At 36.7% G+C, this 63524-nt stretch overlaps 2 protein-coding genes across 2 annotated transcripts; both read left to right on the top strand.

Moving 5' to 3' along the window:
* Positions 1 to 33653: 33653 nt before the first annotated feature.
* On the top strand, positions 33654 to 41289 carry LOC129270328 (development-specific protein LVN1.2-like). Its single transcript, XM_064095703.1, has 6 exons — positions 33654 to 33669; positions 34046 to 34206; positions 35522 to 35606; positions 37090 to 37278; positions 39109 to 39203; positions 40066 to 41289. Exons 1-6 carry the CDS (start codon positions 33654 to 33656, stop codon positions 40129 to 40131), a joined length of 612 nt encoding a protein of 203 aa, XP_063951773.1. The 3' UTR covers positions 40132 to 41289.
* Positions 41290 to 43362: 2073 nt separating this feature from the next.
* Positions 43363 to 62994, top strand: LOC129253910 (centromere protein T-like). The gene is made up of 12 exons (XM_064095250.1): positions 43363 to 43473; positions 46637 to 46707; positions 47261 to 47507; positions 48451 to 48556; positions 49181 to 49436; positions 49759 to 49912; positions 52018 to 52206; positions 53813 to 53972; positions 55030 to 55140; positions 55689 to 55859; positions 56633 to 56737; positions 60281 to 62994. Exons 2-12 carry the CDS (start codon positions 46639 to 46641, stop codon positions 60411 to 60413), a joined length of 1701 nt encoding a protein of 566 aa, XP_063951320.1. The 5' UTR covers positions 43363 to 43473; positions 46637 to 46638; the 3' UTR covers positions 60414 to 62994.
* The last annotated feature ends 530 nt before the right edge of the window (positions 62995 to 63524 follow it).

Here is a 63524-nt window from a genome sequence, read left to right as displayed (position 1 = left end):
ACCTTGAGGAACACCCCAATTGACCTTTAGTAGAGAAGAATTTCGTTCATTTATGTTAACAAACTGTTAACGGTTTATTAGGTAATTCCTGAACCACTCCAAGGCCTTTCCACGGATTCCGTAATTTTCAAGTTTGTATAGTAGTATTTCATGATTTATAGTGTCAAAGGCCTTGGAGAGGTCCAGAAAAACACCTACTGTATGTTCAAAGTTATCAATAGCTTTTGTGATTTTTTTCAACAAATGAAAGAGTAGCATGAGATGTACTATGCTTTTGGCGGAATTCAAATTGAAAGTCAGAAATTATATTATATTTATTCAAAAAGTCTAATAGTCTTGTATACATCACTCTTTCTAGAACCTTTGATAGAGTAGGCAATAAAGATATCGGTCTATAGTTACATACATTATTCTTATCTCCTTTTTTATACACTGGTATTACCTTAGATATTTTCATATTGTCAGGCACGACGCCATTAATTAAGGAAAGATTAAATATGTGTACTAATGGATCAACAATATATTCTATGACATTCTTTAATAAAATATCATCAATACCATCATGACCACAACTTTTTTTTTTTTTTTTTTATGATGCCCCATCTGAGATTAATGGTGAATCAATGAATGATTCCAAGTTTGATTAAAACATGAATAATCCTATATACCCCTATATACTATTAAATGTAATCATCCAAAATTCTTAAATATATTTACGTTTCCAGACATTGAACCTTACCTGAAGATTATGTTTTTAAATGTTCCTTGGTACTACATTTATATTTATAAATGTAAATAAAAATGTTTGAAATAATTCGCAGTCCCATATGGAAGGCCAAAGTATATAGTGGTAATCAAACGCCTATACCCTGAACAACATATATTGAATGAAGATTGTGGAAAGTGTTCTGTATAGTAAAATAATGTAATATGCAACTTTTTTCAAATGCTTATCTGGACGTTCTCAAGGTCCTTTAGAACTGCTAAATGACTATTGTTTTAGAAAGTTATCTATGTTAGCAAGGCAATTATATTGTAATAAATAAATGAATATACACAGTATCTTGGTAAACCTGTCAAAGTTTCTTCTTTCTAACATCACATTATCCATTTATAAATATTTTTCTGGCATCTACTAACGCAATTCAGACCATAAAAGGCATTTCATGCTTCAGGAATAATTGTGTGGGTCTGGACATAATGATGGCGATTTTTAATGCACATTGTTTTTATTTTACTTGGCAGCCCAAGAGGGGTGGTGGTGGGGGTTAAACCCCCTAACCCTGTAGATCGATGTAAAGCAGTTGTCGTTATTATATATAGATATATTAGCCATCAATCAAGCGGAAAAGATAAATTGGAAAATTTCTTCTGATATCGTTACACCCCCGTTTCATCCACAAAAACAAATAAATTCTAGTGTTCAGTGGCAAAACAATTATTATAATATCATGCTTTATGTGTTCGATATCTAAAGTGCTATACACTGAAACATTTCCATAGAATGGAGTAAGAAAGAAATGTGAGAGGAAATGACACGAAATTACTACACGGCACGCGGCACGGCCGTTTTATATTGTTACCAAAGTACATGTATCTGAAACTGAAATGCTTTTCAATATTGAAATGAATAACCATGCTCTTTTTAGGTCCCTGGTAAATTTTAACAATAAAGTTAACCAAGTGGAAACCGTGTCTACATTGCAAAATGTTCTTGGGGGAATTTCCACTTGGCCTTTTGCCAATCAGTCAAACTAAGCCGAATTTTATTTCAAAATGCTAAGTATTTTGTTAGATTTCATATAAGGCATACGGGAGCTTTGAAGTGCCATCGACTTGTCGACATAACTTATTTTGGCAAATTATGTCAACATGGTATCTCGCCAAGTTGACATTATGAAAATTGGCGAGATATCTTGCCAAGTCGACTCTTATAAAAAGTTTTATGTCAACATGGCGAGTTAACGTAACTCGCCATGTTCAGCTCTTTGTATGTCAACATCAGTGGCGTAATGAACCCACAATTTTGAGGGGGCTCTATATGGCGTATCACGTAAAACTAATAATAAGCGGGCGAAGCGAGAAAGAAAAAATTTCGACATTTTTATATAAAAAATACAAGTTTGTGATAGATTTTGACATAATATTCAGAAAATAATATCATACTTCACCCTTATCCACTTTTCCTCTTCTTTTATTTTATCTTTTTTTTTCTTGGTCGTGAATACACCCTATACTACCACTTTTGCTAATTTTTTGGTCAATGGACATAGTATTTTATTATCATATGAGTCTTTTCTTTTGTGAATAATTATTATTCAATAGCTTTTTTAAAGTCAACACTGCTAATATATCGAAACGCGTAATGCAGGCGAGACTACCATAGGCGTTCCACTTGTTTTTTAAAAGAGGGTTAAGAAATTTTCATTGGAAGTTTCTAAAAAAAAATCTGCTGCTTTGATCGAAAAACAAAGAGTCTGTTCTTCAACGATCCGTCGAATATGTAAAAATCAAGCATGTTTTCATGCAAATTTTTCTCGACCATGTATCATTCATATCTTACACATAACTCATAGAAAAGAAGAAATGATGGATAGTAATGAATTTTGTTTTCCAAATAGATAGCAGTAAAAGCAGTAGCACCACTGTCCATTGTTATAACTTAGTCATGCGTTCATTTTGAAAGTTTAGACCGACTTCAAATTAATGAAGAGATGTATATCTTTCTATTCATGTACATGTCATGAAGCAAATTTATGATAAGATAAGATAAGATAAGATTTATTTTATTTATACACGGTTAAAAAGCCCAAACAGTTCACACTGATTTCCATTGGGGCCGTGTGGAACATACAATTGACAAAGTAAACATTTTAAAATCAGTGTATAACGAACAATATATATGGAACAGGAGCATCAATGTAATATTACAGACAATCATTGAAATGTGAAGAGGAGGGGAGGAGAAGAAAAAAAAAGGAAGAAGAAGAAGGGAAAAGTGAGAGGGAGACGAAAAAGAGAAAAGACAACAGAGAAGATAACAGAAGAAGAAAAGAAGAAGAAGAAAAAGAATAATAATGATAGTAAGATAAAGACGAAGAAATTATATACCGTTTTCAAAAACATCAATAATTTACAACATGAAATATCTATCGGTAAATTGGAGTAAATTGGAACATGGTAATAGTAAATGTGTACATGAAAAAGTAAAATGTCAAAGTAAATACATGTTTCTATAATGGACAAACGAGTACAAGAAAATGAATACAAGTCATGATTTATCAATGATAAAAACTAAACATACAAAAATGTCTGGAAAATTTATGATAACTAAACATGCACTGAAAGTAATTATAAAACTTATATAGTTAATACTCATGCCATATAAAAGCAAAACATATGAAATGGTTGGAAAATAATACATGTACTGGGGACATGATAGCAAAACAATTACACTGAATTACGGTTTTGTTTTTTTCTCGGACGCACTGTATAATGATGCACAACGTAGAATATCTTTCTTTTTTGAATGATGACCTTTTTTCTTTTGCTTGTCAGACTTATCGGACAAATTAGCATCCCGTGAAAGTCCGACTTTGGATCCGCGTCTGAGATCAGTCAATTGCGAACTTTCGCAATCTCGAGGACGCACACATTAGGGTCCCGTAACACAATGATTAACGATTAATCATACACTCGATTTTTAAGATTGATTGTACATTCTAGTCAATAGAATCAAACGTAGAAAACTGTTTTACAATCTTTCCTAAGCTTTGTGTTACACAGTTACAGGCCCGATTAGATCTGTTTTTCGTGTGCAAAATTCTTTCACTTTCATGCGACACCATGCCATTCCAAGTTGTGAGATTAAATCCTGCTTTCATGCATGTACGACTGGTCATCATAGCATATGCCCGCCTGAGCCCGTGGTGCTGTTCTCTGGCAGCTGGCTGGAGATATGAGAAACGCTCGGCGTACATGGTAGATTATGACATGGATAAGAAAGTGGTTTTTCAAACAAATCGAGTACATATTGAGTGAGGAAAAACTTACTGAATTAAGGCTTAGATAGAAATCATTACAGTCCATTGAATCGATATTGCATCTAAAGTGGATTATTGGTGGATCACTGGCAATTGATTCCATGGATCAGATCACCTCTCCAGCTTAAACCATTTCGCATGCGTTGATATGTACACAGCATGCAATAGGCATACCCTTTGAAAACCATCCGAATTTGCGTTTTTTTTCTTTTGCTCGCTCCTCCTACAAGTGTTGTAGTGCCTTGATGCTCGGCCTTGGCCTTAAGGCCTATTTTTTCAAAGCCTTGGCCTTGAACATTCATGCCTTGGCCTTGAAGATTTTGAGCCTTGAAATTTCACGGCATTATCAAGGCCTTTTCAAGGCATTTGTATTTTTTACTTTCATTTGTTTTTATATAAGTAATTATAAATATTTCAATTATTCTGTATATTTAATGACACTAAAGGTCAATACTACCAGTCAGCAGTAGCAGCAACAGTAGTAAGTGTACTAGCAGTGCCATCAATTGTTATATCACTGTAGGATGGTTATTTTGTAATTTTTCTATTTTGTTCATTTTCTTTAACTTGTGTGTTTTCTTCAGCTATTTTACATTTCTGTTCCGTCTAGACTTGAGTTCATTTGCATTTCTTTTCAGTACTGTCCTTGCAGTCTGAACTTAGGTTATTTGAGTTTAATGATATTCAGTTGTCATTCATTCATTCTACTCTGAATGCCTTTCCTCTGATTCTCTTTTGTCATCTTCAATCCTTCTCTATTCTCCCTTCAGGTGTTCCACTCATTCCATCCCTCACCTGACTCCTTATAGTCTCTACTTCCATTATTACATAATCACCAGACATCTTTGTCATCTTCATCTCATTCCTTATTGGTTTATCTTATGAATTGGATTCTTACATTTTAGTTCGATCCTTCCATTCATTTTATTTTGATTGGTTGACTCTACTTAATTTGAATATATGTAAATTATTATGTGATTCCAAGGTTAGCTGAGGCAAAGTAGCCCAGAGATTAAATCAGTGCGCTATACCATACTTCTTCGGTTGCAGTTCTGTTTATTTGCGTCTCATATAGTTTCCCATATTTCCCATTTGGTTTGATGATCGATTGATTGAGTTGCTGCTTTGAACTTATATTATTTTCTACCCCTGAACTTATAATTTTTTCAACCTTACATCACCATTATCAAGAATTATCATCACATATGTAACAAAGAAAACAGCAGTGATGAAAAATAACATTATTTATTGGTAATGTGTTGTAATCATGACTAATGATGATAACGACAATAATAATAATGATAATAATGATAGTGATAATAATTATGATAAAGATTATAGTGATTTCATCACATGAATAATTCTGACAGATCTGACTGCAATTTTTACAACAATTTTCATACTTTAAAAATAGTTAACTCTAAAGAATGATAACAATGTTAAATCTTATGGTTCGACAGTGGATTTCATTTCACTACAGTTTCAAGGAAATAAACAACGTATTTGTTTTTGTGTCAAAAGCGAGTTTTCGCAAACCTCTGGAACGCGACAATTGGATCCGGTAACACAAAAGTTAACGATTAATCATAGACTCAATTTTCAAGATTGATTGTACATTATAGTCAATAGAATCGAACGTAGAAAACTGTTCTACAACCATTGCTAAGCTTTGTGTTACAGACCCTATGGATCTGTTTTTCGTGTGCAAAATTCTTTCATGCGATACCAGCATGCCATTCAAATTGTTAAAATCCCGCTTTCATGCATGTACGACTGGTCATCATAGCATATGCCCGCCTGAGCACGCGGCGGGGCTGGACTATCATGACTCCAGCTGGCTGGAGACATGCAAAACGTAAATTATGACATGGATAAGAAAGTGGTTTTTCAAACAAATCGAGTACATATTGAGTGAGGAAAAACTTACTGAACTCAGACTTAGATATAAATCATTACAGTCCATCGAATCGATGTTGCATCTAATGTGGATTACTGGTGGATCACTGGCAATTGATTCCATGGTCAGATCACCTCTCCAGCTAAACCATTTCGCATGCGTTGATGTATACACATCATATGCAATAGGCCTATCCGTCTGAAAACCATCCGAATTTGCGTTTTTTTTTCTTTTCCTTGCTCTTCCTACACAAACCATATGCCTCTAGCACACATTGTAATGGGCATTATGTTTAACTTTCCCCGAAATGGGGTATTAGATTCAAATTTTCGGGGGGACCACTTCCATTGACGAGTGGATACCAGGCGCGACCATGGGGTTTCGAAAAGCACCCTGAACAAGGGAAGCAAGTCTTTTCCAGATTATGAAAATGCATCCCTTAACAAGTATTTGGCTTGTGAAATCCTACAAGTATTGGAAATATATCCCTTTTTTCATTATTTTAAACATCGTTTTTGACACCCTTATAACGTTACATATAGGCCTATACGTAACGTACTTGCCCACTCTTTCCATTTTTACGCGTGGTCGCGCCTTGTATCCACTCGTCAATGGAAGTGCCCCCCCCCCCCCCCCCGGGCGAGCTCTGGGAGCAACCAGATGTGGCTCTGGAAAGTCGTCCTAAATCGGATATATCGCTGTTACCATAGTAGTAGCAACCAGAATTTTGCACACGAAACGCAGATTGAATGTTTCGGTTGCAGATGCGAAACGAAAACAATTCTCATGTCACACAACTTGCATTGCAGGACAGTGTTTTACGACCATGACGACGGGCCCCAAAGTCTCTTCCAAAATCAATATACCGTCTTAAAGTCCGTCTGCGTTGCAACAGCGGAAAGTTGGGAATATGGTTTAATAGAGAACTCTACTTTACTGTTTCGAGAAATAATTGGGATTTACCCTCCCCCAACTAATGCAGTCTTAACACCTTCTTTTTCTGGTCAGTATATAAAAAAATTGCAGCTCGCGCTTTGCGCTCGCGTTAGGTCTTTACTTAAATACACATCTTTTTCATGATTACAAAAATAGCTTGGAATATTGAATTTTCATGTCTTATTACACGAAATGTCCAGAAAATTGAGCTCGTGATTCGCGCTGGCAGTATTTCGCAAGGATGCCCTTTTAACAGTGATTAGCGCCATAATTGACCAAAAATTGAGTTTTACGACTGTAGCATTGAATTTTTTTCAAACCGCTTGCTCGTTAAGCTTTCTCGCGGAAAAGTAAAGCCTAAATCAAAATATTTATCTTATCAATTAGAAATTACTTAAAAAAGGCTTTGCTCAACTTAATTTCTACAAAACAAACAGTTAATAATCACGTTTTGAAAATATCTGTTTGCACCAAAATGCCCATTTTGATATATAAGTGCCCTTCTTGGCTTTTACCCCCCCCCCCCCAACAAAAATACGTTCTGCCGCCCCTGTCCCATTGAGTGGAGAAAGAATAGGTATGCCAGGATCAGATGACCCTGGTAATAATAATTATTGCAATGTAAATCGCCTAGAAAAATGTATTAAAAATGTACGAAGGTAACTGTATGTCTAAATCTATCATGAAATCATTTTGTTTTACATGTACAAGGGTCAAAATTTTGGTCGCTCACACCTTTCATACATTTTGAACTGTGTGCCATGTCTGCCGCCTAGCATAGTTGGCTCATTGTTCCATATATCGAAAGTTTGAAATGCCTTGACCTTGAGGTTTTCAGGCCTTGGGTTTCCATGCACTACAACACTGACTCCTACACAAACGGTATAAGCCATCTAGCAAACAATGTGATGGGTATTATGTTTTACTTTCCCCCGAAATGGGGATTAGATTTCAAATTCCCAGGGGGGGGGGGGCTACTTCCATTGACGAGTGGATACCAGGCGCGACCGTGGGGTTTCGAAAAGCCCCCTAAACAAGGGAAGCAAGTCTTTTCCTGATTATGAAAATGCATCCCTTAACAAGTATTTGGTGTGTGAAACTCTACCCTTAACAAGAAATTTGACCGAAAAGACATAGCTTTCCGAACGAAATATATCCCTTTTTTCAGTATTTTAAACATCGTTTTTGACACCCTTAGTAACGTTACATATACGTAACGTGCCCACTCTTGAAGAGGATAACCCTTTTTACGCGTGGTCGCGCCTGGTATCCACTCGTCAATGGAAGTGCCCCCCCCCCCCCGGGCGACCTCTCGAGCTCTGGGAGGAACCAAATGTGGCTCTGGAAACTCATCCCAAATCGGATATATCACTGTTACCATAGTAGCAACCAGAATTTCGCACACGAATCGCAGATTGAATGTTTCCGTTGCGGATGCGAAACGTAAAGAATCTCATGTCCCACAACTTGCATTGCAGGACAGTGTTTTACGACGGGCCCAAAAAGCCTCGTCCCAAATCAATATACCGTCGTAAAGTCCGTCCGCGTTGTACAGCGAAAAGTCTTAAATAGAAGGGGGTGGAACCAAATCATCATTGCCGAACGTATTAAATACACAATGCCATGTATCTGTACCTGGATATATGCGTATAGGGAGAGGAAATGGGAAAGGGGGTCGACATTAGCATGATGAGAAAGAGTGTAATATAGGAAGACATAACTTTTTTCGTTTCAGTTATTCCCTTCCTCTTCACCTATACCACTTCGTTGTATTTTCACCATTCTTATTTCACCCTATTATCATCAATAGATTATAATTATAGTTTTCAAATTAAAGAAAATACATAGGCCTCAACAAGTAAATTTATTGCCGTCAAAACCGCTATTTTATTGGCTCGAGAATAATATTTCTTCTTTATTGACATTATTTTTATTCTCCCTGTAGAAAGAACGTCGAAAGTGGGTCTCTTTCGGTTCTGGCCGTCTTCACGTTCCAAAAGGGATAGTCCTAACTTTGGCCATCGTTCTTGCTGGAAGTCTAGCTCAAGTAGCAGGGAGTGATGTCACTGAACAGGTAACCTTACAGGCAGGTAAACGTGGTGTACTCCAGTTCCATCTCCAAAGGCCACCTATAACTACTTACGAGAGTAAGCCCATCCTTAATTACACACTCACGTTCGGATCGAGATCTCGTCCATTCTGCATAAACGGGAATGGTGATATCGAAGGCTTTAAGAGCCCGTCCCAAATATCAAGATTCACGATCACAGTAGCAGACTTAGAAACTTCCCCAAACGTGAATATTGAGATTGATAACGTTGATCTCATAGATGATGATATGTACATTCTCTCGGCAGTGTGGCAAGGCTATGAAAACATTTGGTATAATACTCAGAAAAATATTGTTGTTCGTCTTCCCTCAGTAATTCAGACATCGTGCTTTCTGGATTGTGGGGGTGGTTATATCCACGAAGTGTACTGCCGAACTGCCAATTTCTCAAGTACACTTACATGTTTCCAGAATAGTAGGAAGATTACCATGAGGCAGGTTGCCAGACTTCCATTCTCTAATTGGCTCTCTATTCAAGCTACATTCAGCCTTCCGGAAACGAATCCTTTCTATTGCTGCTTACATCATGTTACATCAACTGTAAGTGCCGCGACATGCGATGACTTTGAATGGTCGCCTGGCGTTGTTCGTAGGACCATACCCCAAAATATGCGTGATCAGTTAGCATGCTCTGTAAACGGACACACTGTAGAATGTCGAGCCTCTATTAGAACTTCGTCAACGACACTTCAGTGTTACCATAATGCCATTAAGCTGGGCAGACTGACGTATATATCGAGATCAATAAATAATTGGAACTCTATCCAATCTACATTTAGGCTTCCCGAGATGACGCCTTTCTCTTGCTGCTTACGCCGGCGTGGTAAGTCCACTGTTAATGCTGTCTGTGATGATTTTGAGTGGCCACCTCGCCCCACTACACCTAGCACAGATGTCGTGCAACATCCTTCCAACGGAGTAAAATGTTTCGTAGACAATGGTGCTAGTGATTCCCACATACTTCACTGTCGAGCCTCTACTGTAAATCTGGGTGCCACGCTCACTTGTATCCAGAATGGTAGGGAGATGAGAGGGGGGCAAAGCAGGATGACAACAGGTAATTGGCTTTCTATCCGTGCTGCATTTGCGCTAGCCGAAACAACACCTTTTAACTGCTGTTTGGTTTATTTTACAACAATTGTTGTAAGTACCGCGACGTGCAACGACTTCGTGTGGCCCCCTACCATTATTATTCCCAACACTGTATCTGTACCTGAAGACTCCGATAAATCTACACCGGTGACAATTAGACCTGTGAATGAAGATTCCGATACATCTACACCGGTGACAATTAGACCTGTGGATGAAGTCTCCGATACATCTGAACCGGTGACAATTAGACCTGTGAATAAAGACTCCTACACATCGAAACCGGTGACAATCAGACCTGTGGATGAAGTCTCCGACATATCTGACCTGGTTATAAGACCTGTAAATGAAGATCGCGAAGTTTCCAATATAATTCCAACAGATCCAATCCTGGAGATACCCGTCATGCTTGTAGCTGCAACAGAGTTCATTGATGAATATTCAGGAACTTGTACATCATTTTCCCCCCAATTTTGGAATTTTCTGTGCTTGTCCATGTACATTCTCATCTTCGTGATGATCTACTAATCATATCGTTTCATTAGTCAATCCAAAAGATGGAACATCACTAACTCTTGGCTAGCAAATATACTTGACCTACAACCGAGATTCATAGGCCTGCATGATTGTCTCCAGTAGCTATGTCAGCATTATGATTACAGTCAAATATCTGCATTTTATCCAATCAAAGCCAAGAATTTCACTTTGTTTTCAGAGTTCCGACAATTAACTTCACAGAATTGTAAAAGATGGACATAGCTTCCAATCACTCCCGCTCTCGGCCGTATAATCATTTCTATATCACTATTTTAAAAGTGGTTCACGGTCATGACGTTACGTAATATATCTTTTCAAATATCTTAGTTCTTACATGTATATATATATATATATATATATATATTTATATATATATATATATATATATATATATATATATGCATATATTATGCATTGAATATGTTACACTTTTCTCTTTTAGGTATATATTGTTATTTTATGTTAACAGGACCATGCTGAAAAACAGTCAATCTGAGATTTTTATCCTGTAATACCCCCTGTATATAGATATTTTAATCAATAAATGAATAAACATAATATTTACCAGGGGACATGCGCTGATTTTTATTATTCAATTCAAAGATTATCGTTGTCATTACTCGGGTCATTACTACCATATCTTTCATCTATATCGTGTTATTATCGAATGATGATAGGTCTTCTATTATTATTATTACCATCATCATCCATTTGAATACAATTGCTTGTAGTTGTATTTGTATTGTATTTTCTTACCTACGGTAAAACTCACATTCAGACAGCACATATTGCTTTTCAGCGAGTCCGTGACAATACAAGTCAGGTAAGATAAGTAAAACTGCATAAAACCACATAATAAAGAAAAATTCTAAGATTTTCCTAGACCACCCCACCCCCACAGATGAGTTTGAAATCGGTGGCTCTTATGAATAAAGAGAACTGATCCAATTGATGGGTATCACTTGGCAAAGAGACCATGTCTAAAATTGCTGAAGATTTATTTTGTCAAGACTAATCTTTATTTTGCGCTTTTCAAAAATTCATCTTGTACGTTGTTCCCGGGACGTTGTTCCTGTTGTTGCGTATTTCCTTTTGAACCTATCTTCATTGTTATTATGCGCTTTAATCTCATTGAATTAGCTGTATACATGCGGGTTTTTTTACTGTTCACTGTACAACATTGCTTCCTATCACACATCGTGAACGAATGAATAAACATGTGATATTTTTTATATGATTATTTGTGAATTTTACCATGGTTTGCAATATTTTTCTTCGATATTCAAACATTTAAAAAAGACAGTTCAATTATATCTTTTAATCGACAGAAAAACCAAGAACAATCGTACTTTATGTTCCTTTATAAGGTTTATCAATAACCATGATAACAAAACATGACACATGCCTCTGACATTTACGTACCTATTAAATGTATCGACACACTTCGATTGGGCGGCGCTAAGATATATTGACGGGGGGGGGGGGGGTTAAGACGGCCGAAAGCCTTTGACGTCATTTTTTCTTGATCGAATAATATGGAAAATTTAGAATTTCACGAAGCAGATTTCTTTTTTTTTTTTTTTTTTTTACTTTTCTTTCTATTTCTTCCCCCTTTTCCTTTTTGTACCTCTTTTTTCAATACTTGAAAATCATTTTAATGGACGATGACCCCTGCCCCCTTTTAGCGTTGCCCCAGTATTTTTCAATGAAATTTTCAATAGTTTTCTGGGAATGAATAATAAATCATTTAACATAGATCAGGTAAACAGTGAAAAATAACATGTAAGCAGAATTTTGTTAATCATAAAACAAAAACTCATAATTCATCAATGACCTTGAAGAATGCCTTATAAACACGGGCTTACAATGCGGTCAGAATATATTCTTGAACGCAGTAATGGGTTCGTACGTTACATTTTCGAAACATCTTTAACTGATAACATAATTCAACAAAGCTCACGTTCGTTGGCATCAACTCAGAACGAATTTGTATCTTTTCTGATTTACTTATAGACGCTATGTCAGTTTCTTTTGCGCAGATCACATCAAGGAGTAGATTATTCATATCTATGAAACCTATTAAAAATTCACCATTTATATTCATATTTATTTTCTTTTCAGTATATTTGTATGTAATTTAATCCCTTTTTAAATATTCATTCAACTCTATACGGTATGTGATATACTTTGTATTTGCGTATTCCTTATACAGATCTTCAGAAAATTATACTTTTCCAAAAGCATGGCACAATAAATGGAACTTTATAAAAAAAAAAGACAAAACGTCTGATTAATTGTCTCTTAAAGAACAAGTCCACCCCAACAAAAAGTTGATTTGAATAAAAAGAGAAAAATCCGACAAGCATAACACTGAACATTTCATGAAAATCGGATGTAAAATAAGAAACTTGTGACATTTTAAAGGTTTGCTTAAATTCACAAAACAGTTATATGCACATGGTCGGTATGCAAATGAGGAGACTGATGACGTCATCCACTCACTATTTCTTTTGTATTTTATTATATTAAATATGAAATATTCTAATTTTCTCCTCATTGTCGAGTGAAACAGCGATTAATTCCTCTCTGAACATGTGGAATAGCAACGTTTTATGCAACACGGTTAAGCAAAGTTGGTCCTTATTGTCAAATCTGTAAAACATGAAATATTGTTTAATTCAAACAATACAAAACAAAAGAAATATTGAGTGATGGACATCATCGACTGACTCATTTGCATGTCACTGAGTTATGTATATCACTGTTTTGTGAAAATAAGCAAAACTTTAAAATGCCATAACTTTCTTATTTTACATCCGATTTTGATGAATTTTCAGCGTTATGCTAGTTTGATTTTTCTCTATTTATTCAAATCAACATTTTTCTGGGGTGGACTTGACCTTTGATTATGGATATCTTTGTTCGTAATATGAAGGCACTATATTGTCTGGATTGTTACTGTTTTCATGTTTTATTTATCCATTTATTAATTTTATTCTATTTTGTTTCATTCATTAGTTAATTAACTGACTGATTTTATGAATATTTCATTTATTTATTTATTTATTATCATTATTATCATTTTAGGGGATATGTCCCCTCCCGGTACTTGCAGAGCTCAGCATTTGATGGGTTAAGTATCTGATCACACCATTTTAACTAGGTGTGGTGCTGATCCTGCATCGCGTGATTATTATTAATAACCGATAGGTTTTTATTTCATACAATATGCTCTGTAATCTGACCCACTAACAATTCACAATTATCTTTGAACTTTGGCTGCTATGTCCATGGTGATAAGAGTATCGAATTGTAATTTATTAATTTGAACGTATTAACTGACGCGTAGTTACAAAAATAAAATATTGCCTCACGAAATCTATTCAGTTTGAAATTAAACATACACATGGGCAAAACGGTATAAATATTGCATGAATGCACCGCTTTGGTCACACATCTCCTGTCACATGCAACAACGAAGCAAGTTGACGAAGCCCATTTTTTAGTACCTTTTCCGCTAAGAAAGGTGAGTAAATTACTATTCTCTTTTCTCTTAATTTCAAATAAAATGGTTATATTTTCATGCCGGCGAGCAGCTGGTATCTGTATGGACAGCGAATGCCGCCATAGTTCGTACTTCGTATACCCATTCTATGATATTATTTCCTTCAAATTCCTTCAAATTCCTTGTACGCACGTACGCAATGACAGGTGCGTGTATTTTACATCACAAATTTGTTTAGAGTTTACAAAAATGCAAGTATAGGGAATAATAACATTGCTCTGACTGCCCTTGGTTCCTTACCCACAATGCAACAGTGTGATCACGTAATCTTAAAATATAGACTTAAAAGAATTGTAAAATTATATGTTCACTCTGACTACCGTATATCATATTCAAACAGTGTTGGAAGGGAACCAAATAAATAAGATATTCCGAGTAGAGCAATAAAATTTGATTGTTTTGTCGAAAATCAGTGGCTTTAAAGGGGAATCCAACCCAAATAAAAAATTGTTTTTATAAGGAAAATAAAAATCAGACAAGTTGATAGGTGAAAGTTTGAACAATATTGGACAAACAACAAGAAAGTTATGAATTTTTAAAAGTTGTAAATATTGGTAATCACTATACCCATGAAGACTTCAAATTGTCCGCATATGGGATGTCATAGTGATGTAAGGCAAGGACTACTCTTCCATGTAATCCAATACATATTATGGCTAAAATGTCCTTTTTCCCAAAAGTTTTATTTCAAATTATATTTTTCTTTCATGAGGACATCAAACAATATACTACCTGGGTTATATTTAGATTACTGCCCCAGGGAAATGGGTACTTAGGAGAAAACCACAAATCCCTGATAATAAAGTACATGGCCTATGGGAAAGTTGTCCTTGCCCCTTGTCATAATTTACTTACCCAGTTGCCAATTTGAAATCTACATAGTATTAGTGATCTCAATTTTAAATCAGCTATAACTTTCTTATTGCTTGTCCGATTTCTTTCAGACTTTCACCATTCTGTTTAATTTATTTTTCTCCTTCCCAACACAACATTTAATGGCCAAGACTGGATTCCCCTTTAATATCATGGGGAAAATACTCGGGGCAGTTTACAGGTGTTAAAATCGCTCCCCTTCAAATTGATCAAACCGTGTCTCTTCGAGCATCTGCCGCCCTCAGAGTCACCAGGTTTATCGCTAAGCCTTTCAATTTGATCTTTCCGCTACATTTTGGGTTCTCATTCCTCTCCTCCTCACTTGTGCTCCCCTCAGAATGGAGTATGTGAGCCCCCCCCCCCGCCATCGCCCATAGATACGCCATTTATCAAATAGTATAGGCCTACCCGCCTACGATCTAGAAACTGTCGAGAGTATATCAGAAGACCTCGATTTTGTCATTGATCACCCTTGGAGGAAGTCGCCCAATGAGAATCGATCATTCGCACTCGGGTGCTCAGTCATATTTTACAATTAAAAAAATAATCGTGAAAATTTGTTAATGTGTTTACATTTACACACATGTTTGCTGTTGATTGAAACATGTTTTCCATTTTTTTATACAGAATTTGAACATGAAGCTGATACTATTATTTGCCCTTGTGGCTCTGGCCAGTGCACGTCAATGTTGCGGACCTCGTCAGATCATGGCCGGAAATGGTAAGTATAAAAGAACAAGTTGACAGCAAGTTGGTTTAAAAAAACACATCAGAAAACTTCGCGCTCGCAAGATTTGATTAGTGAGATGGGTATGTTAATCATCATTATAAGTGCTTTATGTGCATGTCTAGATGTAATTCTAACAAAATCAGCAAGCGCTTATTGGCACTCACATTATATGACTATGGTGAGATGTGTATACTCTTAATGGATTCCTAAGATATAGTCCTTAAAATCTTCTTGTTTGGGGGTCAATATTTACAAAAATTTCAGCTCGCGCTTCGCGCTCGCATTATTTAGCGAGATAGGTACGTATCATGATTACAAAAGATTGATTATAATGTCCCTTTTAGGTCTGAATATCAAAAATTTTAAGCTCGCGCTTCGCGCTCGCATTATTTGACCAGTGAGATACATATCTGTTTAATGCCACTGTCCTAAGTGACTCAAAATAGTTGCTGGTGCCCCCCCCCCCCAATGCCGTGACCCACGGTAAGCCACTGCTTGCAGGTTACAGGAATTATATATATTCTTCCAGACAACTCCAGGACCGCAGCGGGGGAGTCCTTTTTAAAATTCTGTCATCATTCTATGGTTTTGTTTGTTGTTTGAAATGGCGAATAAATAATAATGATAATAATAATAACAAACTTCACCAAAAGTATGCACAAAATCCATAAATTTCACTTAACAAAATGCAAAGCGCCTCAGTGATAAGCTCGGTTGCTTTGCTCCCTCGCTTTTGATTATTTCAAAAAGTTTGTGTGCTGCCCCCACAGCTAAAACTTTTGCATACGGCCATACGCCCTTTTCGAAAGAAAAGGTGCCCTTTTATCCCTGTGCCCACTGCTTTCAACTTCGCTCCGCCGCACCTGTTGACAAATAAAGGGAAAAAAAGGGTTCCACGACTTCCGCCTAAAATTGAAGGTCATTTCGTCCCAGGAAAATTTGACAAGCAAAAAAAAATAATAAATAAAAAAATGAAATAGGTGCTCACTTTCAAAGTGGGGGGGGGGGCACACTTGAGTAAAAACGGTATATTAACATTATGCATTTTAGTATGGCTCTCAAGGGGGGGGGGCACGGGCCGGCTGTGCCCCTCCATGGATCTGCCACTGATTGGAGGCATAGATAGGCCACGAGCATTATAACGTTGGGATACCAAAAGCTTGCCGAGTTTTGGCAGGTCAACATGATTTGGGAGGGGGTGGTTTGAATGTACCGCTAGCTAAAGCCCCCATCCCCCTTATTCCGAATCAAGCAGAATTGGCCTGAATGAAAGGACTATTGTTTGACCACCAGTTGGTCATTTAAATCTACTTCGAACACCGTTCGAAAATATCCCTCGAATGTTTTGAACATGACCAAAACCTTCGGGACGGCCAAAAGAAATGATAAAAATACTTCGAATGCACTCAGAATGCAGTCAGGATATTTAGAATGCCCCTAGAATGTCCAAGAATGTAGCACGAATTATCAATCTGACTCCATTGCGGTTCATTTTGACTAGTGTATGATGATACACCTGGTCAATTTACTGAATTTCAATTCCAGTTTGGTGAATTCATAAGTTCCTCCCAAAAAATTCTAGATTTTTTGAATATTTTTTTCTTTCCAGCTTCTGCTTGATTCCTGCTGATTCCGAATAAGTGTGATGGGGGCCCGGGGGCTTAAACAATATAATGGACCACGAAACTAAGCTATTTAAGTGGATTTGGATGCGAACGTCAACCAAGATAAAAGAATACTTCCTCAGGAGTAATCAATATTTCCCGCTAAAATAGAGTATGCAAGTAAAAAGATAACAATATTTCAACTTTGGGATTTTAATGTCAATATTGAAATGTTGTTATTCTCAGGAATTACATGAAAAGTGCGCAATTTAGCTCTTTCACAGTTGGTCTTTCATTATGTTATTTCGTGTTGAAGGTTATAATTACTTTTGTCAAAACAAACATGTAGAATATATAACATTCATTTGAAAGTTATGACTTTTTGTCACATGAATAAAAAAACCCGTAGGAATAGGGAATATTAAAATAAAATTATTCAATGAGTAACACAGTTATCGAAATGACTGGGTTTTTTTCTTTAAAAAATACTCATAATTTTTGTTCATGTTTATAAACATGGTGGATAAAACAACAAACAAAGAAACTAAACAAACAAACTAAATGATATATATTAATTCGATTCTTTATTAAAATAGTATTTATATTTGTATTAATTTCCATTTTGCGCTGTTTTTGCTATATATTTTTTCCAGTAATATTTCTTTGTTAGACGAGGGAGGATTTATTTTATTTGTTATTATCATTCCTGAAATTGTTTGTTGGTACAGGCCATTTCATCAAGTGTTTCTATTGGTTAGTTTCTCCAATTGCAACGTTACTATTGTCCGGAAATTTATATTGGTATTGCTCATGGCCGCGTGGTTTCTGCAGAACTTGTATGTGTTTCAGATCAAAGCCAAGTCAACTACATGTAGGGCATGGTCCTTGACTTCATCTTGAGTATTTTTTGACAGCATTGGAATTTCAATCCGTCGTCTGAAAGCCTGTACATTATAGATGAAGCAGTTCTGAGTTTGGGGATCTATCAGTGATTGGTGTGACCGCGGTAACCACGGCGAAGGTAGCTCTGATCACTCGACCTCCTGACAGGGTTGCGGCGAGTGTTGCAAGTTTCCCGGTTGGTAGAAGTGTTGCAGGTTGAATCGGAAGTTCTAATGACCTGTTGGCCCATACTTCGAGAATTCTGTTGTCGCATGCTCTCCCGGGATGCGCAATGATTCTGATGGAGTTTGTAGGTAATAAACGAGCGTCCACAGTGAACGGCACTTCCAGAGTAGCCGATCTCAGAGCTTTCATATTCCCCTGTTTCACTCTGTTGACTGTTTTTGCCATTTAAGTCCAGACAGCCGTTAAGAAGTTCTTGCCGAAGTAATAACATTGGACTTGGTTGTATCGCGTTGGGAACAGGTGGATGCCCAATGGGTGGAGGGAATGGGATAGGCTCTGATTTATCCAATAGATCTTGAGCTCTCTCTACCCAGATCTTCAAGGGATTGCGATCGTACCAAGCGATATCCAGTACTGGTAGTGGTTTCGGGTTTAATGGCGGTAGTGAAGGTATCTTTGCATGGAGCAGCAGCTCTCCAGAAGATGGCAAAGACTTTGGATTTGACGGTAGTTTTCCTGCAAGCTCTTTATATGCTTGATCTGGTCTTGACTCACGTGGTGACTCTGTGAGTCCACCTAGTTGCCTTGCTAATGGTGGTTCTGAAGGGAACTCCTGCAATGGCATAGGCGTACCTTGGAGTGGATCAGGTTGTAACTGAAGTGCCACTGTTTGTGGTGCTATTACTGGTCCTGGTGGCTGGACTAATAGCATCGCTGCTGCTAGTAATGATAGTTCTGCTGGTGAAGGTGCTAGTAGTGGTTCTGGTGGTTGGACTGGTAGAATCGATTCCGACGGTGGCACCGGCAGTGGACCTTGTGGTGCTGTTAGTTTTTCTGGTGGTTGAACTGGTAGCAGCGCTGCTGGTGGTGCTGCCAGTTGATCGGATGGTGATGCTGGCGGTGCAGCCGCTAGTAGAGATGCTATCATTGATTCTGACGATGGCACCGGCAGTGGATCTGATTGTGGAACTTGTTGTGGTGATTGTAGTGCCACGGGTTGTACTTTAATTTGTTCTTCTGAATAAGTTCCTGGTACTGGCTTTGGTGGAGCTGGTAGTTTCGCTATTTGTCGCGATGCTAGTTGGTATTCTGATTGAGGAACTGGCAATGGCTTTGGTGGTGGGGTAGGCTGCAATTCTAATTGAGTCGCGGCCACCTGCAATGGCTCTGGTGCTGAAACCCGCAGTTGTTCTGACTGTGGTGCCCTTGCTGGTTCTGGTTGTGGGGGTAGTAGTGGTGGTTGGACCAATGGTGGGTTCAGCAATGTTTGCTGTGGTGTTGGTTTCGATGGCTCTATTGGTGACATTTGTTTGGCAATGGCATCCTAGAATTAGAGTAAAGGAAGGGGAAAATCCAATTCAAATATATAACTGCCATTGTGACATTTTCAAATAAAGTGCCACTTTGACGTTGGACTCATTTTCACATCTTCACGCATTTGACAATACTGACTAAAAGGATATATATATATATATATTTTTTTTTTTTTTGGGGGGGGAGGTTAGAGGCCAGTGGCCTAAAGAAAGATGACATCATATTTTTTTATTGAATTATAAGGTACACGGTCCAGTTTTTTCTTCCTTTCTCCCTGCCCCCTCTTTTTCTTTTTTCTTCCATTTTGTCTCTTAATTTTTCACTACAAGATAAATCATAATGGGGGATTTTGCCCCCCCCCCCTCTTGTATTACAGCCACTAATGGGTCATACATTTTGCAATTACTAGAAAAAAATCATTTTGTGTATGAACACATTCAAAACATCAAGGAAATGCGAACGTAGATGGCGTAAATATTCTTTATGCTGATTGAGAGCCCCAAATCCACTTAACAACAACCATTTTGTGTTTATTAGCTAAGGTTGCATAAATGGTTTTCTCACCTCAAATATTTCGCCAATGAATGCATCAATATGGCATTTAAATGCTGCCCTCTGGGTAATCATCTGCGGAAAATCAATGAATAATGAATCAAGTTTTAGTTTGAATCTGACTTTATTAACAGTAAAAATATGGACTTGAAACAACTTGTTTAAAATGAATGAGGATGTAATGTGCATGCATGCAAGAACTCTGGTCGATACGTGCACTCAACCTTCTGTATTCGAAACAGAACAAAAATCGTTGTTAAGGGTGAGGGCGGAAAGGGGGGGGGGAGGGGTCATAATGTTCTGTTAAAATGCTACACAATTTCTACCCTTTCAAGTTTCGAAACGAAAAATAAGTCAATTATGTTCAAATTTTCACTTTATGCACTGCAAATTACCTACACGCGATTTCATCTGCTGGCGACTTGCAAAATGAGTTACACTCACACAACCAGAATAAAATGCAAAGTGAAGAATCGGTATGCACTTACCTCGACGATATTCTTAGCAGAAGATTTGCACGTCAGGTCGGAAAGCTCAGTCTGAAATTAAATCACGAATTTCAAAAGATGAATAACAATGTTTCGTTATTTGATTGTTTAATACAATATATATATATATTTCAATTTTTTTTAAAATATATATTTATAATACGTATATATTTTAACAATCAAACAAATTATTGAATATATTACATACATGATATTTTTTATAAAATTTCATTATGATAAAGGAATCGTTTCATTTATTACATAAAATTTGTACAGATATACCTGCAAAATACGATTAAATTCATGAAAGCATTCCAAGAAAATGAATGATAGAATAGTAATTACTTACAGCAAAAATATCGTTGAGATAATTGTCTATCGCTCGATCAAGAGCGATGTCCTGTGTGACAGACTGCAAAACACAACACAATAAAATGAAAGTCTGGTTAATGAGAATGAACAAAATGATATATGCAAAGTATTCTTAATAAATATCAAGATGTGTAGCTTAATAATCTCTTGGTATGCTTTATGCAAGCTTATTACGATTCTAGAAAAGAAATGTCATAAAACTATATATTTTCAAATATTACTAGAACAAAGAGTCAACTGCATGAAACTGCATTTCAGTCTTTTAAAAATAATCTCTAGTCAAAGTTGACGAGAACACAGTCATTCCTGCCAAATATTATATGTGACTAGACATTTCACTTGCACCAATCTGACTATTTATATACTGTAGTCATTTTTAGTCTGTATATATATATATTACAATATTGAAATAGCCATAATTTTTATCATTTTATCTTATCATTTTTATACTGTTTTTTTTTCATAATTCCAGAGTATAAAAAAGTTATGGGATATGACTAACTATTACATCTACATCCAACTGACTATTAATCTAGTCGTTTTGTCTAGTTTTCATTTAGAAGTTTATGCTATAGAAATGACCTGAGTTTGATCGATAATTAAATACTCACGGCAAAGATTCCATCCAGGTACTCCTCAATTTCAAGCTCCAGACATGCATCCTGTGTAACAGTCTAAACAGAAACAGATCCAATTAAAGATGGTTATAATGAAAAGGTTGAACTACGCCGTCTACTGTTGAGATCTAAAAGAGTGTGTTAGTCCAGAGATTGAAATATTTATATACCGGTATACATAAGAACACTCTGCAATATTTATTGTATCCCCTTAAGTCAAGACGTGTTGTGCTTGCCAATGAATATTAAGAACAATAAAACGACAAAAGATGGCTATGATCAGTATTATAGATGACAATATTAGATTAAATCTATTTTTTTCGTTCAGTTAAACAAAATACATAATACCCATTTCATATGAAAATAGACAATTTGTATACAATGGATTTTCATAATTTCTAGGAAATACGCTAAGGAGGGATACATGTAAAGGAATAGGATATACTTAAAAGAAACTCTAACCCCGGGTAAATACCTGGATGTATGGCTTAATGTGAAGTTCTTTGAGGTGGAAGTCGTCTGTCACACTCTGAATGGGTGCGGGGAGGGGGAGAAAAGAGAAGAAAATATTATAGATTTGGGGAACTAAACATCCAAGTAATATGGTCAGATATCAAATTAAAACAATAATCTATACTTAATACGTTGCAATAGTGCCAAAAAAGTGGGGATGGATAGAGAGCTTATAGTAATGAATTTCATTTTTTATTTTTGACATAATTATGCCAAAGTAAAGAAAAAAAAATTGTCATATATCCTTTCGAAACATAACTATGTTAATGATTTTCGACTTAAACATTTGAAAACAGTAGCTTACAAATATGAAGTATAGTAGTTTACACATTACTTTGCTTGCTTTGCTTAAGGTTTCTTCTGCCGGGAAATTAGAAATAGAAGTATACACATTATAAATAGTAGTTTACAAATATAACAAATTTAAGAAACAATACATGCATATGATCGAAAGTTGTGTAAAAAGGACTAAAGGGAAGACAAAGAAAATGAAATGCTCACATAAAAGATTTCAGACAAGTGAACTTGGATCTCATGATCAAGAATAGCCTCGCCAATGATGGTCTGCATGGGAAATAGGATGAAAGAAATCACGTTAAAGATAATGAACCCGAATGAAATTTGTCCATTCTCTCTCTCTCTCGCAATCTATATATCTCTCCCTGCTTAGATCTACTTTAGATTGCAAAAGAAGAAGATGATGAAAAAGAAGAAAAATAAGGAAAATAAAAGAGGGGAGGAGAAGAAGAAGATGGAAGGGAAGGAGAAGGAGTAGAAGAAGGAAGAGGAGGTGGAGAAGGGAAGAAGGAGAAGAGGAAGAAGAAGAAGGAAAAGGAGGAGGAGAAGGAGAAGAAGAAGAAGAAGGAAAAATAGGGAGAAAAGGAAGACTGAAAAAGAACAAGGGGCAAAGAAGATTATATTCATGATAATTAGAGAAGAGGACAAAGAAAATTAAAAAATCAAACGGGAAAAATGAAGAAAAAAAGTAAATGACGAAGCATTACACTATACCTGAATGTAAGGCTTGATCTTTTGTTCTATCTGAATTAAGTTCTCAGCCACACCCTGTAAAAGTTTGGAGAAAAACTAATATTATTTTGTGAGAACAAAATAGGAGCCTGACGAATGCTGAATTTGAATCAATACGCTATAGCATTTCGATCATTGGCGAACAGTTGGGTGCGGGGGGGGGGGGTTGAGGCATATATCCCCCCAAAATATTGTAATTAAGACAATATAATGAGAATAAGAAAGAAAAGGGAAGGAAAATAACTATATAAAACACGTTATTATTTTCTAAATATTATATCAAAATCTATTGCAAAATTAGATTTTTTTAATTAATGAAACATTGTGATCGTTCGCTTCGCTCGCTTGTAACTTTTGTCCCATACGCCGTGTCTGGACCCTTCAACATTTTGGCTCCTTACGCTGCTGATTTTGCTGCTTAATAAAAATATAATGATACCATTATCGCATATAAATCAATATGAACTGATATTGACTATCCATACTTACAGCTAAGATGTCTTCAATGAACATGTCAACCTCGAGATCGACAGCGGCGTCGTGAAAGATGGTCTGGAAGAAAATGAAATAAAAAGCGGATCTATTTTAATTTATTTTATTTCAGTGTTTATGTTTCATAATAGATTCATGCATAATCATAATGAAATAAAAATATAAAGAGAGATAATTTGTTCTTTATTCTATTTTTTTTCTCCCTATATATTTCAGAATAGATATCCATGTTGCAGGCTTACCTGGATGAATTGTGTGACATTTCTTGATGTGTCCAAGTCTTCGAATTCATCCTAAACGGGATAAAACAGAACAAAAGTATATTTCTTTATCATGTCTTTATTTCGATATTTTAGTCTCCTTTTTTCTGAAAAGAAATGTCATGTCCAAAAAAATTTCTAAACAAAATAATGCGGATGCTTGTGAAAACTGACAATAAAATTGTTTTGTATTTACCTTGTTGACGGCTTGGCAGACATCTTCAATTTCTGGTTCAGGATCTGTGACTGGTTCCTTAAATAGAAAAACAAAAAACAAAATAAGGACGGCATCAATAGCATTGTGTATTGGAATTGTTTAAAGCTTCTACGGAAGAAGGCAAAATCGTAAAAATAGCACTTATGAATTATTAAGTAGAGAAGTAGCATTAATTCAAACAAAAGTATCACTATTTTGTTTATTGTGACATTCCCACTACTATACTACTACTACTATTTATATCCTACTCCTACTCCTGCTCCTACTCCTCCTACTCCTATTCTTACTATTCCTACTACTACTACTACCTACTACTACTACTACTACTACTACTACTACTACTACTACTACTACTACTACTACTACTACTACTACTACTACTATACTACTACTACTACTACTACTACTACTACTACTACTACTCTTACTACTTCTACTTCTACTGCTGCTGCTGCTACTACTACTACTATAATTATGACTGTTATAAATCATGTTCATTATATTATTTTATTAAAAACACATGTTGTAAATTCTCTTTTGACTTACAATGAATACTTCTGACTGAGAATGAATCTCAACTTGGTATCTGTGAACACAGAAAGGAAAAGCAAAGAAAAAGCAAAGATACATATCCGTGTGAGCGGTGGGGTGGTGACACATGGGGCCCTAGTTTACTATAAGGCCGGACGACGAGTAGTGGGCGGGGTAAATTATGTTGATATTTGGTTTAAAAAAAAACCCAAAACAAACAAACATTACAACCCGAGTGAAACATTAATGAAATGATTGTCTAATCCATTTAAGAAATGAATATATATTTTTAATCAAAACTGCCTATCAGACCGAAGACCCACAAGGAAAAAAAATAATATGCAATAGTCGGTACTTATTTATTATGCCTATTGGCATAGAGTTAAAATTATTGGCTAAATTCATTTCAGGAAATATTAGTCAATTGAGATGTAAAACTTACTCATTGTTCAAGGCAATAGCATATGCATAGTCATCTGTGTCCATGCCGGGTTGTGATCTTGGTTCCCTTTTCACTGAAGGAAAAGAAGAGAAATGGATATCGAATACTGATTAAATTCATTAAGCGTCAAATCCACTCTACAGAGTGCTAAAGATGCTCCGAGAGTTGAGGAGAAAATATAAAGGTTTTGAGCAAAATTTTAAGAGATAAAACAAAGATGAAAGTTTTATTGTCTTCAGGAAGACTAACAAAAATAGTAGGGCATGCGTGAGCAAAAGATATTGATGTTGATGAAAGTATCTAGAGACCTTTTGGATGTTATTATAATCAAGGGCGGATCCAGGATTTTCCAGGGGGGGGGGGGCATTTTCCCGAGGAAAGTTTCACAAGCAAAAAAAAAAAAGTCCTCACTTTTAAGGAGGGGGGGGGGGCATCACTTGGGTTTTAACGGCATATTTTTATTTAAAAACATTGAATTGTGCCTCTCAGGGGGGGGGGGCAAGGGGCGGCTGTGCCCCCCCCCCCCGATCCGCCAATGATTATAATGATATTGACAAACGAGATATTGTATGGGGAAATCCACTTGTCTAGCGAGTTGGTGGATCTTTCTTTTCAGGGGGATGCTGCCTGATTTTTTTTTCATAATAATGATAATTTTGGTAAAATAACTGTATTTTCATTACCCCCCCCCCCCCCCAGCGAAATCCCTTTAATATCTGTAAAATTCGATCTTGTAGCGAAAGTTTTACTGTTATCTGAGTTCCAAAGACTTTCTCTTTCTTCTCTTTCGCATATTTTCAACAATGACCCTAACTATTACTGAACACTTTCCATAAACTTAGCTCCTTCATTCGCGTCATCACACCTCATTAATTTTTTTTTTTTACTAGTTTAACTAATGAGCTCTCCTTAAAGAATAACGTCATAACACTAATTATTTGGGTTTTTCTGAAAATAATACCATCAGTAATGATTTTCTTATTATGCTTAAATATGAGATTTAACATATGCAATAGAAAATGTATTTTGTTTTTACCTTTTTGTGAACGGCAACAACACAAAGGACTCACTTTCGTAAGAAGGTTTCCCATTTTACGTTCGTAGGTTGAAAGTCTACGGATAGTAATGGCAAAAATCTGCTTAGAAACGATTTGTTTCATTCGCTAAAGGCGCATGCTAAAAACTGGGGTCAAATCATTATTACGTCACGATGCGCAATTTACTGCATTGACGGTGATTGGTTGTAAAAGGAATATACGCGATCCCGATTGTGACGTTCATTGTACATGTTGCGTTTAACCTAGTATTCAAATAAAAACGACCTTTGAATTTATATATAACACTCTTGAATCAAATTTAATTGAAAATACATTTCAGTCACCAGAAAACTAACACTGAATAAACTAAATTATTGAATCAGGCTAAATTACGAGCCCCCACCTTCCAAAAACAACAAAACAAAACAAAAAAAACCCCCAAATCTACCGAATTTATGATTATACATTTTACCTATACCATAATACCAATGCGAATAATAATACTCAGGCGCTTATGATAATTGGAGGCAGGGGCGGATCCAGGATTTTCCAAGGGGGGGGGGGGGCACAGTTCCCCGATGAAAATTTGACAAGCAGAGGCGGCGATCCTGGGTGGGACAGTGCTCCCTACTTTTTGAAGCACTGAAAAGTGCCCTTTTTACGCAAGAATGCCCCCTCATGAACGTGCACTGTGCCCCCTTCATCGGAGGACCCGTTTTAGGTGTTACCAAGTGCCCTTTCTCGTATAAGTGCAAATGTTTTCCAAAAAAATCCACTCACGGACGTGTTCTGTGCTCCGTTCACCTGAGAAGGACCCGTTTTATGTGTGAGCAAGTGCCATATCTCGTATCAGTGTCCCTGTTTACTCAAGAAAAGTGCCCCTCACGAACGTGTTCTGTGCCCCTTTCACCTAAGAAAGACCCGTTTTATGTCTGAGCAAGTGCTCCTTAGTCTTCGTGTAAGTGCCCTTTCTCGAATCAGTGCCCCTTTTTACCTAAGAAAAGTGTTCATCTATACGAACATGTCCTGTGCCCCTTTCACCTGAGAAGGATCCGTTTTATGCCGTTAGCAAGTGCCCTTTTGCCCTCTTAAAGGTGCCCTTTCTCGTATCGGTGCCCCTAACAAGATTGCCCCTTTCATCTGAGAAGGATCTGTTTTAATATGTTAACGAGTGCCCCATCGCCTTCTCATAGATGCCTGTTCTTCATATCAGATAAGTTGTTAAAAAAAAAACGTTTTTTCTGGTTTTTTCCGGTTTCTTTATTAAGCGCCGTTCTCCTTCCTTGTGCTTCCAATATAATGAATTAATAAAACTTGTTAAAATGATCCTAAGTGCCTTAAATTTCATGAGTCATGTGAGTGGGGGTAGATAAGTCATTTTTCTTTGTTTTAAGATCATGGCCGTACGTAGCAGTAAAAAAATTGAGTCTTTAAAACAAAAATTGGGGGGAGGGCACCTGTCCCCTGCCCTCCCCTCCGAAATGTTGAAAACTCATTTTTTTTACTGCAGATTTTCACCCGTAGATTCCCAAGAATTTGGAATAATTTACCATACTCAATCACGGATGCGGTTTTCCTTGTCTCACTACTCTCTCTTCTTAATCAGCTAAAATCTCAATTTGAATAAATATGCATAGACAACTGACAAAACCATGTTTAAAACTTAACATAATTATGCTGATTTATAATTTCTATTCATTCATTTTGTATAATATATAATTTGAATTAGATTGAATATCAATATTTCCTCATTTTTTGTTTTGTATATCACATACTTTAAACTTGCCGTTTGACTCATATTGGATTTTCCCCCTCAAACTCAACTTTCATATGATACCGGTTCATTTATCTGCTATTATTTATTCTCATTTGTTATATTGTTGACATAATACATATACACCTACAAGAGTCTCACCGACAAAATGCTTATTCTACAAAAGAAGGTTATAAGGATTATACATAATGCTCCTTTTCGATGTCATACTGATGATTTGTTCTACAAGTCGAATCTCCTCGAATTTCCGGATTTATTTATTTTTCATACAGGACAATTCATGTTCAAACTGAACACAAATGAACTACCAAACATTTTGATGATCATGTTTACAAAAAACAACGCTATTCACAATTATCCAACCCGACAATCCCGACGCTTCCATCTTCCCCGTACCCGTACTCTCTTCGCACAAAAAAACAATAACCTTCTATGGCCCTAATCAACCATCACATCAACCTTATTCTTTTTTTCTCTCTCTCATTCTCATTTTCGTTTTATATCTGTACCTACAAATCTTTGATTAATTCTTTGAGGGATCCACACTCAACACGCCCTGCTTTTTAGTGGATCCCTCCATTTACCCAACTTTATTTCTTGCAAAAAAAAGAGTTATAAAGGTAGAATTGCAAATTGTTTTATCTAGAATTGTATACATTTTGTTCTATTTCCATTGTATATATTGTTATTGGTTAATATGATTATCACGTTATTTAGTGTTTACCATAAACATTTATTTACTTTTCTTGTATAGTCATATTGCTTGCAATGTATATTCATTTGTATTGATTTGTATGGTTAATATTTTATATCTTTGTAATTATTTCTCATGTTGTATTATTGAGTTGAGAAATGAAATAAACTTGAACTTAGCTTCTACATCAAAGACAAATGGATGGATATTTAAATTTATTTTGCAGTTCATTGATATGAACTTATAACTTGCTAATTTTTTTTTATTGAATTATATGTTTGTAAGAGCCATCCCTCGCTGCCTTATCTGGAGTTGGAAGAAATGACTTGCAGGCAGTGGCGTAACTACGGGGGGGGCATGGGGGGCACGTGCCCCCCCAATTGGCTGACAAAAAAAAAAAAACGGGGAAAAGGAGAAAAAGAGGGAGAAAGGAAGAGAAACGTAGTGGAAAAGAAGGCATTATTGTTCATTATGATGTTATGTTATATCATAATTATGTTATGTTATATCATAAATATGTTATGTTATATTACATAAGAAACATTTTTTTATAACTTTATGAAACATAATTTGCATAGGGCCTATGTCGTCATTGTTCCTGGTGCTCGCAGTGTCTGTTTACCGAGATATATAATCCTGTTATACTAAATCCTCCCGTTTTCAAGTCAATATTCACCAAACTGCCAAATATATTTCCTCGCACTTCGAGTTATTATTGTTTTAGGTACAATAGTATGCTTCTTTTTCATGATTACTGAAAGTGATTGCCCCATTTTAAGGTCTTAATATAATACATTTCCTGTCCGTGCTTACGTTTGCAGTAGTGGATTGGTGAAATATGTCTGCTCTCCATGAATTCCTAGAATCAGTCCTTAAAATGTCCCTTTTTCTGATCTGAATATCAAAAAATTTCAGCTCGCGCTTCGCGCTCGCATCATTTGGTTAGTGAAATACGTATGGTCTTTATGAATTCCTACAAACAAGCCTTAAAATGCCCCTCTTCAGATCTAAATTTTCAGCTCGCGCTTCGCGCTCGCAAGATTTGATTAGTGAGATGGGTATGTTAATCATCATTATAAGTGCTTTATGTGCATGTCTAGATGTAATTCTAACAAAATCAGCAAGCGCTTATTGGCACTCACATTATATGACTATGGTGAGATGTGTATACTCTTAATGGATTCCTAAGATATAGTCCTTAAAATCTTCTTGTTTGGGGGTCAATACTTACAAAAATTTCAGCTCGCGCTTCGCGCTCGCATTATTTAGCGAGATAGGTACGTATCATGATTACAAAAGATTGATTATAATGTCCCTTTTAGGTCTGAATATCAAAAATTTTAAGCTCGCTTAATGCCACTGTCCTAAGTGACTTAAAATTGTTGCTGGTGCCCCCCCCCCCAATGCCGTGACCCACGGTACGCCACTGACTATAGTATTAAAACTGTCGGAGAAATACATCTTACAGTGCTGACAATTTTCATGAAACGGTCCAAGATGGGAGTTGCTGCTATCCTGTTTGGCGTTCAACATTAAGGGATAGAGCTTTGTCGATCTGGCGCTACACAGTGTGGGAATGATTTCGCTGCCGGGCCCACGATCAATTGAATCAAAATAATTTTCTGAGTATTTCTGTTTAAGATTTATAATTCGAACAATAAAATATGGATTTTCATTTTTTTTTTACTTAAAAAGTAAAATCATAGTCTTATCACCAAACTCCTTGTTTCGTTTTTTTTTCTTAAACACCCAACTTGCCATCAGGATGAACATTCATTGAATAATGGTAATGGTGTCGTGTGGTACTGCACTGCAAAAACTCCGGTGTTGTTTTAACACCAGCCCAGAATCTATTATGTCCACACCAGAGAAGTATTGAAACAACACCAGTTTGGAATCAAACCGATGCTGTTTTAATACTAATTGGTGTTGTATAAACACCTATCTGGTGTTAGACCAAAACGAAACTGGTGTCGTTTAACACTTCTCTGGTGTGGACATATAGATTCCGGGCTGGTGTTAAATCAACACCATAGTTTTTGCAGTGTGGTAGTGAGTGTTTGTGTTTCAGGACGTCCGGACCGTCTCATAATCTCATCATCCGGAAAAAAAGTCATGCTCTGGGCTCGAACCCCGGACCTCCGATTATAGGATTGTAACTTCCAATCTCTAGTAACAGTTGTACAGATGGGGAGGGGGCGGGGGCCTTGGGGCCAATGGACCCATCAAAATTACACGACCAAAAAAAAAAAACAGAGTAAAAGAGGGAAAAGAGGGAAATATGATATCATTTTCTTAGTATTGCGTCAAAATCTCTTACAATATTAGTATTTTTGTACTACTTCACTCTCTCGCTGCTTTGCAGAAATTCTGCCCCACAGGCCATATCTGGCTCCCTCTTTTTTTTTAATCTGTACTGCTTCTGAGAGGAAAATGTTGTTGCCAAAAAAGACCTTATTTTCGCCCTAGAAAAATCTGACATCCTCAGTTCCAATCAGGGGGGCTATATAGCAACTGTTGGGCAACCCTCCTCCACGATCCGTCGATCGATCCGTGCTTGGTTCTATGACTCGTGTTTAAAACAAATGTTTGTTTGCCGCAGCGAAGGAGAAATGGTCGGTCTATCGTTGTTACCATTGTTATTTTTATTATTATTATTATTTAGTAATGAAATAAAAGAGCTCCCAGATCTATTTTCATATTGGGAATTGAGGATTTTTTTTCAGGCACAGGACACTCTCCTCTTATTACGACACGAAACCTCGAGCGTTTGATTTAGACAAAATACGTCACATCGAGGTCCACTTGCCCTTTATTTTGACGCAGCCAATAAATGTTTTGAATGAAGGAAATTAATACAATAAGCCAATCAAGGGAAACCTTAAACAAGATTGTTCCTATCGAGGCCTTGTTTTGCATCTTTAATGTCGCATGTGAAAGGGGGATATCGGATTTATTTTAAGTTAGCAAAGCTATCTTGTTGACATCAATTGGGATTTCAGAAATTTTTGTTTCAATTATCCTGCATAATTACAAGAAACAAAACCTGAAACTATGTACGTGCATAATGGATCGACAAACTAACAGGAAAGCCTACACGAAATTTCGTGACAGGTTTATCAGATATGTTTGTTATGGTACCCAAATTCTGTTGGAAATGTTCAGCGGCGTAACAGGGGTCGGTGGCCAGGGGGGGCAAGAGCCAAAAATTTCCCGGTCATATCATGGTATGAACAGGCGTAATTAAAAAAAAGATGTTTATTGTTTTTCTCTCAAATTAAATTCATACAATGGCGTAATGAGGCGACTACTGTATTTTGAGAAGGCCAGATATTGCGTATCGGGCAGAATTTATCTTTAAAAAATGTTGCGAGCGAGCGAAGCGAGCGAGCAAAAATTTTGACCTTTTTCATACAAAAATCCAATTTTTATGATAAATTTTGACATGATATCCAGAGAATAATATATTTCACCCTTCTCTCTTTAGATTCCCTTTTTGTGGTCTATATCCCACTGGAAACAGGATTCTTTGCGACAGTAGCGTGAAGAGTAAAAAAAAAAAAAAAAGAGGGGCACAGTATAGTTAGCACATGTGCTAAAAAGCTGCTTTATATAAATCCCGAGCGAGCGAAGCGAGCGAGAAAAAAATCACCTTTTCATGAGAATCTAACTTTGAGCTATTTTTTTACATTATATTCAGAAAATAAAATCAGATCCTACACTTTTCCATTGCTTTTCTTTCCTCCTTTTTTGTTCTTGTTTGTACAACTTTTGGGGGCCATGGCCCAACCCTTCCATACGCAGTGCTGTGCGGTTGGGGCGGAGCCCCGGAACTTCTTGATATCAAAGCCATTTAGCAGATTGCCGCTATTTTAATCAAATCGCTGGCATAAAATACAGAATATAGCTTATACACAACACATTTATTCAACCCAGTTGCGTACTGAAGCAAATATTTTGAGGGGGCAAAACATAGCAATGTGGGAAAAATTTGTAAAAAGTCGCCAGCGTGCAAAGCGAGCTGGAAAAAGTGCCTATTGAAATTAAATTCTAATTATGTGATAGCTTTTTTCCATTATATTCTGCAAATAAAACATTTCATTGTTTCCATTAATTTCAGTATACGTTGTCTCCTATAATTTCTTTTATTTCGTCTTGGGTGTGGAACCAAGTCCCCCCGCGCCTGTATGCCAGTGATTGAACGGGGGTGTTATGTGGCCATTTAAAGGTTATAAATGAAGAGCCCCTACTGCGTGGGATCTGGGGCAAAGCTCCGGTAGCTTATTTGCATAAAATTTAGCAAGGTTATAGCACAATGTTGTATGCAGTCCATCTTTCTTCCCGCTCTTAAATTCCAATCATCGGCAGCCCGGCCGTTTTAATATTTTTTCTTGTCCCTTTTTCTTTTGTTCCAATTTAGCTTTTGACTAAGTACATTCTACCTTCGTTTCCCGCTATTGTTTGCCATTTTGCCATCTTTTAATTTATTTCCCACCTTGCTATTGCATTACATAGGCCTATTTCGGAATGATTTGTTCTTTCTCAAATGTTCTTCTTTCGTACATTTTCCCGCTTTCCTTCCTTTTCCATTAAAAAAATGTTTTTTCTTCGTTTTTTTCTTCACTTTTCCCTTTTCCTCCTTTCCGTTCCCCTTTCCTTCCCCTTTCCCTTTCTTTCTTCCCCCTTTTTTTTTTCTTTTTCCCGTTTTTCTTTTATTTTCCCGGTAAAATCCGCCAGGGGGGGCAACTTGCCCCCCCTGCCCCCCCCCCCCCCGCCTGTTACGCCACTGGAAATGTTTGTAAAAAGTATCAAAATTTCTTCTATTTCACATTAAGAAAAATCACCAGAAATAAATGGGGTCGTATAGCAATGGTGAAATATATCGGTAACATCATGCCCCTTCTTTGTTTGAAAAATACTTGGGGCTTGGAAAAAGTGGTGTAATGAGCAAAACAAAAGTGAAGAGGGGCCAAACATTGGTATATAGGACAACATTTTTGTAAGCCGCGAGCAAGCGAAGCGAGCCTGAAAAATAATATTTTACCTTTTCTATACGAAAAACTAATGATTTTGATAGATTTTGAACGTATATTTAGAAAATCATGATATCATATTTTTCTCTTTTCCATGTCCATTCTTTCTATTTCTCATTTCTCTTGGTGGTGGAACTTTTTTTGAGGGGGGAGCATGGTCTACTCAGGCCCCCTCCCCATCTATATTCCAGTACTCGAAGGTAATTAATTTTTTCGTTTTCTGTGCAGGTGCAACAGTTGGTATAGATAATGGTAGTCCAGAGGGATACTACACCTATGCTTATGGAGCGTTCGATTACATTAATCGCAGGTTTGGATATACCATGAACGTGAAGAACGTCGACGGAAAAAGCTCGCATGTCTACCGTGTGGTCCAAAAATATGAGGAGGTATAAGAGAGAAACAATTGTCAGGCTTATGTCTGTATATACTCACGAAAACAAAATAGACCGTAGTATTTGTCATTGTAAATTACGTAATAGCTTTGAAATCTGTCTGAAAAAAGGGAAGGAGAGACAAAAAGACAAAAAAAATAGAGCAGGAAGAAAAGTGAATGAAACAAGGGAAGGAGAGTAGATGGAAAAAATTCAAAAACAAATTCAGGCCATTACACTAAAAACAAAAAATTTCGCTCACGCTTCGTGTTCGCTTTGCATTGAGTGAGATAGGATTCTGCTCAAAAGTTTAAAATGGAACTTAAAATATCCCGTTTTCAAGTCAATATGCACAAATTATTCCGCTCGCGATTGTAGTTTTCATTATTGTGTTCAGCGAGATACGTTCTTGCACATGCTTACAAACAAGTTCTGAATATAAAAAATATTCGGCTTGCGCTACGCGCTCGTAATATTTGATCAGCAAGATACGTATCTTCTTAATCAATTCTCACAAACAGCTCTCGTATTACTAAGTGGCCCCTTTTCTAGTCAGTATGTCTAGGCCTGTATCAAATATATTTAGCGCTTTTCATTCGCATTATTAATTTCAGTTAGATACGCACCCTGTTCATTGTTACAAAATGTGCTTAGAATGTCCCGTTTTTAGGTCTAAGTCGTCAAAGAAAATTCAATGATAGCCTTCATATCCTATCATAATGTACCTACGTGTTCAACAATGCTTACTTGTTCCATTCCGGGTCGGCAAATTGTTATTAGCTTGTACCTTATTTTAAACGTGATTAAAATGTCCAGTTTCCAGATATGAATATCATAAAGTTTCAACTCGCGCTTCGCTCATGCATTATAATCGTTTATTGCATAGGCGTCGATTTCTCAGTTGTGATGATTAGTGGGATAATTGGTGTCTAAGTCTAGGTGAGGGAACGAAGCGATCGAGCGGGGGAGGGTGTGGGAGGGGGTATCCCCCGTCCCATGATAGGGACTTTTTAAGAAATTGACAATGATGCGAAAATCGCATTTTAGAGCATACTAAAATCACCTTCAAGGCGCACAATGACACCATCTGTCATTCTAAACACTAATTTCATCCCTCCATCCTTATATTAACAGTGTTACCTCATTGCAATGTGTTACATGTATTCTTTTTTTACATGTTGCTTGTTTTTAAAGAAGGAAAAGAAATTGAAATCGAATACTATTCGCCAATCAGGCTTTTACCTCGCTCAGTATAGTCACGGAGCTTAGCGCATGATAAACCATGCACTATTATGCTCTCATCGACCTTTAGCGTTCTTATTATTGATAGGATACTGAATGGATCATACATGAAGTCACACGGAGCTGTCTGAGGAGGAAGGCCTATCAACCAGAGCCAAGTCCTTGCGTACCAGGTAAGACTCAATTTATGAACGACATTGACTGTTTTATGAAATATACAATCCTGTTGTACTAAAACATCCTGTTTTCAGGCCAATTTCCTCGCACTGCGAGTTATTTTTGTTTTATGTAGTGACATATGCTTCTTTTTCATGACTACTTAAAGTGATTGCCCCCTTTTAGGGTCTGAATATAAATCAGTTCCAGTCCGTATTTACGTTCGCATTAGTGGACTAGTGAGAAAGGCCTGCTCTTCATGAATTCCTATAAACAGTCCTTAGAATGTCCCTTTTCTGGTCTTAATATCAAAATTTTCAGCTCACGCTTCGCGCTCGCATCATTTGGTTAGTGAATAACGTATGGCCTTAGTGAATTCCTAAAAACAAGCTTTAGAACGATGACTACAAAATGTTATTCATGACTGTGTTTAAGGCGTAATTCTAACAAAATCAACAAGCGCTTGGTGCTCGCATTAGATGACTAGGTGAGATAATGTATGCTCTTCATGAATTCCTAAAAACGGTTCTTTAAATGTCCCTATTCTGGTCTGAATATCAAAAAATTTCAGCTCGCGCTTCGCGCTCGCATCATTTGGTTAGTGAAATACGTATGGTCTTAGTGAATATCTATAAACAAGCCTTAGAATGACCCTCTTCAGGTCTGAACTCAAAATTTGTTTAGCTCGCGCTCCGCACTCGCAATATTTAATTAATGAGATACGTATCATATTACAATAACTACAAAAAGTGCTTCATGTGTTTATCAGCAAGCAATTTGCGCTCGCATTAGATGACTATGGTGAGGTATGTATGATCTTAAAGAATTCCTAAAAATAGTTATTAAAATATCCCTGTTTAGGGTCAATCAAATAAAAAATTAAAGCTCTCGCTTCGTGCTCGCATTGTTTGTTTAGTGAGACAGGTACGTATCATGACTACAAAAATTTGCTTATAATGTCCCTTCTTTAGGTCTGAATATCAACAATTTTCAGCTCGCGCTTCGTGCTCGCATTATTTGATCATTAAGATACATATCCGTTTAATAACACAGTCCTTAAATGTTTATGATTAGGTCAGTATACCTGGCAAATGAGCGCGCTTTGCACGCCCACTAAGTTTTTTTTTGCTGGTGCCCCCCATGCCGTGACCTACGGTACGCACCTGATTATAAAATTAAATGCAAATTAAGAAGATTGAAAGACAAAATACGTAGTTAGACTTGCATTATTGTAATATTATATATAGACCAACAAAATAATGTAATGTCAATATATGCTTTTGTTATCAAGGTAAGCATAAAAAATACAAAGTTTTCTTTTTTACATTTTTTTACATTTGCTCGATTTTTCATGCCGCCATTGTGTACTTAAGTTTTGGTATACAGATTTGTTTATTCATTGGTCATATACCTGCCTTATGTAAAACGCATAGAGGCCTGCATACACTGCTCGTGTGAACCACCACCCCCTCTCTTCTCTCATTTTATCGATAAATAAAGAGCGAGCAGATTTATCGACCACCTTCTTCTTGGGCGGGGCCAAAGGATTGGAGGTAGATAACTGGTCCTACACCTATACCAGTCCTAAGGATCCTCTAGACGGTGTGGTAGCTCTGAACACGGTCCATGGATCCTGTATACCTATGGGAGGATCTATCTTCGGCAAGGTCAACAGCGGTGGACAGGAAGGTGAGTACAGGTGCCCTGGCAGTGTTTTCTTCTTCATTCAAATGTTATGAGATTCAGTTCAATTCAATAAATACATTTTGGTAGGGGTTTGTTGTGTGAGGGTCCGATGATTGCACAACCGCGTAGCCAGGATTTAATTTTGGAGGGGGCGGTAAGTGCACGCGATGCATGTCAACACTTAAAGAGCGCGCGAAGCCCGCTCCTTATAGGGGGAGGGTGCAGGGAGGGGGTAGTTTTCCCCCCTCCCGCGCGGAGCGCGAAGTTTTTGATACCTCATCAAATTCAAATCAAAAGAAGGCGTCTCTAGTACCCTTATCAACTCGAATTCAATTGACCTGCTGTGATTAAAAAAAAATTTCGAAAGAGAAATTATGAGCGCCCAATAATGGGAAAAGATTGAAGAATGTGAAATAATTCCACTTAAAGCGCGAAGCGTGGAAGCTTATAAAAATATAAAAGAGAAATGTTACAATTTTTGTACCTTGGTCACATCAGATTTGATTGTAAAAACTTTATCCACATTAAATTAACTCAAGTCGCAAAACAGAATGGCAAAAGGCGTTGAAGCTCTGAATTATAGAAATTTCTTTGAAACTTTAACCTGTTCTAATTTTGATATTTCTTAGACTATATACAACTCGATTAAAAAGAAAACGTGCTCAAAATTTGAAAGGGATGATGCAAGCTAGAAGAGGGACTTTTCCTTTCCCATGCTCGCGAATCACGGAAACCTCTGTGATTTATTTTGGAAGAACTTAAAAGCATTGTGTAATTTCGTTCATATTAAGCGCTTCCTTTTGGTTGATCAAGAATCTTCAGTGATATTCAAAATTTCAAATCAATGGCGCAAAACAAGACAGGAAATGGATGTACAGCGATACAGAATAAAGTTTGATATCGTACATATTTTTGCATATACCACGGCATGAATTTAATGCCTCCCACTTTTAGCAGATACTTTGCCAAAAATTACTTGCTGAAAAGTGTAGAAATAGCATTTGGGGACTCGGGTAGTGACGGAAAAGTCTCCCCGCTCCGAAGAGAAGAGCCGAAATTTTGTGTCAATGCAAACAAAAAATTAAGATATTTTGCATGCTCTTTACACCCGCCCATGTATACTTTATAATTTCTGGCAAGAATATACGATTCCCCCAGCCGGGAAGGGGAAAAAAGGAGTAGAAAAAAAGGTGTGGGAAACAAAAGGGAATAGCAATTTTGATATTTTCCCGCGCGGAGTGCGCAAGAAAAATTTTGTATAAAAAGAGAAGAACGTCTCGTTCAGGTTTTTATTCTCTTGACAAAAAAAGAGGGGGAAAACAACAAAGCTTTACCTTTCTTCCCTTTTCTCCTTTCGCTTTTTTTCGCTTTTCTTCTTTTTTTTTCGTTTTGGGAGCGTTTTGGGGGGGGGGGGGCGACCGCCCCCACCGCCCCCCTGGCTACACGCCTGTGGTTGCTCGGTATATACACTGTTAAAAATAATTCAAACAACGCTGTTTACTATGTGAATCGCACAGTAGTTGTTTAAAGAGTTTAAACAAGTGTTTAAAACCTTAATAACCATGCTTAAATTATTGATAATTAAATATTTGAATTCAAACCAATGTTTAAGATTTTGGGAAGATTGTAAAAAAATTTGTTTAAAATGTTAAAACAACTACTATGCGATTCACATAGTAAACAGCGTTGTTTAAATTATTTTTAATAGGGTTCTCCAAAACGTGAAAGAACACTCCCCTAATTATTTATGTTTGGTTCAAATTTACTTCAAATTGAATGTGTTTCTTTTATAGGACTATTCTTAAAAACTGAGATAATTGTGTTTTTTCCTAGTTTCTTTCGTGATTGCCAGTGGAGTACTGAACATGACACGTTCCATACCCGATCCTAATCGATGGTTCACTCTACCAAGCTATTGCAACCAATCGGTGAGCTATGTTACCACAGTCTCATTCTCATTGAACTGTACAAGATGTATGTTTTTTCAGTAGGCTACTTTTTATAGGTAAGGTTTCGCCTTACCATACTATATCATCAAATTACAGAGTGTAGGCCTATTATTAATGTTCTAGAAATTGTTTGTATTTGGTTTATTGACTCACGGCAGGGAGACATTGGCCTATATGGGCTTACGCGTAAAATGTGATGACTTTTGAAGGTGTATGACGTTAAAGAGAGAGTCAGCATAGAACGGCTCATGTTTCAATGTCATATGATATAATTAAAAAAAAACCAATTTTCTTTTTAAAAAATTCAAATTGATTTTACCTATACTGGAGGAGAGTATATCATCAGACATACAATTTGATACCCTCTCCTATAAAAAAAAATTATTCATCATTTTCAATTTTAAAAATCGAATATCGGATTATATTGGGGCAGCTGCTCGAATATGATGTCACAAATTTAAATATGCCAATTAAGAGTCATCCACAAGTCTTATTATTTAATTTATTTTCTTCAAACCTTCACCAACTTCATTTTCTGCTTTATTAAAACCAGCTTGTCGCCAAGGTAAACTTAATCTTTTACTTCCAATGCAATAGTCCCCTCCATCCCTTCCAACCCCGAACCACCCAATCTGTCCTCATGTTTTCTTCCTTCTCTTGTGCTCCTCCTTTTTATACTGGAAAGGTGTTTACATCATTTTATATGGCCCGAGCTTTGCAAAGAAAAAAAATTACAAGCTTATTGGCACCAATTTTTTTGGGGGGTAATCACAAAAGATTAATCACAAATCCAACCATTGATTTGTACAATCGAACATAATACTTTTCTCTTTTTTTTCAGGTGACCTTGTCCGGTGACAGCACAGTGTTTGATCACGAAGTCTTGAAGTTACCCATCTTCTTCTAAATTAGATCGTTCTCACGGATGGGTTTCAGAAATCTGTGCTTAAAAACATTATGCTCCACTCTGCTTTCTTGATGTTCCCAAGATAAATTCAAAATAATATTGTCAATAAACTTCTTCCAAAAAAAGACCCTTCTACCAAAACGCCTTTCAAAAATCAAGTTGCAGCTAATCTGGATTTACGAACAGCTTCATGATACTTCGGACTGATAGTCACTTCTAACCATCTGGAAAAAAAAAACTTTACCTGATGAGTGAGGGGATAGGGGTAGATCTTGAAGATACCATTTTCCTTTTCAAGTAAAGGGGCGGGCTGTGGTAAATTTTAGATTCTGACATTCCAAAACTTTCCTGAATATAGCAAGATCCGTGGTAAAATCATGATTGTAAATTTCGGTAGGAATCTTGTAGACGAACGCTGGTGCAATTGGAAATGTTAAGACAAACGACATTCATTGTTAGAATTGTACCGCAGTGAATATATTTGATTAATAAAGATTAATAATTGTTTGACGAAATTTTGTATATAATCTGTTACTTTCCTAAATTTGGTTTTAAACCAGTATCGACCGTTGCACCAGCTTTTAAGTATAGGCCAAAATAAATGTGTATGGGCAACTGCAAAATATTGTTGTACTAAATTGTTGTACTAATTAAGAAATAAACTAAGTTTGAAACATAAAGTTTGTGTCGGAATTTCTTAGTTTCATGATGTCTAAAAAAAAGATACTTACAGATTTTGACCTATTCTTTCAGACAGGGCACATGGACAAGGGGGGGGGGTGGGTGGGCAGTTTGATGCAGGGTTTCAACCCCCCCCCCCCATACACATACACACCTTTGCTTTGTCATGTAAATGTGTACAAAAAATGCCATCTTATTGTGATTTTTTAAATGATCACCTCATGATCTTCATGGACTTATGGGACAGGGACGGATCCAGGATTTTCCAAAGGGGGGGGGGGGGCACAGTTTCCCGATGAAAATTCGACACGCAAAAAAAAGGTTTCCATCTAAAATAGAAGGTCACGTCCTTGGAAAATAATGTATGACAAGCAAGAAAAAAAGGTCCTCACTTTCAAAAGGGGGACGTACACTTTGGTAAACACGGTATTTTTTACATTAAAAAAAATCATTATGGCTCTCAAAAGGAGGGGGCACGGGCCGGCTGTGCCCCCCCCCCCCCTGGATCCGCCAGTGTTATGGAATGCCAAGACTTGTGCAATAGAATCCCCCTTCCAATATGACTGTTCACAGCATGTTCACATAGTCGACTATGTGAATATTTAAAATGCTCAAATGTGATAGTGGCCACATGCCTCTATAGGCCCGCCCTGCAGTATGAAATAAAGTATAATTGATAAATAAATAAATAACAAATAGTGAATGCGATTTCATATTGTGTTCCACACTGTAAACACGTACACCGTGGCATACACACAGTGGTACACAGTGTTGAAGTATAGGTTAATAATTATGGAAGCGTCCACCAAAGAGAGACTGCACATGGACCATACATTGTTTGTAACTATAGGACCTTTCAAATGAAAATCTAAACCAAATGTGGGTTTGCACCCTGGGTAACTTATATCTTTAATTCGATGGTGTTTGGCATCGCATGTTCATCATTCATAGAGGGCCTTTTGCAGACAGTATTACAATTCTTGCGCAAATCAATGTAAAAAAATAAGGCGGCCGTGTAATACTGCTGCATCTCTGCCTCTTGAAATTTGAAGCACGTATGTTGATTGGTTGATTGATTGATTTTTATTGATCAATATTATTGGTTGATTGATCGGTAGATAGATTGATTCGTTGATTAATAGATAGATTGATCGAATTGTTGATTGATGCATTAATGGATTGGTTGGTTAATTGATTGATTGATTGGTTGATTGATTGATTGATTGATCGATCGATTAGTTGATTTATGATTTATTGACTGGTTGAATGATTGACTCGTTGATTGATTGAATGATTGATTGATTGATTGACTGACTGACTGATTGATTGATTGATTGATTAATTGATTAAACGTTTTATTTATATACAATATAAGTGCCCCCCAAACAAACAAAAAATCCCCCGTACGAAAAAATGCCCTTTTTTCAAAATGAAATTTTTGGTAATAAAATCACAATTTTGTTTGGCTAGCGCTTTGCACTCTCATATTGTTTAGTATAAGATATTCGTCCTGTTTATGGTTACAAAAATGCATAGAATACGGTCCAGTTTTCACACATTTTGGCTCGTGTTTCGCGCTCGATGATCATTTTTTTAAGGTACTCATTCTGTTCCTGGCTACAAACAGTGTTTAGAATATCAAATTTTCAGGTGAGAAAATCACAACTTTCTGGCGTGCTTCGCGCTCGCATCATTATTGTTTAGTAAGATAATCATCCTGTTCATACAAAAATGCTTAGAATGTCCAGTTTTCAGGTTGGAATATCACACATTATTTTTTGGCTCGTGTTTTGTTTTGTGTTCGCACCAATAATTGTTTAGTAAGGTAGTCATTCTGTTAAAATGCCTAGAATGTCCTGTTTTCTGGTTAGAATATCACAAAGCGCGAGTTTTACAACTTCAGATTTGAAATATCTTATCGATCAGAAATCACTAAAAAAACTTTGCTCAACTTAATTAATACAAGCCACACAACTTCTTCACATAGATGATAATCTCATGATGCACCAAAATGCCCTTTTTGGCATATAAATGCAATTTTTTGGATTTGCCCTCCAAACGAAAATACGCCTTCTGCCGCCCCTGCAGGTTACCAACTTTGTCACTGAATGTGCTCTATTGTTTCCAGTGTATACTCATAATGTGTATGCTGTTTTTTTTTTACTATTATGTTTTTCTCAATTATTTACGTAGATTACATTTCATACGTCCGGGCCTGTCATTTATTTTGTAACACCAGGGGCGGATCTAGCTTTTTTCAAGGAGGAAGTTTGACCGAGAAATTTCACAAGCAAAAAAAAAATATCATTGAAAAGCACAAAAAGCGGGGGTTGGCTCCAGAATGTATGTAGGTCAGTACTTTTTTAAAAATAACTTTGCAGCCCAAGGGGGGGGGGAGGTGTATATCTCCCACTTAACACAGAATCATGAACATGGCCGTACGTAACAGGAGGGCAGTCGAAATTTTTTAAAAAAGGTTTACGCATCCTGCCCCCCCCCCCCCCCCCCCAGCAAAAAAATTCTGCGTATCGCCATGAACATGAAAACCACACAAAAAACGTAATATACTAGTTCGCGAAGAGGGCAGCAAACAATATCCGCGAAATATAAACTTTGCTTGGAACTGTCAATGTCATGTTGTTCAGTGAACAAAATCAGAAGGTAAGCAATTTTTTATATTTACATTTTTCGTGACAGTTCATTCAATTATTTGAGAGAGAGAGTTAATTGTATGGTATTACTCCATCATTTGAGTCATGATTTTATGTACCAGTATAAACTATATTGATCAAAGAGGGGTGGATGATAAGGCGGTGGATAACCCGCGTAATTCGGCCTCACGGAGTAAGACCTTCGGTACCGCCGAGTGTGCCCGACCGGACCCGTGCCAAGTCGGACGTAGACAGCTGGTAGCCGTCTGTTTCGAGGAGTTTTTTTTTATATTTTATTTTTTATTTCTCCTCGTACACAGACGGCTCGCGATCGTGCAGCCACCATTAGGGGGTTAACAATGCAAAATTCCCCAGACGGTGCTCATTTTTCTTTATTTCATAAATAAAATGAAAAATATATAAAAAGAACTGGACCAAAATTAAAATAGATAATTAGGGCCTAGATTATTTATTATTCCGTTTTGGAATTCGTTTTGGCCTGAAATGCACCAAATCAGGAAAAAAAACTTAAAAGGGGAAAACACTTCCCTGGTTTATCCGAACTTGGCGCTAGTGTAGTTTCGCACCTCCCCGTTCATCCGTTTAATGGTTTTCAAACATGTACAATCTCACCCTAAATAATTCACAACCTAAAATACTTGCATCTGAGCCTCCAAAGTCCAGTAGAAGTAGGGTGTCTGGAGAAAAAAAATATTTTTCTTATTTCAAGAAAATATCACATTTTCTTTGTGAATTTGAAGAGAAATGACCTTCAGACTGACAGAAATGTAACATTTTTGAAAAAAATCCAATTATTGGCTGCAAAAAAGAAGAATGAAATTAGGTAAATTTTCAGCATTTCTCTGCCATAGACTGTGTAGTTAAGAAATGGACACACACAAATCCAAATTTTTAGCTTCCGAGAGCTGTTAAAAATTTATTATTAATGCCAAAAACTTGTCCATAAAGAGTCCAACAGGATTTTTTATGCTCTATCTGATGGTATGATTTTTATAAAGATTTGGAAACCAGATCACAATGAAAAATTGCGACAAAGTGAAAAAAATTGTGCATAACAGAAATTTCATTTTCCCATAGAAAACGCATGGAGAAATGGCAATCTCAACACACACAAAAATAAGGGTTTGCAATTTATCTCTAAATCCTTATTTAAAATGATCATATAAACTTGTCCTTACTGTCAAAAGAAGCCCCTGAATTTTCTCTTTCCATACATGCCAAACACAAGTTAATAATCAATTCAGAACATTTTTCTAGTAGCCTGAACTTCCCCGAAAAAATGTGCCATATTTTCCCCTAAATTAGCCTGTTTTATGCTGACACTTTTCAGTGTGGCTTCAGACACCCTAGTAGAAGTTGAATATTTGCCGTTTTGACACTTTTTTTTACAAAGTTTTACACCTATTTCGGAATCACTCGGTCGCTTGAAGCTCAGCGCTGCACATAAGCAGTCGGTACGCGTACATTACGTACCACCTAGTGAAGTGCAAGAAGAGCGAGTTTTTCTATGGTATCTTCAAAAAGATTTTTTTCCCCTCTTTCAGCTTGCACCAAGTATTACGGTAGTGGTTGTGCAGAGTGGTTGATGTTTGTTGTGTGAAGGTGTGTGTGGGGTGTGCGTGTGTGTGCTTGTTTGAATGAAATAAGAAATGTGAAAAACCTCTAGGCCTACCGTAATACTTGGTGCAAGCTGAAAGAGGGGAAAAAATCTTTTTGAAGATACCATAGAAAAACTCGCTCTTCTTGCACTTCACTAGGTGGTACGTACTGTACGCGTACCGACTGCTTATGTGCAGCGCTGAGCTTGATCAAGCGACCGAGTGATTCGAAATAGGTGTAAAACTTTGTAAAAAAGTGTCAAAACGGCAAATATTCAACTTCTACTGGACTTTGGAGGCTCAGATGCAAGTATTTTAGGTTGTGAATTATTTAGGGTGAGATTGTACATGTTTGAAAACCATTAAACGGGGAGGTGCGAAACTACACTAGCGCCCCGAACTTGATTAAAACATGCCCATTGAGTCCCTGTACAGATCAAGTTAGAACTTCAGTCTGACATTGGTGTGTGGAGCCAACGGAGTTCAGCGGAACAACCAACATAACAAAGACTGAAGCTTTTGGTCTAAGTAGGATGGTGCAACTAGCCAGGGGGGTCCTAGGACCTAGCTAAAGTTAGATAAGATAGTCTTTTAGTTTAGAGAGTAAAAATCACTAACGTGGGCTTACTCTTTATAGAACCAGGGCGCGTGCCTATAATATGATGGGATGTAACTCACCGATGTTTTTTGCCATCTTGCCCTCTTTGTTATGGTAGCTTTTAGCTGAGCTACGATATTGATATGAGAGGTGCAAGATAAATCGGCTGATAAATATCATGAATCTCACCTCGGCCTTAATGGCGATGCTAAATTATAATCTTCTTTCTTTCATCTTTCTTCCTCCCTTTTCTTCTTATTTGTCTCCCCCTTCATCTTTTTTTGCGTTGCCAAATAAGGGCGAGGCTTTATATCTTCTCATATCTTTCTTCTTCTTCTGGAAACAGTTCAGGCCACCGTCTGGTGTTATGTCGTAATGGTGAAGTGCAGTGTGCAAGTGTATGTACATCTGATAAAAGATTGCGTACAGCGTGCAAGTAAAAAACTTTTCCCCTCTAATCTATGTTTTTTGGGTACAAAAATATGCAAGTGCTCAAATTCTCAAGACTTGCCTTCTCCACGGCTACATAAATGTTAATAATGCCCCAACCAGGTGCAGATCAACTCCCTCCCCACCCCCCCCCCAAAAAAAAAAAAGGGGGGAGAAAAGGAAGGAAAAGGAAGGAAAAGGAAGAGAAAGTAAAGGGAGAGGGGAAAGAAAAAGAAAGAGGAAAAAATGAGATGCAAATTTACTTGGCAATCGCATGATCAGTGGCCGAGATTTGAAGGGGGTCAAAGTGACACCCCCTTCCCCTCCCCAGTCAAAGCCTGGTCTGAAATGGCCCAGTTGAAATAGGGTTAAGCCAGGTAAAGAACAAACAAGTAATAAAATGGCCCCAGCTACTCGTTCAATATCTAGCTGAAGTCAGATCAGATGTGACCTGAACTAAACTTGTGAAAATTCACTTGAGCACTTATTTTGGTATGATGTTTATGTTGTTTTTTTCTACTTTACAGGTATGGATTCTGTAAGGAGAAATAAGAGGCGTTCCCTGGCTGTAGATGACAATGTAACTCCAAGGACACTGGTAAGATGATCAAACTCTTTACCATTAAAACTACATGTGCCATACATGGAATGCAGTAAAGTCACAGTTAACATTTTTATATCTTATTTTATAAAAAAAACAGGAACTTTGATGACATGTGTTGTATTTTATATTGTTCATTGTATGGGTTAAAAAAAATACCAAGAAAAATCAAATTCATGCAGACAAGTTCAAAATACATGTATCTGTGACTGAAAAATGTTATCCATTGGGGAGTTTAATTGCAACACATGGAATAAAATTTGGATGGTGTTTCGGTTCATGTACATTGTTTTGAAGCACAATGATTTTCGGTTGCAATATTTTTAGGGCTTCACATGTGACAAATGAAACCTTGATGCTCAGACTTTTGAATTCAATATTACCCAATGCCTATGATTATATTCATAACTAACTATTGTTTGATCTTGAGGAATTATTTTATGTGTAACAAGCTATTGCTTATACTTTTGGAGAAAATACATTTTCTTGCTAGCAATCACATTTTTCCTCAAACACAATTCTTCTTTTATTCTTGACCCTGATATTATAGATCCAGGGGTTCCTTCAAACGGCACAGACGGTTCGTCAGTCGCCCAGAAAGAGGGCCCGGATGACCCCCTCTCGCACCCCTGGAGCAACCCCTTCTGCTTCATCAGTCAGGGGTTCAAAGACACCGCGTACTCTCCCCAAACCTGCCCCATCAAACAGACGTAGATCTAACCGGATAGAGACTTTAGCAACTCCAGGTGGTAGCAACCCAACACCAAGAGGGCTTATCACAGGATTCTTGAAAGCAGGTTAGCTTTTTAGTTTATCTGATGAATCAGAATAGCAACATTTACTTTTTTATGGATTTACCAAAACCTAAAATTTTTCTTAAAGTTCAGGTACTGAAATTAGATGAATATTGATAAGGGAATAGATACATGTACAAGAGTTGAAAAATCTTGTGGATAAGAGAGGAAAAACAAACTTTGATTTCAAATTTTACTTGATGATTCTAGTGTTTATGCAGTGCACTTTTTACACGCCCGTCTTAGACTGGACGTATAATGGTATCACGCTCAGTGTCCATCCATCTGTCTGTCCGTCCGTTAACTTTTCCTTGTATGTAAGCGTGATAACTTTAGTTTGACTTAACCTAGGCTCATACATAATTTGGTGTGTATGATACTAGCATGGATCCCAGGAAGCCTATTGAATTTTTAGTTCCAAAGGTCAAGGTTACAGTGACATTGTTTTATCTTTCCCTTCTAAAGTCCTTATAAACGTGATACCTTTAGTTTGACTTAACCTAGGCTCATATAATTTGGTTTGTATGATACTAGCATGGATTGGATCCAAGGAAGCCTATTGATATTTAGGTCAAAAGGTCAAAGGTCAAATCACCACCTTTGACTTTTCTTGCTTGACCAATAACTCCATTTTCCACGTTACAGGCAGGCGTATTATGTGCTCGCTCTTGCGACACTCTTGTTTAGACATGTATTTGAAATTAATCAAATATACTAATGCAAAACATGTATTTTTAGCAAAGTGATAAATAGAAATGATGCAATGACAATGTTCACACTATGTTTTTATTTATTTATTTTTTCTTTGTTAGATTTTGTATTATTTTGGGGCTTGTTTTCATTAAAAGGCATTTGGCAAAACTAATAAAAGAGTGATCCATTCATCCTATGGACACAAGAAGAGGACTCGTTCATTTGATTCAATGATTTCTTTTCTTGACTACAGCTGACATCCAGACACCTGCAGTGCACATAGGTACCCGACGCTCTTCACCTCTCAAGCAACCGACACCATCAGTACAAAGGAATGCATTTCAAGACAGAGCTGAGAGGTAACCTTTGTATATATATATACTTTGTTAAAATTCAATATGAATCTACCTTGTGTAGGTTTCTGTATTAGCCAGTATTGAAATATAAAAATATATGATGAGTTTTGTTGTCCTGGGGTTTGAACATGTGCAAACACATTGGTAGCAGTATTGCCTGTAGTGTCCTATGAGTGTGATTGACCACAAGTCAATATTCAATACATTTTCTAAATGACGACTGTGATCAATTATCTTGTTATTCAGTCGCTAACTAAAACAATTGGGTTGAAAACTGATTAAGTGCATTAGTTATTTACTGCCACAACTTATTTCATCATAATGGAGACACATCATTTACACATGTATAAAAAAATGAGACCATTATGACTTCATGTCATAACATAAGAAAAAGGAAAGTGGTGATGTGACATCAACCCACCTAATGAATATTCATGATGATGTGCATATAACTGTTTTCACAAAATATTGATAAACTTTAAAATTCAATAACTTCGTTATTTGTTATCCAATTTTGATGAAATTTTCAGCATTTTGCTCTGTGAATTTTACTCTATTTATTCAGATATAAATATTTTCAGCCCGGACCATCCCTTGAATACTTGTCAAATTATCTTGTTTTACCAGCACAAACTCATCCTCTGTAGAGTCTCCCATCGACCATGCTCTCTCACGCTTCATCAGACCACAGCAGAGAGAGAGGCGAGGCAGAAGACAACATGCCATCGACAGGGAGGAATTTGCAGAGAGAGTGAGAGATAGGATAGGGCAAGAGGAGAGTGAGGTCACAACGGATGAAGACGAGATGGAAAGGTCTAGGGATGCCACTGGGAACAGAACACAGCTGGATAGCATAGCAGAGGAAGGGCGTGATAGTTCTCCTGTAAGTCCAAGAATAAGGATTGCCAATATTTTATGAATATTGGCCCAGATCTTAATCTTTTAAGAAAGGAGAGAAATATACAAGGAATACAAAATATGGAGGACATAATAATTACACACACAAGATACCTTGGAAACAATACTAACACAAAACCATGACTGGTCATTGTACTCCACTCATGAATGTTCATCACTGGTCATCAGTACATGTATATGTATGCATTAGGCTGCCAAATATATGACCTGTCATGTCTGCGTGTGGAACCAATCACATAATTTCTTCTTCTGATTAATGGTACTATCTTCCCTTTTTCTGCCTATAGCCTAAAAAAGACTATAGAATACAGAGTTTTGTTGAAGAACCAGCTAGTGAAAGGTCAAGTCGAAGTTCAAGGAGCCGTAGATCGCTGCTAGAGAATTCATCGTTTCAGGTTCCATCTGCTAAGGTCCCAGACGACTCGGTGTCAGAGATGAGAGGTACATATGCATGTCTAGAGAGTCAATATGTAGATCATATGTGGGCCACCACCCAAAAATCAACAATAAATTGCTGGGGCAGGTCCTTTAAAAAAATAAAAAATATAGTATTTTGTTCTGCACGAAGTAAAATTTAGGAAAATTGGCTTATCTGGAAGAATAATTCTTCTTTGTATAGCTGAAAAAGTTGTATAGCTTTAAATTATATGAAATACTAGAGTTTCATAATTTTTCTGGACTGCTTTGAAGCTTTACTGAAATTGGACATGCTTGAGTGAACTTAAAACTTCATATACTATTTTCTCCTTTTAATTTCAAGCTCTCACTGAATTGCCCGTAGATTCAGTCAAGCATTTAGTTATTGTTAATCAGTTTTGACAAGGTATATGTTATTTTAGAGCTTAGGATGTGCTTTTTTAGGTTCAATAAAGATCTCAAAATTCATTTTTGGTTACTTTTTGTTTGTTTTGGAAATTGCAGGTCACTAAATGCTCTTTATAGGTTTACGGTTCAAATAAAACAGAAAACCAAGAGAAACATGTTGAACATTTGGCAAAAATCCATAAACGAATAACTAAATAATGTATGTAACTTTAATGTTTTATATGAAATAATGGATTTCAAGTAAGGTGTTGAATCTGGTGTGGGTGTTGTCACAACACCAACAGCACAGTACTTCAACTTGAAATTATGCTGATGTTTGGATTGATGTCTGAAAATATGACATCTGAACACATTACGTCTTATCCCCGTTTGGGAACGGACCGCAGATCAGATTGCAAACTGCAGTATTTCACCCCATTTTGCATTTGAAAATCTAAAACATCATTTCCAAGCCCTGGGGGTCGTTTCATAAAGCTGTTCGTAAGTTAAGAGCGACTTGAACAACGACTGGTGATCATCGCCAATGGTTTGTACCATTTACCGCAAGATATGATCACCAGTCGCTCTTAACTTACGAACAGCTTTATGAAACACCCGCCTGATCAACCCCGCTTGGCCAGGTAATCCCCACAGGCCAGATTACGAGCGTTGAGCCAAGGACGAAATGATAAACAACAGCTGTGCTATTACGTAAGTCTTCTCTGCCTGTAGAAGGACCTTCGGAATTAAATTATTGTATTCGATATTTAATAACGTTTTCAAAGGCATATTGTATTAAGAAATTCAATGCTAGCCCATTTTCAATTTCGAACGAAGAAAATCAACCTCGAAATAAGGAAAGTAAGTGAATAAAAAATGGCGACATGTTTTCCCGGACCGCACTCGGGCTGTAATGTTATCTTCGGACCGAGGTCAAGAAACAGGTGTTTTGATACTTACATTGCATGCCTGGGGCAGTAGGGTTTTCGTACTTGGAGAAGAGAATTCATTGAGAAAATCTGGGGTATAGTGTTATCAAACGGAGGTTTCTCGTCATGAGTAGTTTGTGTTGAGTGCTGGTGTTAAATGTAGTCTCCTGAACCAACTATTACAGCTTGGGTTGACAATCTGTATAATTTTCCCATCCACATACGCCAAATCATGTCAGGTGAGGAGTTGGTTATCTCAAACTCATGAACAAGCAATGAACAGTTTGAAGGAAAAAAAATCATATTAAAATCTGCTCTAACAGTTACGATGAGTGCAAATCATTAGAGATATTTTCATGACCAATAATATTTACTCTCGGATTCTTGAAGTGATTCTTGCCTTAACATTCTGTACGATGAGATTTTACTGCAATTTCTCCGTGATTTCACTTTTATCATCAAGACTTCTCGCTTAATATTTAGGTCATGATTGGCAGCGCAGTGGCATGACATCATGAGCTACCCACAGCGCAATTGGCATCATACTTCTGAACGCAGCTCGGTGTTGGAACTTAGTTCAACAGCATTTTTCAGGCTCCTAACACTAACACTGAACTTGAAATCACCCGTTGTGTAACACGAAGTTGATAAAGTGTTATCGAATTGGCAATGATTTTGCCTGTGCATATAATATCATATAGATTCTAGCGTACCGGTGAAAAAATTGGTCATGTATTATATTTTAGACATGAGTTCTTTATGAGAACCCATTATTATGATCATTATCAATTATATTCTGTTTATGTACCATAGATTCAAAGGCATCCCACCTTAGTGGCTCTTTAGAGGAAGACTCCATCATGGTGCAAGCCAGCCAGGAGACCATAAGAGTTCCACATTCCTCCCATAGTGACTCAGATAATGAAGAAAGAGGAGATGAATCGAGACAAGATGAATCGAGACGGGAAGAATCGAGACAAGAAGAATCAAAGACAGTGGAAGGTGATGAAGAGATTTAAGTTATTGAACAATGCTCTTTATTATTTGGTGAAGCAGTTTACAGTTATGCCATGTAGATTGAGTAGTCCTGAAAAGGACTATTGTCTAATCTTTTCATCAAAATTTTGAACAGTGTGCTCTGTTTTTTGTCAGGAGTATGCACTGTTCTTCCTCACTCCTGACGAAGAGCTGTGTCATGAATCTTCATGTTCCTCAAAACTCATTAACGTTATTAATGGTAACAATATGCTCATAATCCAGTGAAAAACAAATCTCACCTAATATTGCATTGTCATATTTTTTATAATCTTTTATAAGAAAAAAAAGGCGATTCCCCAGATCATTATTCACAATTTCCTTACCCCTAAACTCCCCCTCCCCTTCAGTCTCCATACCTTGTGTATTGCTATATCTGTTTGTTTGTACATCAGGGACCCGTTCTTTCCATGCTCTGCTTTTTTGTTTTCTGAAGAAAAAAAATGACCTGCTACCGCAAAACTAACAATAAGTCGTCACAGGGGAAGGTCACTTTAAAGGTCAAGTCCACCCCAGAAAAAAGTTGATTTGAATAAATAGAGAAAAATCTAACTAGCATAGTGCTGAAAATTTCATCAAAATCAAATGTAAAATAAGAAAGTTATGACATTTGAAAGTTTCTCTTATTTTTCACAGAACAGTGATATGCACAGCTCAAATGAGACAGTCAATGATGTCACTCACTCACTATTTCTTTTGTTTTTTATCGTTTGAATTATACAATATTTCTTTTTTTATAGATTTGACAATAAGGGCCAACTTGACTGAATCATATAGTATTAAACAATGCTCATTCCAAATGTTCAGGGAGGAATTAATTATTGTTTTACTTGACAATGAGGAGAAAAATAGAATATTCCCTATTTTATATAATAAAATACAAAAGAAATAGTGAGTGGATGATGTCATCAGTCTCTTCATTTGCATACCCATGCAGGATGTGCATATAACTGTTTTGTGAAATTAAGCCAAACTTTAAAATGTCATAACTTTCTTATTATACATCCGATTTTGATGGAATTTTCAGTGTTCTGCTTGTTGGATTTTGCTCTTTTTATTCAAATCAACTTTTTGTTTGGGTGGACTTGTCATTTAAGTAGCCAAAATAGAAATTGGTCTTCAAAACAAATCAAAATTGGAAAATTTAATTGAAAGAGTAATTCTTTTTAATTATTAATTATACTGTTGTAAAGTCAAATAAAAGGCAAGATATAAGAGTTTCTCTGACAATACTTTTTTTCAGGACTGTTTAGAGTTTAACTGATATTGCACAGTACGCATGCACATCTTCATGCTTGAATGAACCCCCGAACTTCAAACCTTATTTTCTCCTTATTATTTGAAGCTTGCACTCAATTCCTTCTACATGTATATTCAATCAAGTATTTGTGTTGGTTATTGTTTATAAATTTTGACAGATATTTATAATTTTAATGCTTTGTGCTATGTCAAGTTCATTAAAAATCTCCACATTCATTGTGGGAGACTTATTGTTGTCATTGCGGTGGCAGGTCAGAAAATGAAAATATGGAAATAAAATGAAATGAAATAAATGCCTTGTGTCTTTTTAAAGAGGGACTGCCACAAGGAAATGAAACGGACGATGAAACACCTGATGATGGCATCGATCAGGAAGAAGTAGAGATGGATATGGAAGATGATGATGGTGTCTTTGATGAGGAAAATGCCATTGCACCTACCCAACCGACCCAATTACACAGTGCTGTCAAGGGGTAAGCACTGTGTACATGTTTCATTAGTGAACAGTTTGTTAATATGGATTTGTCATGTGTATGTTTTTTTTCCATTTGTAGTGTTTCAGCATACTGTTTATAAAAGAACCAACCCAGTAAAATCAAACAAAAAAGTGAACGAAGAAAATGAAAATATACACTCTCAAAGCCTTTGATACTGAATCCAATAAGTTGACCTTCCTCGGGTCAAAGCAATTATCATACCAAATAACGCAAATCCTGTGTAAGTCTACTTTCTCATTGGTCATGACGGACTTGACTAGGGCACCCTACCCAAAATCAGAGCTGCATCTCTCGCAGAGGAATTTTGCAAGCATCTTTTCATTGCTAATTACTCTATCCAAGTTTTGCCCGTTCTGCCCCTGCACTTTGGAATATCGCCCCATTAAAAAAAGAAATCCTCTGCATCCAAGTTAAATCCACTTTAATAACCATACTTGTTACAGATCAAGTCTTTTGAATGAGTTAGTTTTAAGATTGCCAATAACTCCTTTCTTCTCTGATCTATTCTGTCTTTTTCAAAGACTGCATATATGGAGGCATTTCCCAGCAATATGCATTTTGGTATTATTATTAGTATTAGAAGCAGCAGTATTCTTACATTCATCATAGATGAAACTTAGTGAAGTGTTGGAAGGCGGCTATGAAAGCCTAAGATTATAGCAGAATTCAAAGGCATCTTGCATAGCCGCTTTCCTCCATTCCCAATGTATTTTGTATGTAAGTCTCCAGACTGTGAACCACACAAGGTCCAGGGTTCAACTCCCATTGCAGCTCTCTTGTCCTTTGACAAGGCATTTATTTTCATTTGCCACTCTCAAACCAGGGGTAGTAAATGGGAACCTAGTAGGGAGATATTCCATGAATATTTGAGCACCTGATCAGGGTAGACAAGCTAGAACCAGGGTAGTATGCAGTGCTTAGAAACATTATATTATGACTAATATTGATTTTATTATTGTTGTCATCATAAGTACTAAGTACATGTATGTTTATGTCATATTTCATTCTGTTGAGTCCTTGTCTTTTACTGTAGTTCTAGATCTTATATGGCCTCTCCTTTAAATACACCATACTTGAGGGATAGAGGAAAACACCCTACCCCAGAGATTAGGAGACCAACTTCACTTGGAGAGACATTAAACAGGTAGGTATCTCGCAGTATTTAAACAGATCTTTTAAAAATACTACTGTTGAGGTCAAGTATGAAGTTACAAATTATTGTATGATTGCTGCAATGAATTCACAATTTATAGTTCATTGCTTCTACGGAGTTGAAATTTGTAGTTCGTTGCGACTGTAAATTCCCTACAGTTTATTGCTGTGATTTCGCAATTCGTATTGCTATCTTGGAATTTTGTCAGATAAGGAATGAACCCATTGAATACTGAGTTTTTGAGATTCAGGTAGATTTCGTACAGGGAATACCCAGTTCCAGTAGGCAATGGGTTAAGTTTTTCTGGATTTTTTTGCAATCAATCAGGAATTGAGGGAATGAGGGGAAAAATAATATTCAGCCCCCTCCCCCGACCCATCCCCGATGGCTGAACATATTTTTTTTGGGGAAGAGTTTATTTAGAAAAGATTGCAAATATGCGCTAGTGAAGCAGGAAAAAATCTCCTAGTACCAGAGCACGTTCCGTACACTTCATGAAGCTTTTTTTCTCCTTGACCAATCACACACATTATTCCTAGGAAAGGCCCGGTTCCTGTCTACCGGAAGGATATCTCAAAGAAACCTGCAATACCGGGATCAAGGAAGCCCCCAACTGCACTCAGCCTTCCTAAGAGCCTGACAAGGGGTATCTTCACACACTTCTCCAAGGCAAGAGTTCCCCGTAATGCCTTGACTGCGCTTGATGAAGTGTGAGTAGAAAACATAGATGGAATCTTCCTCTTAGCTGTCAGATGGGTCTAAATGAACTGGGGCCATATTCATAAACTCCTAAGTCACACTCCCCCTCCCCCCCCCCTGGATCTGCCACAAATCAAATTATATTGTTAATGGGGGGGCATTGCTAGGCAAATCAATGAACAAAGGAAGTGCAATGTATTTGCAGTGAGTTCCACATGTTTCAGTCATTTCCATTACCGGTATATAATAGTTTCCATATATCGATACCACCTGAAGTTACTCAGGTTATGATCTGTTGTGTTGTTGGCTTTTACCAAATGATGTAATTCTCAATAACAAATTTGAAATTAAGAGAGTTATCTGTCAAACAAGTTCTACTACTAGTAATCTTGTAGTTTATGAAGGTTTTATGAATACAACCCTGGTATTTAAAGGGCTAAATCGATTATTATTAGCACACAGACCATGGCTTACAACATCAATTTATATATATAAAGATAGCAAAGTCAACCATGAAATTAAATGGAATTTTGAAAACTGTACGATGATAATGATATAAAGAGCAATAAAACAAATCTGGGCGTACTGTGTTTAGAATATAGGATTAAAGCATTAATGAGATTAATACAATTAAGTAGGCCCTTTTTCTTGTTTTTGACAACAGCAGAGAAAAAGTTAAACCAGAGTTGATAAGTTACCTTATTAAATACCAGCTGAGAAGGTGTGATACATGAAATAGCACATAGTGATGTAGGAATGTTCTTTTGCATTGTACCTTTCACAGTTCAAGTAAGTTTTTCAAGAACGTGTCCAAAGATCTGATGGCCTATTGTAAGCATGCTGGTAGACAAACCATAGAGCAAGCTGATGTTGAACTTCTCATGCATAGGTATGTAGCTTTATGATGATATTTATAACACTAATGGTTGACCCATGGGAGACTGAGTGAGCCAGTGTGTAAATGACGTAGGCCCTAATTCTGAAGTCAGGTTTAATTTAGACCATGGTCTAAACTCTGTGCTAAAATTATTGGAAGCAAAAAGTGTCAAAATTTTTATTAAGTTGTATGTTTCTTATGTTTACTGTGCTATTTCCTGATTCATCGATGGTGAAGACAATCATCTATTTATACTTCCTAGACAATTATGAATGATTTGAGAGCCAAATGAGCTGAAATATGATATCTCTACTGTTAGTGATTTATATAACAATTGGTTATCCATACTTAAACCACAACTTTAAACCTGAGTTAAAGTTAAACCGGACTTGAGAATACGGGCCCCAGGGTCTATGGAAAATGGGTGTTAAAGCATAATCAGCCAATATCCATTGGGTGAGAAGATACATGAATTTAGATGCAGTAAACACTGATCTCATGAGGAAAGCCTGTAAAATCAAGGCTAATTATCACTATATCATCTTAGATCAAGACCTGGGGGCCGTTTCATAAAGCTGTTCGTAAGTTAAGAGCGACTTTAAGAATGACTGGTGATCCTTTCTTACGTGCTAAACCAGCGCCAATGGTGTATACCATTTACCAAAAGAAAGGATCACCAGTCGTTCTTAAAGTCGTTCTTATCTTACGAACAGCTTTATGAAACACCCGCCTGGTACAGTCACATTAACTGCACTTTGTGAAATAATGAAATCTAAGCTGAGAAACAATCATACTGAAGGTGTATATTATTGCTTGGAAAAAAAAGACTCAAGATTTGACTGGAATGCCACTTGTATTTTGCTAATTTCTCAGCCATAACACAATTTCTTCCAGGATCCTTTGGCATACATACAGACACTTGGATGGTCATTTACGTCCTATACAAACTCATTGTCTCACCTGCATAGCAGAGTGAGACTATAGGCGCCGCTTTTCCGACGGCGACGGCGTCAACACCAAATCTTAACCTGAGGTTAAGTTTTTGAAATGACAGCATAACTTAGAAAGTATATGGACCTAGTTCATGAAACTTGGCCATAAGGTTAATCAAGTATAACTGAACATCCTGCCTGAGTTGCATGTCACATGACCAAGGTCAAAGGTCATTTAGGGTCAATGAACTTAGACCATGTTGGGGGAATCAACATCAAGCAGAGCTTGTGAAAGGGACCCCTTGATAATAAATGAAAACAGGAGACTGCCATCTTGAGTGGAATTCATGGTGGCCTTATCAAAGAAAGTGCTTTGAACCCTGTGCCAGAGATAACATGCTAGAGTCTATGCATGTAGAAATGTACATAATTTACATGTATCCTGAAGTCAACAGCAGAATCGCTTGAAGCATTTAATAATTATTTAAAATCCTTTTTGTTGAATATTTTAACTGATTTGATCTGTTCATACATCCACACAAGCAAACATTATTTTATCTTTATTTTTATTAGTTTTATACCCCCCATCCCTTTGCACCTTGGGATAGTTTACTAGATAGATGTGCATAATTAATGTTTTTGTCTCACCTGCATAGCAGAGTGAGACTATAGGCGCCGCTTTTCCGACGGCGGCGGCGACGGCGGCGGCGACGGCGACGGCGGCGGCGGCGTCAACACCAAATCTTAACCTGAGGTTAAGTTTTTGAAATGACAGCATAACTTAGAAAGTATATGGACCTAGTTCATGAAACTTGGCCATAAGGTTAATCAAGTATAACTGAACATCCTGCCTGAGTTGCATGTCACATGACCAAGGTCAAAGGTCATTTAGGGTCAATGAACTTAGACCATGTTGGGGGAATCAACATCAAAATCTTAACCTAAGGTTAAGTTTTTGAAATGTCATCATAACTTAGAAAATATATGGACCTAGTTCATGAAACTTATACATAAGGTTAATCAAGTATCACTGAACATCCTGCATGAGTTTCACGTCACATGACCAAGGTCAAAGGTCATTTAGGGTCAATGAACTTTGGCCGAATTGGGGGTATCTGTTGAATTACCATCATAACTTTGAAAGTTTATGGATCTGATTCATGAAACTTGGACATAATAGTAATCAAGTATTACTGAACATCCTGTGCAAGTTTCAGGTCACATGATCAAGGTCAAAGGTCATTTAGGGTCAATGAACTTTGGCCAAATTGGGGTATTTGTTGAATTACAGCCATAAATTTGAAAGTGTGTTGGTCTAGTTCATAAAACTTGGACATAAGAGTAATCAAGTATCACTGAACATCCTGTGCGAGTTTCAGGTCACATGATCAAGGTCATGTAAGGTCAAAGAACTTTGGCCACGTTGGGGGTATTTGTTAAATTGCCATCATATCTCTATAAGTGTATTGGTCTAGTTCATAAAACGTGTAAATAAGAGTAACCAAGTATCACTGAACATCTTGTGCGAGTTATAGTAGTTTTCAAAATCAGCACTGCTGCTATATTGAATCGCGTGATGCAGGTGAGACGGCCAGAGGCATTCCACTTGTTTTGAACTTGTCACCACAATTGGCATTTATCTTTAAATAATATTGATTCTTGTCATCTGGACTTGGGCACCTTTCCAAAAGCTGATTGGCTGTAAAAAAGCACATGTTCTGTTGCAATGGTAACTTTCAGGTAAAACAGATTTGTTGCATAAAATATCCTTCCATGAAACATTAACCATGTGAATCAGTTTCATTCTTTGATTGGATATCAACCTGGATGAATCATAAATTACATCAGTTTTGGAAGGAAAATTATGTTTTGAATGATTATGGGATTGAAAAGTACTTGCAGACTTTCCAAGCCTCAAGCTTTAAAAAAATTGTGTTTACTGCAATAATTGATATATGTAGTACCTCTTATTTGAACTATGCAGACATCTAATATCCAAGTAAAACAATATTGCATGCTGTACACCAGGGGAGTATGACATGAAAGGACATTCTGTTTTATCTGACAGTTACCATAGTAACAGTACTTCTCAGCCAATCAAAATCAAGGAAAATTATCAGATCCAACAAATTCTTGTCAGATAATAAATGTTGATGAGACACTCACCAGGGCCCACATTTAGCTGAGATACCCATTTCATAAGGACTTACATCTGTTTTAAATTTGCCATTACTGTAACTTCCATTGAAATCATGATTGTGATTGGCTGCTGAGCCCTGTTACCATGGTAGTTGCCATAATTGCATAATTGCAAAGTTGCAATAGTTGTGACTCTTGATGAAGCGAGCCCCTGTATATTGACTGCCAAGGTAATACTAGAATATTCAGATACTTAGACACACATATTCAAAATGCATCTAAGTTGTAGAAGTAGACTCTGTAAAATAATTTTCCTGACACACCTAAATATATAAATTTCCAGGGACACACTAATGTGTTATTGAAAAGTTCTTCACAATTTTTGTAATAAGTTTCAGAAAGGAATGAGAGTTTTGATCTTTAGAAATCACATGCCTGCTGCTTCATTCAATGGCTAAATGCTGTATATTCTTTTTGCTTTTAGGCAACGCCTAGTCTCAGACAAGGAGCCTCTACAGAGCCTCATTGAGAAGTATCTTCCTATGGAATACAGGGAGGAACTCATTCCAATGGCAAGGTCTGGAAATAAAGTCTATCCGAAGATGCCAAAGAAATGAGTAACTTTGGAAGATTCAAAACAATATGAGTTTCCCATTCCAAGCATCATTGATAAGTATCTTCCATTGAAATACAATAAGGAACTCATCCCATTGGCAAGTGGGAAGAGCGTTAATGATGTATAGTGCACTGTCGTAGGGACGTAGGATGAACAAGATCATCTTTCCAGACATAGAGTGGCGCATGGATGTGAAGTTAGCAAGACAATTTTTTTTTCAGATGTCTATCCTGGTATAAGGTTTCATTTTCCCTTAAAGGACAAGTCCACACCATCAAAAAGTTGATTTGAATAAAAAGAGAAAAATCCAACAAGCATAACACTGAAAATTTCATCAAAATCGGATGTAAAATAAGAAAGTTATGACATTTCAAACTTTCGCTTAATTTCACAAAACAGTTATATGCACACGGCTAGTATGCGAATGAGGAGACTATGACCGTCATCCACTCACTATTTCTTTTGTATTTTGTTATATGAAATATGAAATATTCTAATTTTCTCCTCATTGTCAAGTGATACAACGATTAATTCCTCCCTGAACATGTGGAATTAGCATTGTTCAATACTATATGGTTCAGTCAAGTTGGTCCTTATTGTCAAATCTATAAAAAATGAAATATTGTATCATTCAAACAATAAAATACAAAAGAAAAAGTGAGTGATGGACATCATCGACTGACTCACCAAGTTGTGCATATCACTGTTCTGTGAAAAATAAGCGAAACTTTCAAATGTCATAACTTTCTTATTTTACATCTGATTTTGATGAAATTTTCAGCACTATGCTAGTTAGATTTTTCTCTATTTATTCAAGTCAGCATTTTCCTGGACTTGACCTTTAATACTGCCCAATCTGTAGCTTTGCCAAATTGTAGCAAGACTGGCATATTTGGACAGGAATTTAAATACTAATTTCATGCTTTGAAGGTTAAGTGGTTATTTCGTACCAATTGTCGCAAGTAAGGCAAATTGTGTATAATTTTTATCATCTAAGTCCTGTATGCTCTGTCCATTATCTTCTTTTTTACTCTCTCTCTCTACTTCTTAGTTTCTCTAACCCCATTCTCTTTGCCGCTCTTATCCTTTCACTGCCTTCATTTAAACCCAAATTCACATTGTGCTATCTGTTAAGATCGCAATGTGGAGAGGAGCAACTGTTTCCTACAGGTGAAACCCCAATATGTCTGAGGATTGGAATAGCCGTACATCAGTTTAGACATTAAAATTGAAATAAGGTTGCCGTGTGCATTCTTGTTTGAGAGAACACATAGAGGTAATCAGATCCTAATTGTAGTGAAGTGAGAGCCATTAATAGGATTGTGTATGATTTGAATCTTATCTGATTTGTAATCATGATGCATATCTTACCTTTTAGAAAATGAGTTTGTATTTTGTTCAGAGACTAAGTCAGGGAAAATTTAATAATCATTATAACAATCCTTCAATTTCATACAAAATTTGATCACATTAGATAGCTAACTGTGAAGCAGGGTTAACTCTAATAGTCCCATGGTATTTACTATTTAAATTCCTGTCATAATGCCCCCCTAATCTTGGCCATGAATCGTGCAATCAAGATTTAAAAAAATCCCCCCCCCCCCAAAAAAAAAAGAAGATGATAATACAAGAATGAAAAATTATGTGATCTATGGGGTTGCATAGCTGAATTTCACTAAATCAATTTATTTGATTGAATATGAATTTGGCCATGAATCATGCAATCAAGACAAAAAGTCCCCCCCCCCCAAAAAAAAATAAATAAATAAAAAAAATACTGTGATCTGTATGGGGTTGCATAGCTGAAATTCTCTAAATCAATTTATTTGATTGAATATGAATTTATTATGCTAATTTATGCATGAAAATAAAAGAATTAATAATTTGGCCGTAAATAGAAATAGAAATAGGACCCTTTAAATTATGCAAATTTGGTATCAAAATATGTGCGAGACTTGAAAGTGAAAAGTCAGCATGCAGGGCAGTCAGAAAATTTTGCCAGGCAGAATGGTCATGGAAACTGCCCAACAGGTTTTTTTAGGGTCAAGTGTAAGGTGGAAATTTTGGGGGCTATATTCGCTTTCAGATTATACAACATACAAAAGCATTGCACTTTTTTATAAGTTTCATCCACTATAGTTTAAGTTATAGAACAGCATTCAAATTTAATTTGAATTCAGAATATGATTGGGCCAGTGAACTTTGTTAATGTAGGTTTAAATGCCAAGATAACAATTTTTAAAGAATTTACATTGAAATATGTTTATTTTTTGTCATAATACAAAAATATCTGTCACACATTGCTTCTTCTTCTTCTTCTTCTTCTTCTGGAAACAGTACAGTCCACCGTCTGCTTGGTAGATATCCATGTTTGAAAAATGGTATTGTAAATGATTTTGCATGTAAACTTTGTAATACTTTGAAGCTTCCCCTGGCATCAAGGTTTTTGTTATTTTTAATGTCCAATATGTTCTGTCCTATTTATATAAGTTACATGTACTGGACTTGTTTACATGTATATCAGTGTGAAATGTGAAGAAAACTATATGAATGTAAATAAAGTGATGGTAACCTAACATTCATATCTTGATATTGTCTGTGTATCTGAATTGTTGTTGGATAATCATCCTAAATGATGTTTTATAAATCTTCTTGTAAGTTATGAGTGGTGACCTTGTTGGGTACGAAACCAGATTCCAAATAAGATTGGGTGATTTCAAGTTCAGTGTTGACCTATTGGTGTTGGTGTTAGGTAAATTTTACACGAGTATAACACCAATCATACAATGTAGATGGTCCTGAAAAGTCACTCACTAGTTTTTGAGATGTCAAAAATGTGATCTGGATCAGTTTTACAAACACGAATAGATTTTGGGAAGCAATCCAAATTCCAACACTAACACCAACACCAATGCTAACACCTGACTTGAAATCACCCATTGATTCCCATCAGTAAAAGTTGAAATCCAGTCTCTGACCCGTATTCTAGAAAGAGGTTTCAATCATACCATGGGACAAACCATGGACTATGCAGATTTTTGTATATAATTACGCTTGTTTCATCGCGTACACTAAGACAAATCCAATCAAATGCAGGCTTTGATTTGATTTT

Source organism: Lytechinus pictus, chromosome 2 (assembly GCF_037042905.1).
Source record: "Lytechinus pictus isolate F3 Inbred chromosome 2, Lp3.0, whole genome shotgun sequence".
NCBI lineage: Eukaryota > Metazoa > Echinodermata > Echinoidea > Temnopleuroida > Toxopneustidae > Lytechinus > Lytechinus pictus.
The sequence above is the reverse complement of the archived record's forward strand: the minus strand, read 5'-3'. Positions and strand labels throughout refer to the sequence as shown.

What these genes read in the sequence shown, in the direction of transcription:
- LOC129270328 (XM_064095703.1), top strand. An exon ending in TGGTCCAAAAATATGAGGAG is followed by an intron (nt 34,207 to 35,521) that starts GTATAAGAGAGA and finishes TATTATTGATAG; the next exon opens with GATACTGAATGGATCATACA. An exon ending in CAAGCTATTGCAACCAATCG is followed by an intron (nt 39,204 to 40,065) that starts GTGAGCTATGTT and finishes CTTTTTTTTCAG; the next exon opens with GTGACCTTGTCCGGTGACAG.
- LOC129253910 (XM_064095250.1), top strand. Translation starts at nt 46,639, where the DNA reads ATGGATTCTGTAAGGAGAAATAAGAGGCGTTCCCTGGCTGTAGATGAC. An exon ending in AGAATCAAAGACAGTGGAAG is followed by an intron (nt 52,207 to 53,812) that starts GTGATGAAGAGA and finishes GTCTTTTTAAAG; the next exon opens with AGGGACTGCCACAAGGAAAT. An exon ending in CTTGGAGAGACATTAAACAG is followed by an intron (nt 55,141 to 55,688) that starts GTAGGTATCTCG and finishes CATTATTCCTAG; the next exon opens with GAAAGGCCCGGTTCCTGTCT.